Raw genomic sequence first — 72,089 nt, forward strand, 5'->3', positions numbered from 1 at the left:
TACAAGGAAGATTACCAAATCGTCCGTTCAGATTCTCGTTGTACCCTCTGACTGTATCCTGCTTCCCAAATCATGCTGAGTTCTCCAGACATTGTCCCAGATGCACAAAGATTAAATCTGATTTTCTAGGCTAGGGAGCCTCTGTAGCATCACAGGGGTAAGGCTTGGATTTGATGCAATAGCAATGCAAGTTGTTCTACAGTTAACCAATATATTGGTATTTAATCCACCAAACATCGTAAACACTAGTGCAAACATTTTAATAAGCTACTGTGTAGTCATTAAATATTGAAATCTGTTCTTAATTAAGTGCTTTGTTTGACATAAAAATCCTCATTCTCAATGCAAGATTTAGCCCTGTTCCAACACAAGGGCAGCAGCATGACATGATGTGTTAGACCATCTGTGTTTACAATCACTGCCTTTCCTAATGTATATATGAAAATGAGGTCAAGCCTGAAACAGGTTGCTTTATTTAGTTACAGGATAACTCAGGCTGTTACTAGACATCAAAATCCACAACTTTTCATAGGTCTGACCAATTACAGAAATGAACTGCTCCATTGAAATAGCACTTCTGAAAGTTTTTCACATTTCTTTGAAGATGCAGTGCTGTAGAATTACATAAACTTATCCATTTTTTGCTGCGACAAGTACCTGTGACAATGTGTATGCTGAAAATTAGAGGAAAACACAAGTCATGTTTTTCAAGATTTTATAAAATCTAAACCAAGTCCCCAATGACTTTTTTTTTTTTGCCTTTGGTCTATAGAGTTTGTACCTTCAAACAGAATTTAGGTGATCTACAATTTCACTTTAAAATTACATCTTCCAAGCCCATCCAACTTTTAAATATCCTTTTACTATTATTATTTCTAAACACAAGGATAATTACTGGCAGATTAATGGAAGATGATAGTCACCTATACAGTCATTACCAAAAAGAATTATACCATCAAAAGTCTTTCTTACATTGCATTAGTAAGGATATCTCTATTGAAAGAGGCCAAACCTGTGATGAGGGAGAGGCTTGACATGGGAAGAGAAGGAAGACAAAGACATCACAGCACCGTGGAGAAGTTCATGCTAATACCTACAAGAAAACAAAGCAACTCCTTGTGAGAACTACAGCCACAACTACCAGCAGGCTGTGGAAATTCACATAGAAGGCAGGAGCTCTCTCAGTTTCCCTTAATGTACCCTGGCAAAAAACGTACAATCTGAGAAATCACTTCCTGCAAATATACATATGTTGCCTACCTCTACAACTCTATACCTAAAGGCAATAAACTTTTCCCAAGAATAGCAAATGAAATTCAGAGTGTAGTTTTAAGTGCTTACAAGATACAAAATCCCCACACTGCCCAGGAGTTACATTTCATCCCAGGCAAAGAGACACCAAGCACTACGCTTCTGAAATTCAACATATGAATATATGGAAGTGGGCTACTATTTCCTCACAATGTTTGCTGGTTTTCTAAAATCATCAGTGCCTGTAGCCATGCGATAATTTGGCATTCTTGTAGAAAAAGTCATGCCTCTAGCTTTCAAAGTTTCAAAAGAAAATTCAAAAAAATATAAGCTATACTAGCTCATATAGCCAGATGGCAAATAAAATTTAAAGAAAGCAACTGAAATGTATTTAGAATCTCTAATTATATTGGGCTTGAATTTTTATCACTAGGGCTGGCAAAGCACTAACTTCTATAAATGCATGAAAGGTTGGGATACCCAGGATGGTGAAAAATTATATACAGTGACTCCTAGAATTATAATGAGCAAAAGCTGCATTAAATCAAGGTAAGAATATTTAGAAAAATAATGCTAAAATGTGGAAGATTGCAGACATCATTCTCAGTCACCATTTTTCTTTTCTTCTTCCTATGCCTTTGATCTAGAGAGAGGCAATAAAAGTAATATGAGCTATGAAAGGAAAATCATATAAAAGGGAGGCATCAGTGGCCCATTGAACACAGTCAGTTACAGGGAATGAAAGACAATACAAGAGCAAAGGAAAAAAAAAGTGCAATTTTAGATTTTTAATCATGACTTTTTTCTTCTTTTTTTTTTTTTTTTTTTTAATAATTTCAGGCTAGTTTCTTTAGAACAACTGTGGCTTCCTAGAATCTTTTTGACCGTTTATAAACCTTGCTATACATTTTATCTCAGTATGCTTTAATACTGCACAAAGACTTTTACCAAGCAGTTTCTAACCCATCAACTACTTGTTCTAAACAAGTCATTACAAAAATTTTTTGCATTGCTTTGCATTTAACGTCTCATTGTGAAAGATAAATAAGTGCTTGACTACAGATCCTCAAAGTATTGTTTTAGAGTGATCAGGCAGGGATGAATTTGCTTAACTGACAGCACAAATGATCAAAATAATAATTTATAGGAAAGATGCACTACAGATGGCAGCCAGCACCTTATCTCCCCCAAACTGCTTCTCCACTGTACTCCCACTCTGATCTGGAGGAAATACTATAAGAGATGAGACAAACAAAGCAACGTATAGGTTTTTGATGAAAGAGCTAGAAAACATGCAAAGTTCACCTCCCCTCACATGGGACAAATGCTATTTTTGTCACTACTAAGCTGAAGTAGCAACAGACCAAAAAGGAAGGCTTAAAACCACCCAGGAATATTGTGTTTGCTTGCTTCATAAAAGATTCTTTTTTTTCAAACACTTTTCCATTTTAAAATAGGAAAATTCTGTTTTGAAATTTACAGCAAAGTTTCAAAATATTGAAGCCATCTGTTTCAACATTTTCATCTGCATTTTGACTTCTGTTTTTTTCACTTTGTATTATTTCTAGAGTTTGAAGTAAAAAGACAGTTTAAAACAAATTTTTAATAATGATCCCAAGTAAGTTTACATTGTTTTGATTGCATCTTCATACATTTTTATACCATTTGTCTATCAGGACAGAATTTTGGCAAGCACAAAAGACAGTATCTTTTTGACAAGCTGATGTCTTAAAAAAAAAAAAAAAAAACCACTGGAAAAAAGGAGGTATGTTCCAGTAAAAAAATAGAAGAAAATATAGTTTATTTAGAAGGATCCAACAACCTTGGCTATACTCACTAGACAAAACACCTTACAATATTTAGAGCAACTAAAGCAATCATTTATATGCAATACTCCTAGCTTCATGGAATCATATAATCTGCAAATATAAAGACAGATCTTCCTAATACCAGTATGTATTCAAGGGGCTAATTAAAATGGTCAAAAAAAGACCCTGTTGTCTTTAGCTATGATTTCACATCTCCATGATTCCTTTCCTATCAAGGCTAAGTAATGTCATATGTATTACTGAATTTGGTTTCTGAAATCCCAGCACCTATGCTGTAAGAAGAGGTCTGAAACAGCCGTCTTTGTCCACATCTATGACATCTACATGCGAATGTGAGAAATCAAGCATGGTTACAAGAGAATTTTGAAACTTACGTGCCTGAGAGGAATTAATAAAGGAGGAAAACAGATATGGAGAATCTGATGTGGAACTGACCATGCAGATGTGAAATAAGAAAAAAAGGGTTGGTGAGATTCATCTCTCTCATCTCTAAAAGTTTTATCCATTTTTAATAAATAAATAAATAAATAAATGCAGGCATGCAGATTGGTAATAAGCTGACCACCATAAGCACTTATCTGTAGGACAGGATGTAAACATGCCTTCCTAAGAATTGCACAGCTTCTCCTTAAAGAAAAAAAAATATGGAACATGGAGCCACCACTAAAATATTAGTTTTCTTAAACTGTAAAAGCACTAAAATTTTACTCTTATTTGTTCATTTTCATATGCTACTTTTAATTACAATGGAACTTGGACTACTTATTGGTTTCTGTTGGATATGACCAGTCTGGGAATTCCCAAGAATTGCCTGAATAAAAATATTCAATTCTATATTCAAGTTATGTTCAGCAGAGTGTAAAGCACATCTACACATAGCTTTTATTTCTTTCTGAACGATCATAACCACAATAGAAAGATCAGTGGGAGCACATCATTCATACACTAATAAATAGAAATCGAAGTGGGAACTGCTGAAATGAAATCAGGAGTTAAAAGCCACTTGTTGTTATGCCTTGCACTCTATAGCGTGACACAATTATGTAATAGACATAGTTAATTTCAGACGTCCCAGGTACAAGGTGGCTATCAAATCATGTTCACACCAAGTACTAAATTATACTATGAGACGCCTCAGTACTTTCAATAGCACCATTAGTTGAATAAATGCTGCATAATAAAAGCATTAGTATTCAAATCTGCCCATAATTTCTAAAATGAAATGTGATTACTTTGGGTACTTACTTGAAGCAAAAGGTATTATGGTTAGCTATTAGTATGACTAACACAATCACTGAATGTGTATGTACAACTTCATACAAAAAAGTATATGTACAGTACGAATCTTTCATTTATTTGTTCTAAACTGTCTTTAAAATTCTCATTCAAAAGCTAACTTCCAAATACTTAGGGAAAGACATTTGGAGCTCCTTTTGTGATAAACAGTTTGAAAAGTGGAGATCCACATCTAGAGTCTGAACTTTTATTTAGTGACGCTAATGAGAGCGTTGTCACAAATTTTAATGGCAGAAGAATCTACTTTTTATAATGCATTGTCACACAAGCATTCTTAAGGAAGGATTGTGTTCTTAGGGACTAAAACTTCAGCTGCAGCAGCATGCTGCTCATGTCTGAGTTCTGAGATTGCTTCGTTATTCCTCCCCTGAGAGTTCGATGGATTTGGTTCAAGCACCATTGAACGTGATGCTGTATTAATTGCCCTGGAGGGTAGCAAGGCCTTTGAACTGTGGCTGTGAGTGATATTTTGCTATAAGACATGTGTCAGCACTTGGCTGGTTAACTCTAGGGCTGGGTTGTACAGCATGCTGGGACCAAGTATCTGGAAAACTACTTTGCATCCTAATCTTACATCTGTTTTCTATCATGCTGCGAGATTGACTGGCCATTCTATCAGAGAAGCATCATTCTGGAATAGACAGTCTAAGTAAAAATATTGTACTGTCAAAGAATATTAAGGATATGCCATCATCTCTCATAGTTCATAAAACCAGCTGGCAGACGGAGACACCAAAGTAATATAGTGGCTGATGCGCTATCCTTTCCCTTATAGAGGAACAGTCTGTGCCCAACTTGATACAGTAGAAACTAAAGTTAAAACAGTTCCACAGTCCCACTTGTCTTTGTGTTTGCGGGTATAAATTTTCTCTAGATATAACTGCAGGCAGAGTCCCTATCACACAACCATCTATCACATAGTCCTTTATCATCAGTATTAGAATAGCACCAAGAGGTCACAGCAGAGCTTTAGGAGTTATAGCACTCACCTGAACATTACAGACTCCAGTTCAGTTCTGTCCTCCCAAAAGAGCTCCAATCCCTATCTCCTTTTCCTTTGAAGAGGAGTAAGCCAGAACACCATACTGTATCCTGGCTCCACACTCCTTTCTAAAGTCACACCACTTTGCATTACAAAGCACAGTGAGCATGGCTTCTGCAGCTGAGATCGGAAGGGCATTCACCTAGCATTGAAAAACCTGAGTTCTGCTTCTTAGTCTGAAAACAGTTTCTGTTTTATGTATACTAGGTGAAATACCTAGAAGTTACGTCTATCTTTGTATGGAAGGGATCATTGTTACCCTCTTTTGTGTGGTCCCCAGTCCTGAATATTTGTTACATGTTGCAAACACAACAAGCTCCTTAGGGGACACAGGTAGAGAAATGCTTAGGATGAAGCTCCTGATCTGCCTTAAGTACAAGAGGTTTCCAAGATGCTAAGCTCTGGCAAGAGCAAGGCAGTCATGGTCATGCACAAAAGCAGGAATTGTAGGAGCCTGCAGGATTTCAGTGAAGCAGATTCATTTTCATGGCTAGAGGCATGTATGGAGGATAGGGGGAGTTAAACTAACATGTGGACTTAGTCAGGATTAAGACGTCAAGTTCCACTTTCAGCGCCTAGATAATTTTTCCTATTTTCTCTCCTTTTTTCCTTCCTTTTTGCTTTCTTTCTGCTTTTCCTTTCCTTTCCCTTCACTTCCTTTTCTGATTTAGTCTATTAGGAATTATCTGACAAAGCAGGGAACTAAACCTGCCATGTTATCAAACAAAACCTATCTCTCTTTCCAAAAGGACATGAGCTACACTGTCTTCTTTTCTCCCTGCTAATAATACTGTTTGGTAGTAACAATTAATCTCTTTAGTTTAGAAAGTGTACATGGGGTTCAAGTGGATGCATGAAAAAAGCAACCATAAAGTCACAAGATATGTTAGCAACGGTGCCATGTACACATCTACATACTGACATGTAAAGCAGAAATTTATTATATAAATTCCTGCATAAAATAATAAACCTTCCCTAGTCATTTATTTGATATTCTAAAATATCAGTAAAAAATAAAAAAGACTAAGAACCCATACCACCATACTAAACATTAAACCATAGGCTTTTCTTTTTTTTTACCTCTTTATCTCATCACAGCAGAAATATTTAAGAGAAAGAGATGATGATATTTGAAGTTGAATATTTAAGAAGGATGTTCATCTTAAGATTGAAAAGAGAATAATTTTGTAAATGCAAGATGCAGTATTTCAGATTTTACAGACTGACAGAGCCACACCCTGTGACATAAAAGAAATACAAAGTATAGCCATAGTCTTTTGATCTAGGACAAAGAGTTGTCCTTCATATTGCTGGTAATACGAACTAAATAATAAAAAATATTACTACTGCACCTGCAGCTTCAACCAATGGAGAGATATATCTAAGTTCCTCTTAGGATTTTATTCAGTATGATGACAGCAATTTTGCTTCTATGCAACAGTACAAGAATTTGGATAGAATCTTCTCTGCAGAGAGAAAATACCCCATAGACATTTATACTTGATGATTAAAAAGTTAAATAATAATCCCTTGCTAAGTAAAATGTCTTAAAACCCACACTCATCTACTTTGCTAGGGCCCAGTGCAATTATTTAAGCTGACGGAAAAAACTCCCATTAAAGCCAATGCATGAAATAAAAGAGATAATAATCTCCTTAACAGGAGCAAGGGGTTCATACCACAGGATACTTGGTGCCATTGCACTTCCTCCCTTGGCCCAGATCCCTGACTGGTGCGGTATTATCATATATTACAATTCAGCTGTTGACTGCCAGAGTTCATCTGTAAGTGTAAGGAGAACTTTTTCCTGTCCTAAGATGTTACCTTGTATTCAGTTTCAAAGGAAAAAGAGCTAGCTAGAAGTCTCTAAATCTGAACTGTCAAACAAGAAAGTTTTTGCACTAAGCGGTATAGTTTGTAGGCATTTATCAAGATAGCCCATCAGGTTGACACTTGACATGTAAATTGTATAGTAACTCTGACAGCTCAAATATTACTGCATCCACCTAGTTCTATCTTGCACAGTTACTACTGCAATAGACTTTTTGAAAGCATCCTGGATATCCATTTCAAATCTGGCTGATTTTTCAAGTTGACATCATATCAACCCAGTTTATTTAGAACTAGCTATTGGAAGACAGTTTGGTCTGTGATTATTAAATTAATTACTGATGCAAGTGACAAGTAATATTTTGTATTCATATCCCCCATTAGTTTTTAATCAGCTAAAAAAATCCTCAATACACACACACAATATATTTGATCATTTCAACTGAAAGCATTGCCATGCCTGTAGGCCAAGGGATTACACTAAACTATCCCTCTCTTGTAGTTGTTTGCTCTGCAGGATACATTTTCTCCTCATAATATTCTATATCCAAAGAAGCAATGAGTTATGTCTTCCAGGGCCAAGTCAAATACTCGTAGCCATCCAAAAGAAACAGCTCTGCTGTACTGCAAACAATGGAATAGGCACTGTCAAAACACTGGTGCTATTTACAGGTTCGTGTGCTGTAAGCTGACGACTGCAACAAGAGAGATCTCAGCATCATTCTGGGTGCCGAGCAACTTCACTTCCTGCTGAGATCTGCAACAACTCCTTGCAGGACCATCTCTGCATTTTGCAACACTAGGCTGCAGAGTAGATAGGAGCTGTTTTGTAGGATGGGATTTCTGGGCTGCACGTGGTCTAGAAAAAGGTAGTCTCTCTGAAGTCTGTTTATACTAGCAAGAGTCCCTTGTAATAGGCAGGTTTAATGTTCCCTAGGAAGAATGGAAAAAACACCACTCTTAAATACGCCTTGTAAATAGCAAATTGTAGGCTGAGGGAAGATACAAAATTGAAGACATTGCTATTCTACTGAATAGGAATGACTCCAACCTTCTTTAAAAATAGTATTTGTATTTATCATCAGACTGGACAAAAAAAATAATTACCACCTTCTTTCCCCACAATAGATCTTAAGTGCTGTTTTTAAAAACATTTTAACACCTACCTTGGATTCACTCGTTCATTTTTTAATAACAATTTATAAGAATCATTATCCAGTGGTCATTTGAGAGATGCAATGATAAGTAAAAATAACTCCCAAATTGTTTATCTCACTAATTACACATGACCTTTATTTTCAAGTTTCCTTTTTATTAATTTCAAGTCTCTGACTCATTTCATATCCAGGCCAACCTCTATTATTAAAAAAAAAAGATTGCCTTTGGTTTTAGAAATAATCGCCTTTCTCAGTCCTCCATGTTATTTATCAAATGACTCCATCTGTTCCTTAATAGAACCTATTCAAAACAAAAAAATTTAGAAGTAGAAATAAGGAACGGAACTTCTTGCCAATTTCATTTTATCTTAAAAATAATTGGAAGATACATAAAGAGAGAATGCACATGTAGAATACAATATTTTAGGGACTCATTATATCTTTGAGGATATCTTCTAATGCCAGGACACTGAAAAACAACAGAAACAGACTTTAGGAGTGCTGAACTGCAAACGGGCAACTGCAAACATGCAACCATGGACCATGGTCTGGTAGATTAGTGTGATCTAGCTCAGGACAAGCACATGTCTTCATAAACAGTAATAGTGAAACACTAAATTTACTAAATTATATGGGGCCAAAATATTGAAGTCAATGATATTATAATTATGGCCACAAGATCATTTGTTTCACATATAAGAACATCACTGGTTCAATTAAAAAAGATACATTGGAACTATCAGATACCACTTTTCTCAGGGAGAGGGATATCATTTTCATTTTTTTCCATTTTAAAACCTATTCTGAAACTAAATATTTGTCATTCTAACAAATACAGTAAATGTATTCACAAAACAAATGTAATTTTTATTTTGATCTGCAGCAGGTATAACAAGCTCCCAGTTGCACTAAATATGTTAGGCTCCTGACTTTTAGATCAAAAGCTTCAGATATGCCTAAGCTAAGATTTCAGTGTAGCTAGACTCCAAATATTATTTTATGTCTACTGCTTACCTTCTCTCACACCTTAACCCTGTTTCCATCCAGTCTGCTTACTGGCCTATTTTTTGCAGAAGTTTTCTTTTGCTCCTTGAGTAAATACAGGTATTTATCTGGCAGGACCAAACTGGCTGTGAGTTTTCATTCCAGTTGATTCAGACAGTTTAATCTCTCTTAAAGGAAGAGAGTTGGTGGCAAAGTTTGTCTCTTTCCCTAGTACCACTAAGGAAAACAGGGAAAAGAAATCTTTCCACCTCTTCACAGTTATGGTTAATCGACTTCCTCCTTCCCACCGTGGTCATGGGGAAAGGCACTACCTTCCTGTGTCTCCAGACCATATGGCCGAAAGGAGGGGGAGTAACTGCTAACTGCAGAGAAGCAGCAGGCTGTGCCTAGAAGACAGAGAAAGGAGGAGGTAACAGCAGAAAACCCAAATATCAGCCAAGAAAACAAAATATGGCCATACTTGTATTGCTAAAATGGCAACCAAGATAAAGGCTCCAGGGATCTTTGCTTAGAAGAATACAATTCCTAAGGTAGGTATAAATATAAAATAATTAGCATGTAATAAAAACCGTTGGCAAGAATGGTATAATACACCTTAAATTATTTGGCTGGATTACCAGATAGCAGTAGAATTGCTCCAAATAATAAATATTGCCCTGTTTTTCTGCTGACATGGTAAACTGATAACAGCGGCCTTGAGAAATTACTCCTTTGGTTTCAACATCAGTATTTGGAAAAGCTGATCTGTGTGTTACTACCTCATACCAGATGGTCAAGCAACGACCAGGGAAACATAATCTGCTGCAAAGGTCAGATTATTCCTCTTTTTAAAGAGGAAAAAAAACCATCCCAAATTTCAGGTTTGATGTTATTTTGTGTGTGTACTTCCAGATTATTGAGAAGTAGCACCAGATTTTGGGTTACAGGTTCCCAACAGCCCTTAGAAAGTGTCCTGATGAGAATATTTGAAGCCTATCCTGCCCTACACCTTGCCATCACGGAACGTCACAGCTAATTGATCCCGTACTCATTTCTCTGCATTTTGAAAATAAACACGTTAGGTAATTGGAACACTGAAGCAAATATAATTGTGCAGACATTTCTCACGCTTTATCCTGATTTTACAGTGCCTATGACTCATTAGTAGTAAACAACTTTTTTTCTATCCAATCAAGCACCGTATCTTTTCCTGCTTGAGGTGGTACACAAGAGTATTTAGAAACATTTCACAGGCAGTTACTACCATTTTCATGTCAATCCCTATGTATTCTGGTAGAAAGACAAATACTTATTCTTTCCACAATACTTGCTGCTTTTACTTTTTAACAGTTCATTTAAAACAAGGTACTGTGTGATCTTGGGAAGAACCTGTAACTTTCAGATCATGCTAAGCCAGCTCAGCAAAATGCTCAAGCACGTAACTTAGAAGTCAGTCATGAGGGCTTCTGTATTTTTTTGGGGGTACCAGAGCACAGCAGAAAGCAACGATGGATCTCATATGCCACAAGGGCAATCCATGTACTGGCCCTACAGGACCTGAGAAAAGACCAAAGGAAACACTCATCCACTTCGCAAAAGGATGATCTCTTAAAGATGCAGAGATGCTGTAAGTGATTTTGAAATTCGGGGCAGTTTTTGGTAACTACATAAACATGAGAATTTATAAAGTCTAGCTCCTTTGTTGCTTGTTGTTATTCTCATTTTCAAAGGCTCAATATACCAATGCATTCACCTTAATACAGTACACCTAAAAAATAAACACAATAAAATTAACAATATCCTTTTAAAGTTGAAAATAATACGACTCCATCTTTCTGTTCTTGTTCATTTCAGCCTGAAGCAAATATGAGAAAAGGACCATTTTTCCCAAATATAAGCAGAAACCTCACAGGGGACTTCATTTCACAGGGCTTCTAGACTGTGTCTGAGTGCTATTCAAAATCTCAAGATTTGTGTGTATAAATTGTTTTAAAAGCTGATCAAGTCATTGTCATTGAAGCAAGAATGTTAGCTAATGGATTGGTCTTACCAGAAGATACCTGTACATTTTATTTATAATTCATAAAATCATGTAGATACTCTTTGTATTCAAGGTATATTGATGAATGAGCTCATTATAAATAGCTGTGGATGCAGCATATATAAACTGGCCCCTAGTTAAAGGGCAGGGGTTCATGTTTTCTGACAAAATACTACCTTTTCAGTAGAAATCTCTATGAAATAAGAAATTATACTGAATTCACCTGCAGTGATGCATGTTAATTAAAGTGGGTCTACAGTGTATACGGTGAGCAAATGCAAGCTTGCCTCACCTATGCTGGAAGCCAACCAAAAGCCAGAAGTCATAAATTAGCCACTGATTAGGTACAATTAGTAGAGCCCGACTGCTTTGCCTAATATATTAACTTATGTCTAATCTATTCTATACAAGTACTTGGTCTGGAGCTGACTCATGTCTCACAGGATATAAGTAGGAACAGAAAGAGTAATATGCTGTATATTTCACACAGATAACACCCTTACAAGGATAATTGTCTAGCAAGCTGCAGGGAGTACCAGGTTAGGAAACTTGATTATAATGTAAGAAAACAACAGTGAAATTAATATCTGGGAAGGCGTTCACTCATTTATCAATCAACATGTATTGATATCAGACATGAAAGTTTAACTCGTGATGATGAGACACTCAAAGACAAGTATTCCTTCAAAAGAATTAAATTGCAGTTCACCAAGATAATCAATTAGTAAAAGTTTTGCAGTCAACTCAACAGCTTAGATACAACATTCTTTACAGCAATGTCCTGAAAAAAACCCAAACTTCTCTTGTGATATATATTCCTGAGCTAACAGATACAAATGTCTGGATCTAGAAAACAGATTGAGGCAAGTACAAAGTTCCTTTTATGAGGATCTAAGAGTAGGATTGGTACGTGAAATAGGAAGAGAAAATCTTTTAAAAATACCATCTTTCTGAGTTTGGAACGCTGCATATGAAAGTTGTGTTGTCCTTCACTTTGACTTTCTCTCACCAAAAGTACATTACTTATGATCAAACGTCAGATTGACATGACTGAGTTGTGCTGATCTGCCAATATTACCAGCTTTTCTGATCTGATAAGATGTTCATTTCAAAAATACTTTACTTTATCAAAGAAAGATGAAGGTCTCAATGTCCTTCTACCATGTTATTTAACACTGAATGTGCCCATGAATTCTTCAACATTGTTTCACTCTAATGACTGCATTGCTCAAGAGATACAAAGTAGATACCACATTTTTAAAATAGAGATGTTACTTGGTGATTTTTATTTATTTCTATTAATTTCATCCTGGTTTCAAAATCAGAATGAAAATATACAACCTTCACACTAGTTCACTTTGTTGTTCTTTAAAATATTTTCACATCATTAATTGGCTTGCAAATGTATATGCTAATACTGGTGAAGGAATTTGACATTTCAAATTGTCAGCCTACCTGCTAATACACTAGAATAAAATTTTAACTAGGTTCAAGTCACTAGTAAAAGGGGAACTCTGCTTCCTTCACCAAGGGAGAAATATGGTGACCCTCACTCATCTTTCCATCCAGTTTTAGTGTACAGAAGAGCATACTTTCCCCCAGTGGGGGATGTAATAAAGCAGCACATCATGGAGAAGAGACCTTACAAGTTTTAGAAAAAAAATGAGATATCCTTGAAAAACATGAAATAAAATCACTGCGAAATCTAGGTGCCTACACAGCGTATGGTTTTGTTGTTCATAACTCGGAAGTAAAAGCCAGAGACAACAGGAAGATAAGTAATCTTAATAAAGACAGCTTTAGAAAGCTACCAGCTTCCTCAGCCACATTTCCAGCTGGTACACATCAGCAGAGCTCCACTGAAGTCAAAGGCAATAAGTATGCCAGCAGAAACCTAGTGCTAAGCTCAAGAGAGAAAAGCTAAAGGTGGGATGAACTTGAGATGTGCAACACTGAGCTGGGTTTGTTTGTAATGACTCCACCTATCTTTCCTACCAGCTCTCTGTTCATCGAAATGTTTGTGTAAAACTAAATTGCAGATCTCTACCCAAGAAACTAAACCAGGTTTGATTAAAAACAAACAGGAACTCTAGAGTCATTGCAGGGTTTTGTTTACTTAACTTTGCTTCAGTCCATGCTTTGTTACAAGCGATCATACGGCCTTCCTAGTGAATTCAAAATGTGAGCTATTCATGACAAGAACAGGGTGAAACCTGATCACAACTTACTTGTATACCATTGCATTTTGAATACAATGTTGAATTTATAAGAGGTACATATACAGGACAGAGAAGAGCTGTAAATCAACTGTTCTCTGCAAGCAATTTCCGTATCTCTAAGGTATGAACAGCATCACAGTTCCTCTCTTAGCAGGAAGCAATCAACAGCCGGAGAGAAAAGCCATGAAACATTTTAATCAATAGCATCAGGGCTAATAATTACCGTTGACTGCTTATCCTAAGTTTCTAAAGACAGGTGGTACAATTTTCTGCGTCTTATAAAAGGCTGAATATGCAGGTGTTTAGCAAATATGAATACATTTTTAAAATACATTCAAAATATTTTTAAATTTTAAATGTGAATGCAGTCCAACAACATTACACTTCCAGGATATAATGTGTATAATAAAATATAACAAAAATTTACAGTGAAAACTTCTTCAAATAAAATATTCATTTTCAGCAGCATCTGTATTTTCTGTAAGAGCATATTGATCCTGAATTGACTTCCTTCCAGCCATACAAAGTATTTTCAGCTTTCCTTTCAAAATGGCTTTCCAATGACTATTTCAGTTGATCCAAGAAAATTTTTAGGTACGTATTTAGGGGAAATATTTTCTTGTGTCTGGATTTTCATTAAGAATGAAAACAAATTCCCAAATATCAGAATTATAAAAAAATACAAATTCCATGTTTTGCTGGCTCCAATAATCAGAATTATTTATTACTGAAGCATATAGAACAGTACCTTTAAAAAAAAAAAGGTAAAGCTTTTCTTCGTATCATAGACAAGGGCAGATTATTCCTCACTATGGAATTACCTTTTTTTTTTTTTTTTCCTTTTTTCAAATTTTACAGTGTCCTGGTTTCGGCTAGGACAGAGTTAACTCTCTTAGTAGCTGGTACAGTGCTGGGTTTTGGATTTAGTGTGAGAATAATGTTGATAACACGCTGATGTTTTAGTTGTTGCTAAGTAGCGCTTATCTTAAGCCAAGGATTTTTCAGTCTCCCATGCTCTGCCAGCAAGCAGGTGTGCAAGAAGCTGGGAGGGAGCAGAGCCGGGGCAGCTGACCCAAACTAGCCAAAGGGATATTCCATATCATGGAACATCATGCCCAGTATATAAACGGGAGGGGGGGGTTGGCCGGGAGGCACGGATCATGGCTCTGGCATTGGTCAGCGGGTGGTGAGCAATTGCATTGTGCATCACTTGTCTTTTTTTATTTCTTTTTTTGTTGTATTCTTTTTCATTACAATTATTATTATTCTTAGTTAGTAGTGTATTTTTATTTTTACTTTAGTTATTAAAATGTTCTTATCTCAACCCACGAGTTTTACTTTTTTTCTCCTTTCCTCCTCCCCACCCCACTGGGAGGGGGAAGGGGGAAGCGGCTGCATGGTGCTTAGTTGCTGACTGGGGTTAAATCATGACACACAGTTATATTAAAAAATTTAAAAGTGCTAAGGCTCTGCTGGCAGAAATCTGGTTATATTCTTTTCACATGTAAGGACTCATAACAAAAAGAGTGCTGCTTCACATAAAGCAATAAAATTTCAAGGACCTAATTCTAATATTAATCTACCATTGTATCAGAAATTAATTACTATGTAATTAGAATTACATAAAATGCAAATGGGATTTCTTAACACCATCAACAGCTGTTTGAAATGACATTTATCTGAAAACATTGGAAAACCAGAAATGCTCCTTCACAATCTATGCGGCACTGAATTTGCCAGCTATCTAGCAAAGTCTAGTGAAAGCTCCATTTCTTACATAAGATGCCCTATATAACAGATAAAATCGTGAATATGCAGCATGACTAATACAGCTCTTCCCCCCAACTCCTGCTAGGTAAGCAAAGACATGTAAGAGAAGCACGTCTGAGAGAATGCCAGGACTCATGACCCCCCTCAGTGTCAAGAAATTATCAGAAATATCTACCACAGGGAACTACACAGCTAATGAAAACAAAAATGATCTGAACCTCAAGGATAATGATAGCTCAATGTCTAATTATCTGAGATGAATTTTTTATGACACCTCCTCTGGCCAATTAGTTTGCTAGTCACCAAAGAGTGCTTTTTGCAAGGAGGGTTAAGCAGAAGGCTGGAAAAATAACAAGAGAAAATAGGACTGAAAATGCTGGAGCCAGAAGGGTCCCAATTCTTCAGCCACTTCTCTCAGAGGCAGAAATAGGCTCTGTGGGAGCCAAGAGAGTTAAGATAATTTTAAACCAGAGTCAGAGAGAAGAGGGTGAGCAGACCTAGGAAGCCTCCCACAGCATCCAGGGTGAGCATTACCACACCCACAAAACCCGGTCTAAGCTGAGTGCTGCACCCTCTCCCCGTGACCCACAACATTGGTACCACACACAGCTGCTCAGCCTGCTCTGCCGTTCATCGCCCTCACAGACAGGCTCTCTGAGCACGGGCTGTGGCACAACGCCGAGAGAGCCCATCATTCCCTCTGTGCACCTTTACTAGAAAATGCATGTACCTCTGCCATGGCCTTCAGGGCTTTGTTCATCATGTGATAGCGTGCATGTTCCTCTCCCCTGACCTGCGGCACTGGTCTCAGACTTTGGCCAGAAAAAGATGAAAGGAAATCACGTTGGTTGCTGGTCAGCAATAAAATAAAAAGTAGCTATAAAACAGTAGAAACTAGGCATACGAAAGGCCCTGTACTCCATGTATACAAATCAGCATAGCTCCATTAAACTCCTCTTTAACAATCCCAAATGCCAGCACAAACATCAGTCAGAATGTAAGTTACACTTATCTTCCATAGCCCGCTTGGGCATTCAGGACATCATGTGGCAACAGCATTAGATCTCTCTTACTAAGCTTCTCCAGCAGAAGGAGAAAAGTGACATGGCAACTGCTGGAAAAGACTGCTGAAAATTTCACTTACTCAGATTTAGAAACTTGATTGGTGTAAAACAGTTCTTCTAAAGAACAGGTCTAAAGAACAGACCTCTGCAAACCATTACGTTAGTGTGGGAAGCTGGAAGAGTGGGGGATGACAGGCAAACAGAATAAACAGACAATTTTTCTTGATTTTTTTTTTCTTCCTCTTTGAATTTTACAAGTTTGTAACCAGCAAACTCAGGTTTTTGATCTAGAGCCAGATAGACAATCTTTTTAACCAGAGCCAGCATTTACCATAGTGAAAAAATATCCAGCAGAACCTTGTATCTTGTCGTTTTCAATAATCTTACTATATCCCACCAGGATTATTTTTTCCTAGGCCATAAATTTGTTCTCACCCAGTAACCTACCACCTGCTGATCCCTATTATTTCCAAAGCTTGTTACAGATAGATTTAGTTACAATTCTTTTTTTTTTTTCTATTCCGTGAAGCAGAAGTACTATGTCATACCTGCATAACACATTGCTTATTCTCTCTGAGAAGCTACCGAGACAGCTGGTATCTCACCGAGATGTTTACTTTAGACTTTTCTTTAGCAGATAAGAGCAGCGCAGCAAAGAAGGTGCATATAGGAGATAAAGCAAAGATCTCACTAACAGAAGCCTAGAGAAGGTCTGAGGTATAACCTGCTCCTCAGTGCTGGAGAATATAAACAAATCAGTTGTGTTAGGTTTAGACTTGCTTGACTTAAAATGCATTTCTGCAATACGATCAGGCATTAATATTGACATTTCATGGTATTTGAGATGCTATTTACACTCCATACACTAGACACACACCAGACAGTTTACCTTCAATACAAGCAGCTGGTTACTCATTTGGGAAGCCAAGGTGGGATGGTGTGGCCACTATCACCTACGACCCTTAAAGATTACTGAACAAGGACTGCAATGCCAAAATAGCTCCAGAGACTGCCTCTTCTGTTTGGAATTGACTGCAGTCACCACCTGTACATAGAAGAAATCAGTGCTGCTCTGTACTATGTCTTTTTATCAGCCATACTAAGTGACCCATCTTATGTCTGGTAGGCTGACTATGTACATTGGCCCTATAATATAGAATAATACAATAATTTAAGTTGGAAGGGTCCAACATCTTCCTCAAAGCAGAACTAACTTCAAAGTTAGATTGCTCAGGGCCTTGTCCAGGTGAGTTCTGAATGGCTCCAAGGACGGTGATTCAACAGCCTCTCAGGGCCCTGTTCCAGTGTTTGACCACCCTCATTGTGAAAAACAAACGTTTCTTATGGCCATTCTTAAGAAATATCCTAGTGACAACAAGACCTAAAAGAGAGCAACAAACCATGCTACAAATTTTGAATAATTTCATGATATATGCTAAAGACTCTGCTTGTAAGTGGTGGCAGTAGTATGACTTCAGCGTTACTTGCATTTGCCCTGCTGTAACTGGACATAAACGCAATAGTTGTGGCAAGCCCATGCTGAAACATACGTCGCTACAGCACTAATGTGGTGTCACCATTCTCCCATTCTCAGCCGGACCATCCCACGCTTCTCTTCAATGCAGATGCAACTCAAAATATTCTTATGATAGTTTCACCATCAAGCTTCTACAGTTCAGTTTTCCACATTTTAGAAATTATTTTCGCTCTTCCAGACATGGGCGTATGCTAACTTCCCTTAGGCAAAAACATGATATCACTGATGTGTTTATAATCTAACCTTCTACCAACAAGAAAAAGCAAATTAACGATTTGAAAAAGCAGTTATTTGATACAACTTGATTCAGTTATGTTTATTTCCAAAGAATGCCTTGAGTACAGTTGATCTAAACCAGTGACAAGCATTGCTTTCTGCTGTATACCTAAACTAAGACTAAATTAACAAACTCTTTCAGTTTGTAATCAGGTTATAAAAATAAAGTGCGGCAAACAGAAACTAACCTGTTTGTTTTGTAAGTAATGTATGTGCTGTATCCAGACCTTAATTAGACCACATAGTAAGAGACTTTTATAGACGGATTTTTATAGACACTTTTCCAGACATGCTGTGCTCCTGGTATTCCTCCCCTAAGCCCCAATCCACACCTTGCTAAATAACTTTTATAGGTCTAATTAAACAGGCCAGTGATTCAGTAGTAATCCTATTAAAACAACAGTACTTGAGAACTGGCGTTCTTACTGTAGCATCCTCCTTTCTTTCCAGTAGGATTCCATAAAATGAGCTACTGGTAAGATCTCAAGACATTTCTATATTGCACAATCTGATGTCATCCTAGAAATGCCTTACCTAGTTCTGTGTGAGCTGGATTGTCTACACAGTTCAACACAGCACCAAAAAAGACACATTAACTCTACTGCCAGAAGCAGTATGGCAGCAGCAGTATGGCACTGTACCCAAGCTAATTACATGCTTTTATGCCATACTCCTCCTTATGGAACTAGGAGAGAGCAAGCATTATTCATCGGAGACACCTCCTGAGATCTTTTATGTCTAACATTATTGAAAGACAAGATAAACCTCCATCATTGAAATGTTGCCTAGAATTTAATAGGGATCTATAAAAATTACCCTCCAAAATAGAAAAATTCAATTGAGAATGATTTATTTAATTTTATTCTAGTATTATTAAATTTAAGGAACTATTCTATAGAAGGCATGCAGGCCCATTAAAGTTGATAACAAAGCTCCTGTTACTGGAATTGAAGCCACAGTTCCCCAAGATGAGTCAGAAATCTCAGAGACTGGGTATGATACTCTATTCAACTCTGCAAGCATTTTCCGTGAAGAATAAAATGTTGGAAAGCCCTCAGAAATTATTACAAAAAGCTACCCAAGCTCCAGGATTATCACTTTTCAAAAAACTCCCTTCAGTCACAAATATGCCCCTCTCATAAGAATTTGTGTCTGTTGAATACTCCACAGGTATTATCCCAGTAATACTGGGACTTATGAAAGAATAGAGGCAGTTGCTGTCAGTCAGTCCTGCTCTAGCCTTCCAGCATCAACATGGCACGTTTTGTGAATGCACATTATAAGTTTGATTGTATTTAGCAAGCTGATGCTGCGCTTTCCACAATTAAGAGGATTTTTCTGAACTCTGTAAGAAATACAAAGTTATGTGCCAAATTTTATTCTCAGTCATATAGGAGTAGTTTTAATGCTCGTATGAGGCATTTTTTTATTACTCTGAAGGAACAATTTCTATACTATAAGAGACTGAAAAAGGCTTCCTATCATGCTTCCAGCAACATCTTTAAACATGTTGAAGTTATCCTCGTACTTCAAAATCCTTATCACAGTAAGTTTTTTCCTGCGTCAACTTTATGAGTCATTCTTATGGCAGAAGGTGAAATAGTTTGAATAAAATAAGATACTCTCACCCAAAATTACTTCCATGTTTTTAAGGGAAATTTTGCAATTCTAACATTTTAAAAAATACTTGTTTTACTGTGGCTGAAACAACAACGCATTTCTTTACTACCTTTCTGGATATGGCTGATAGCTGCTCCAGTCTAGAAATGCTTTTGTACTAAGAAAACAAACTTGAATAGATGGTTTGTGGCCTTAGTCACCCCAAAATGTGCTATTCCCTTGAGCCAAGAAATTAAAATGTCTAGAAATATACAAATTTCCTGCAAAATCCAATCCTAACCCAAACTTATAGTTAGTGACTAACATTATAGGGTAGTCTGCAACTACCCCCAAAATCACGAAACACAAACTCTACCTTACATAGTTTTCTGAGAAAGCTCCAGCCAATAAAGAGTTAAGCACTGCAGCAGCAAAAGGCTTCCTATCTGGGCAATCCATGCCACTAAAATAACAATTCCTCTTATTTCCACCTCACTCATAGGGAACCAGCAGGCCTTTTACTCATTATTATTTATTTCTTTGATCTTCTCTCCCCTTGAACCTTACTGCATTTCCTTTTACAAGTTTTCCAGTTCTTTGGCAAAGGTGTACATATCAACACCATCTGGCTGCATGCAAAGAAACTTTACTACATGCTTCCCTGAAGACAAGCCTGCTGTGCTAGCTATGAGCCACTGACATGATTTCCAGCTCAGCACTTTAGAAGAGTTCTACTCAAACACCATTGCTTGCGTTTCCTCACAAAAGAGAAGAGGGAAAAAACCTAAACCCTCCACTGGATCTACAATGGTAGGGAATGTGCGTCTCATGTTTTATGAACACAAAAATTCCAGGCTCAATTATGTGTTACTACTATGTGCTCTGCCTGCCAAGCCACCGCTCTATTTCCAATAAGTACACAGCAATATAACGAAAGGACAAACTACAGATCTTATAAATTGCTTTTAAGTACTGCTTTTTCCACATTAAAACCATCATGGGAGAGGCTTTGCATCTCAGGAAGCATGTTGGCAAACCTTGTCAATTGTTACTATGTTTTACAAAATATTTAACCAACTGAGTAATAATAACCTCTATTTATCATACTCACAAGTAGTGAGCAATTCCTGCTTTCCAGCTGTAGATTTATGACAAAGTAACTTTAGAAGCAGCATTCTTAAACCAAAGCCTGTCATTTGTTAGTTAATTTCCACAAGCACATATTTGTATGTCTAAATATTGTAGGCAGGACTCCCATGACAAATTAAAGTTAATGGAAATTGTATGCATCTCAGTTCTTGGAATTGAAATAATATTAGCACTGCATACAATACTAAATGAAGGTTCACTATGAGCCTTTTAAGCACAGCACTTTCTTCAGCTCGCTACCTTTGGCTGTGCAGTCAGTTCCAGTTTATATTCAGAAACTATCCATCGTTAAGCTGCTTTGACTAATTAACTAAACTGAGTATTACATTGGTTGAAGTGTCATAATCTGTTCAAGTCAAGCTCAGCTCCATCTGGTGATATACTTATCAAAACCGCAAATACAGACAGAGGCAAATATTACAATCGCTACTTTACCCTCAGGACCCCAAAGGGTCCAAAGCTGAAGCCTAGACAACGTATTGTCAGCAGAGGCCCTCTCTCTGCAGCACGCTTCATCTTGACCATATGCCAAAGCCAGGCTTGTTGCCATTCTAGCTACTGCACAGAGCGCATTACTGTATTTGGGCCTTAGCTTGAAGACTACTGATGACAATCTTTGGTTGAAAGCTCTGAATGAAATACATTTACATATGGAGAAGTGATTTGTTAGGAAAAAAACCAAACACAATATTATGGAGACAATTTGCAATTAATGGCTGGATGTGCATTTTGAGGCCTGCATCTTTTAAAGTAAAACAATAAATTCAGAGTTTTACTCCTCTATACCAAATTGTCCATGATGCAGGAGCATGCTGCACTTGGGCACTATCTTGGTATATGTCCTGGTTTCAGCTGGGATAGAGTTAATTTTCTTCCTAGTAGCTGGTACAGTGCTGGGTTTTGGATTTAGTGCGAGAATGATGTTGATAACACACTGATGTTTCAGTTGTTGCTAAGTAGCGCTTATCTTAAGCCAAGGACTTTTCAGTTTCCCATGCTCTGCCAGCAAGCAGGTGGGCAAGGAGCTGGGAGGGAGCAGAGCCGGGGCAGCTGACCTGAACTAGCCAAAGGGATATTCCATACCATAGGACATCATGCTCGGTATATAAACTGCGGGGAGTTGGCTGGGAGGGGCGGATCGCTGCTCGGGCATCGGTCAGCGGGTGGTAGAGCTATTGCATTGTGGATCACTTGTCTTTCTTGGGTGTTATTTCTTTCTCTTTTTGTTATCTCTCTTTTCATTACAATTATTATTATAATATTTTATTTTAATTATTAAACTGTTCTTATCTGAACCCATGAGTTTTACTTTTTTTTTTTCTGATTCTCCTCCCCATCCCACCAGGCCGGGGGGAGGAGTGAGTGAGCGGCTGCATGGTGTTTAGTTGCTGGCTGGGGTTAAACCATGACAACATAATTCCAATCAATGAATTTTGCAGAGCAAAGGTCAGCACAGGACTCAAAAATAATCTCCTGCTTCACTCCTTCACTCATTCAAATATATCCATACATGCTCCTCTGCCTGTGTGTATGTAATAGTAAGCCAAGAAGGATGGAAATTTTCAGACTACTACAAAACCTAAGTATACAATTTAGATTCCTGAAATCTGATAACTACTAGAAATGCAAATAAACTCCTACAACCTTAGAATTTTCAAATAAATTGTTTTTAAGTTTGCCATTTGTATTCTTCTAAAACTACAAACGTGATACCATAGATGCTTTATAATCATCCTGAAGAAAATGTAGATCTGTTCTTTCTCTTAAGATGTAGAGAATGTGCAACTCAAATACGCCCTAAATTAAAAAAAAAAAAAAAAGGACATAAAAAAGGCTCCACATTAACAGCCTTGAAGACAGATATTATCTTATTACATTGGACAGTATCAAGCACAATAGACTCCTATAAAAATGAGAATAATATATCATATACTTTTTACTGCAAGACTAAGTCATTGACAGTGAATTTGGAAGCCAGCTATGCACAGGTCATATCAATAATCTTTAATGTCTTGTTTTATGCTAGATTTCTGTGAAGTTTCAGGCTTCTTATTCACTAATTCTTTAAGCATAAAAACACCAGCAGGCACCAAATGAAATTATCAGGCAGCAGGTTTAAAACAAACAAAAGGAAGTGCTTTTTCACACAATGCATAATTTAATTGTTGAATTCCTTGCCACAGGATGTTTTGTGTGCCAAAGTCATAGGCCAGTTAAAATAAAAAAAGCATAATTTAGAGAACAGAGTTTCACCAAGGCCTGTTAAATAAATAGGGCGAATATAATCTGCAGCTCTGGAGTTCCCAAAACCACAGAATACTGGAATTTGGCAGAGTAAATAGGGGGAAGTGTCATTCCACTCTTGAATTACCTCCACGCCTCCCCTGCCCCCCAAAACAAAATTCTGCTAGAGGGTATCATCGGAAGAAGAGGTTGTTGGCCTAGCTGACCTTCAGCTAAGCCTATCTGGCAAGGTTCTTTTTCCTATTCACTAACTCTAGTGAGAACGCAAAAAAGTCTACCTGTAAGTGCCATCTTCTTTGTGTACGACTTTTGACAACATATAGCAAAAGTTTCTAAGTTGGCTTTTCTAGCTGCTTTTTTGTGTCTATATTATCAAGGCAAACGCATCCCAATTTGCAACTGTATAGTCTGTTTTTTTTCAGATCAGACAACGTTTGGATAATCATAACTTATCAAAAATATCTGTTTAACGTTTCTATCTCAATTTAACTATAAACAGGCTATGTATATACTCTGACCTCAAGAAAAAAAATGGTTGTCCCCTGCAGTTAGTTATTACTTTGATATTGAGTTGCAAGATACATGCTGATATAATGTCAGGGGTGGATCTGTGCTGCTTCTAACTCTTGCATATGAATGAGCACCATTTTGTGATGCAGGCAGGATAATAACCATTACCAGCGAGGATGGGATTCACTCCTATTCAGACAAGTGATTCTTTAATATCAAAAAAACCACATTGATCAAGGATAGCATATGAATAACATGTACCAACGCAATATACCAGTTTTCCATATGTTACCATGTAGATTATTTTCCTCCTCCAAAACAGCTATCTACATGCCTACACGTTGGTGCCATATTTACTACAGGAAATGATAGCTCAGGTGATGCTTGGCTCTCAGCTCACTCTCTTAATTTTTGCAGTAGCAGATGTTGTCATAATTCTTTTTCATAGCATCACCTTTCCAGTTTTATCTGCAAAGAAGGCTGTCAAATTTATCTTCTGTTTAGATCATCAGCAACAAAAATCAGATGCTTTTTAAAAAAAAAACCAAAACACAACTTTTTGAGCTAGGTGAAGCATGAATGTTGTTCAAGCATGCTTGTTTTATTTTTCTAGCAGAAAACTAAGGGTACACACATGTGCTTTGTGAAATCATGAAGCAGAGTAACTCAAATTCTTTGGATTTTGTCATGTTTTCATTTTTGAAAGAATTTTCAAAATTGGTTCGGTTAAACTACTATGTAGAAGCTCTCCTTCAGAATTAATATAAACTTAACCAAATATATTTTAATTTACTTCCATGTCTAACCTAAATTAAAGCCATTTTAATTTTGAATGAGGGTTGGGAGAAGGAACTGATGTCATTTAAGCAATCCACATTAAATTCCAATGGATTAAGTTTCAGTTTAACTTTTCTAATATACACATAGCAAGAGGTCATAGTTGCTTTTGAAAAAGTAATGGATACTTTAGATAGATACTCTTTAATAGGTACATTGGGTAATATAGTAGATTTCTCTCCACATTATTTCAGGAAAACCAATCCATGCTACAAAATGCATTTAGTTTGCTACTGAAACAGAAGACCTGAATAGTAGTTTATAGCCTTCTTGTCAGAGACAGGTACTTCAAAATCATGTAACAGCTTATCAAAATGCATCATTTAATTTTTAACTAACAAAATGTTGCTGGAAAATATGTGGGAAGAAGCTAATCAGAACCAGGAAGGGGTGAATGGAAGAAACTATTCATAGAAGTGTTGAATAAAAGCCAGAGGAGTTTTTGAAAAAACTCCTGCTAACTCTACTGCCTTTATCAGCATTACGTATAGTGTGACTCACAGTCATGAAGAACCTGCAGTTGGGCAAATGGTTGAACAAGTTATTTGTTCTGAAATACTTTCCAGATCACATTACAGTAGGAAAATATATTTATTCTATAAGGTCGAGTAAAGTGCTTTCATTTATTTTCACATTTAACCAGGTTTTCTAATAATGTTCTGAAACACCCTAAAATATTGGCAATTAGGAGGCTGATATTGTTGCTAGGAGTTCCTGTTTGCAGATGAGAATGAGTTCCGCTTGTCAGAGAAGATCAAATCCCTACACACTGGTGATACACTTTACAAAATCCATTAGGGATAAAATAAAAAATAGATTTCATAAATAAATATGTAATATTTCACATATTTAAAAGCTAACTTGAAACAAACCTAGGTTAGTAAAAGCATGCTATCTGGAAAAATGAACTGCAATAGTTCAACCAACAGGCCAATGATGTTGTTTTAGATGGCCTATCCCCACTCTGCTACTTCAGTCAGGTCTTTAGCGTATGGGATTACAAACTGAAATGACAAAGTTAGCTGTAATTCAGTTCCTATTAACTTGCCCAAGCCATGACTACTTTCCAGTGGAAAATTTTGTCTGCAGTTAAAACACTGATACATGATTGACTCAAATACTTCACCGACTCAGTGATTTTTCTTGTGTGAAGTGCTTAAGGTCAAATGCAGCTTGCTGACTGATACAACGAGGATTTAGATAGTTTTCAGTTCAACCAAGAAAGCAATATGAATACAGCTTTAACTACAACATGTTTCTGTCCACATTGAATAAATGGATTCTTCATTCTTTTGTTTCTCCACACAGCTAAAAAGAGAATGAGGATATTAGTCGCAAATTTAAGAAATATGCATCCCAAAGAATGATGGTGTCTACGTTCTCAGAGGAAAATCATTATCTAGTCCACATGTTGCAAACCATATGGACATTTCTGAGGCCACCTGGACTTCCTGTGATTTAAAACAGAAGAAGTCTCTCAAGGAGGGGCTATAACTCATTCAAAGGCACACTCATGGTATGATTTGAACATTTCTAAAACTGTATGTAAGAAAATTAATGGAGAGTTTAAGGAAAAAACAAAACCCAAACTTGGAAGAAGTGCACTGTATCCAAACCTCTGAAGAAACACATTAGCAAGTTCATGGCATTCTGATTAGTAGTCAGAGAGGAGCCAGCATCACACAAATCTTATGGAAGTTCCCAGACTGGACATCATATCATCAATACATGACCTCAAAAACAAACTGTCCAGCCTGTCAGCTGCTACAGCACTATATCTATAGAACCTAAACAACAACCTCAGGTTGTCTCTCCTGGTCTATGTCAGGGGTGAAACACTTGGAAGATCAGAAGTGAGTCGTTTCACTACTGGTGGCATACAGCAGAGATATTATAACTCACCAAGGTCAGTAAGAGAAACAAATATTAAATACAATGAATCCTGAAAGATGTTTGGTAAAAAAAAGTAGGAAAAAGAAAACTCTCCTATTCTTCCTGATTTGTTCAATATTTTGCCTTCCCCAATGGTATTACTACCTAATTTCTACCAGCCTGCTGATCTAGCTAAAGTCTATATCCTCAGCACTATAATATTTAAGCAGTAACAACAGCAAGAGTAACAACCTGATTCCCTTTTCTTTACTTGCTTCTTGGAGTAACGCTTGTATAATAAATGAGTTTGCGTTTCTGTATGTGTGCATGTGACCAAGCACCTAAGGATAGGCAAAGGTTTTTTTAGGTGATTTTCTTTCTTAATAAGAGCAAAAGCTGAAGAGTTTTTCCACTTACCTGAAATCTGCAGGGTCTGTAATTGCTTGTCAGCTCTCACAGATGTGACCTCCTTAGTGAGGTTTTGGCTCACCAGAAAGTCCTAATACTGGCAGCGGCAGACATACCAGCTGATTTTTAGGGGCCCTATGGATGTCAGTCTCTCAGGGGGAGACCTAAGAGAAAGGAAAATCACATACTTCTAAGCCAATCCTACAAAAAGTCTTCCATATTAGGGTAAAATACTTAAACTACATTCTATATTTTAGCAGGCAGCTACAGCACAGCTTGCACGCATTGTTAAATGTAGAGTCTGCAACATTTTACAGTGTACACATCTTTTAGTAATGCTTTATATGTGCAGTATTATTATAGTTTTAACACTACATAAATGTATGTGAATTTGGTGTTCATGAAAATGAACAGACTATTAAAAAGACTAGAACGCACCGGTCTTTGGCGAAGCATCTCTTTATGACGCTCCTCCTCTGCAAATGGCCAACTATTGCATTGTGGAGCCTTTCTTGAACTCCTGCCAATGACACTGGATCCTGTAATGGTTTTGTAACGAGGCTCAAATCAACACCTCTAAACTAAATGGGAATACGACAAAGAAAAGGGAACTGGGACATGGTGAGAGGAAATACGGTGAGGGCAAAGTCATTTAGAAGGTCAGAAGAGGAAAAAAAAGGAAAGAGACTAGAAAAAATAGGAGGAAGAATGAGAGAAGCGTATGGTGTAAATAGAGTAAAGTAGATTTTTTTTCCTCCTTTCCCTCCCTGGCACTCAGTGCAGTGTCAAGTGCACACTTGCCACTTTTGTGAGAACTCGCAATCAGCAGCTAGAAGAGAAATGGTCTGATGGCCCTGTCCTGCTCTGCAGCTTGCACAAATCAACAGTAACATGAAATATTCTCTTTGGTTTAAAAAAAGTGCTTAGCATCAGCATGTCCAAAGTCCTGAACTGGGGAAGAATACAAACACGTGAACAGTTTTATTCTATTGCACACTATTAAAAACTGAAGTTTCAGTCACTGAATGCTATGTTCTCGGTACACTGCACAACCTCATTTATCTATCCTCACTTATCCAAAACATTTTGTGACAGACCGTGCTGTCACAGTGAATAGCAAGAAACCCATGTTAAACTACTGAGCATGGCCTTGGGAAGGAGCAGAGCTACAGCATCAGGAATCCAGAGCGAGTGTAAAGTCTGCCCTCCCATTCAGAGCTTGCTTACCACAAACATAGTTCTCAGAACAGGTTAAGTAGAGAAAAATGTTTTACATTATTATTATGGTTCACCTATTTCATTATCACACTCTTTAAATAAGAAAATAGGACTTCTAAGAAGAATGCCTTTTTCAGGAAATCTAAGCTCAAGGATAGGATTGCTGTCAAACACACTCTTCAAATGTTGTTTTGTTGCTATAAGACATATTTTCAGTTTATATTGTATCACTCTTTTTTACAATTTGCAGAAAACCAGATCTTTCATTTTTAGGGATCATCTTCTCCAGTTGCTTTTTATTGCACCTGAGGTTATGATCTTCTGTTCACCTCATTATGCTCAGGAGACTGTATAGAGGAGGGGGTAAAGTTTTCATGCAGCAAGAGAGTTCAAATCTCTTCTTACAGAAATTAACTATTTTTTCCAAGAACTATAAACTAGAACTAGATTAAAAAGCGGGATTAAGACATTCATCACAGACATGAACAATGGTAGTCAACAAAGCCACTGGAGACAAAGCCATAAAGAAATCATAATGGAAAAAAATATAATGTACTGACAAAATCACTTCACTGAAATAGAGGGGGGTGGGGAAGAAAGAGAGAATCTGTCTTTGAACAGAGTTTTAAAGCCTTGTTTCCGCTTGTGCCACTGGTTTCCTGGATGGCTGTGTGCAAGTTCTTTCACCCATCTACACTTCTCTACTCCCTGCTTTGTGCACAGTGGAGACGATACTAACTGCCCTTGCGAATTGCATTGAGATCTATGAAGAATAAAGTATGGTTAATAGATAACTAGCAATATCACATTTAAGCACATCCTTCTAATACCAGCTCTTCTCATACCATCATTCTCTACAAAAAGTCACCTAAAACAGCTTTTTTGCAAAAAACCCAATAGTTTCAAGTGATTACATTTATAATTTTAATAATGTAAGGGTTTTACAGTAACATACCATGCAACCAAGAATTCATTACTTTTCCTTTCAGATTTTAATAAAAGTACACTATGAATTATTTAAACTAAATGAAACTTGTCAAGATAAATTAATTTAGTACATGTTGTGATGCAGTATATTCTGGCTTTAATTGTGTTTGCTGCTTACTGAGTGTAGCGATTTGCAAAGTCCAGTAATACATTTTCCCAGCCATTAGAAACAAGAACCATGGGAGTGTTGTGTCATTTTCATTACTCGGAGATTTTTTACTTATTTTTTGATGAAAAGTTGAAGTTAGGTTATTACACTAAAAAAACCAACCAAACAAATAGTGAAAATACTGAAAGCTTCAGGGTATTTCTCATGTACCTCTTCTGATTCAACACTAGTCAGCAGTACCTAGGAAGAATCCCAGGATAATGAGTTTTCAGAAGCTACTGTGCAAAAATTGTGAGATTTAATTTGGTACTATTTAATTCTCATGACAAAGTGAAAACCAGGTCCCAGGAAAGTCAGTAAAAATTTTGTCTCTGACATGAGCAAAATAGAAGACTCAATCCATTGCCTAAACCTAGCTGTTAGTGCCATGTGAGATGCCCTGGGGGACGCCACCTGGCTCCAGCTGACACTCTAGCAGTGCTTGAGTTTCCTGCAGGTCCTGTTACTGTACACGCCAGCCTTATGGGGAATCCTTGGATGACTGGGAGACCTCAAATAGCACTAAGCATTACTGTTAAATCACTGAACTCAGCCCAAGATGTCTCCCATTGGACATCCCAGATAGACGGTGCCTTACACAGATACTGTTTGTCATACATGTCTGCTGACAGCCCCAGCCTAACAGATCTGATGGCATTCTTAACAGAAAAATATGCATTAAGATATTTATATAACTTACATATTTTTATATACAAATATTTTAATAAAGATATACATTTTAAAAGAATTATCCTTTCCATTCAGCCATGCTGTCAAGTCTCACAAAGACTACGTACCAAAGATCACATCCCATACTATACAGGTAAAAATTGTACAAATCTCTTTTCCAAAGCATTTTGCAGGGTAAACTTCTTGAAGGATCAGGTTGCAGAAAGTAGGATTCTCTTTTGGAAGTTCTGTACCTTCCTGAGAATAACATTTGCTTCTAAAGAAAATAGTGAGCAGAAATTCTTATGAAGTCTTATATAATTGTTAGATTGTGAAAGAGATGTGGTCATTCACTTTTACTGAGTGGGGTACTTTTCCAGATTTCTCACATTTTAATGGAAGCTGTGAGTTCTCTGCATGTATAGAAACCAGACTAAATCTGTTTTTCCATTTGTGCTAGAAATGATGGCTGTATTGAGTTTTCTGGGGAAATTAATCAAGAAAATATTCTCATTATCAGGGAGGAAGCTCAGTTTAGGAAGAATGATGCAACAGTCTTTCAGAGTCAATTAATGCTCACTATCCAGGATGACGACATTTGAAACTGCAACAGTGCTAAAAAGTGGGAATCGTATAAAAAAATAAAGCAAGCTCAAGTTTGTTTGAATGAACTCAAAATCAGATTATTTTTCCAAGAAGTTAAGAGTAATGCTTATAGCATATCTAATCTTAATTTTAAAATTAAATTTAAAAACTACTCTTTGTAACAAGTCTATAAATAGAATAGTCATACAGTACTTTCTGAATAGCTCATAAGGCATTAACTTGTGTTTACTTAGAGGTCATTCAGTTCAGGAAGACTGATTTAGATCTTGGTACAAGTAGAAACTTCACCACTTTGGCAGAAAACCACAACATTTAAGTTTCTGAAAGCAGTACACAAGTCTTCTTGAGATTAGGTCTATTTAAAGATGCAGAACCAGATTCTCTGTTAACTACAGTTGTCTTTATGCTGCACCATCTTTCCTCCTCTCATCTGCAAACTGAAGAGGCCCCTCCATTATTATTAGACATAAGAGAGTGCACCATATTCTCCTTATATCTCTAACCGAACTCAACAGCAGACATCCTTACCCAAAGCAAATGTCTTGTGCAGACCCAGTGTGCCTAAACATCAGAGCTGAGTTACATGGTGGGTCAGGCCTATGCAGAGCAACCTGACAGTTACTCCAGGTTGCCCTCTGCAATGTAGGCATTCCCATAGAGAGTCATTGACACTATTGTTGTAGAGCTGTTTGCTCCTATTGTCAACTTCCCATTTTCTTTCTCTTTCCAATTTCATTTATTCCTTGAAAGATTTCTCCTACTCTCTCCCCTCTCATAGCACTTGCTGATGGCTGATAGAAAAGTGACTGACCCAATACAAACAGAGAAAACTTGCCTTGCATCTCAAGGAAGAGATAGACACCAAGATAGACACTTGCCTTGCATCCTAAGACACGAGATAGACCCTAAAATTATACACACCAGTCTCTGGGTTTAAAAGAGAGGTCCAGGGGTTTTCATCAATAATGAACATCTGTACAGCAAGAATGGAGGGAGGGATATTGCCACGCATAAATGGGGTATTTTATGTTGAATTAAAGGGTGGTCGTAACAAGTTCATAAGTCTAGCTGCCAGGAAAGGGAAGGAGGAACAAACAAAAGGGTGTGATTCAGAACAAATCAACTTTCTCCGGTGTATTGAGAATATATGGGATGAGCTCTGAAGTGATTACATTTCCTCACATAGACGCAAGGAAAAGGTATGTTGGGAAGGGCTGAATTGGCCTCATTCTTCTCTGAAAAAGATTTAACATGCATTATAATAACAATAACAATTTTTAACATTTATATAACAGGTTTTCTTACGGAGAATCCCCCAGTTCTGGGGATTGGGAAGCAGTAGCCCCAGTACATGTTGGTTTATGAGAGGAAATAGAGAAGAGAATACCATGTCCAATTGATACTTCAGGGAGATTTGAAGGAGAATGAACGCATATTTGGAATTAGGCCAGGACACTGGGGCTACTATGCCCTATCCTACAAAAAGAGACACTGGACTGTTAAAAACCATAAGCAATCAGGCCCTTGGCTTTGCATCTCATCAGCAAGACTACGCTACGTATTCATTTAACTCACACTTGCTTTTAAGTTCTCTCAGTTTCTATTGCTGGTGGGTTTAATTCTTTGTCTTATCAATAAAGTGCATTCCTTTACTTTTTATTCATTGGAAATCTGTAGCTGACTCATCTAGCACTACACTGACCAAATCGTAAATGAAGAAATCCTACACTGACAGAAAAAACAGATCAAGCACCTTAACGTGTTCTTAAGATTTCTAATGTCTATGTACCATTCCTCATGCCACAGGCTTGAGATTTTTTTTCAGATAAGATCACTCTGAAATCATGAGATTCTTTAAAACATAAAAAATTTTTAAAATGGTGGTACACAGTAAAACTTAGACTTTTAAATATGTACTGATGAAGAGGAGAAAATGCATATACGCTAAAAAAAAATTATTTACTTCTGTGTCTTGATAAGCTGTGACAAACTTTTCCAGTTTTTGAGGTGTTGCTCAATCTTCTGTCTCCATTATTAAATCACTAATAGACATAGTATTAAACTAACAGTAAAACCAATCTGAGGGGGTGGGGGAAAACCAGCATTTAATTATTAAGTGCTTCAGGAGAGAATGTTCTTCTAATCTAGCAAGCTAAAAACAACGTGTAAGTATTTTTAACAGAAAATACAAGTTAGGAAGTAGCCTGGAAAAAGAAGCCCAGTTGTGTGTGCCTTAAGCTTCAAAATCGTTTATTTGTTCTATATTCCATATTTTACAAAACAGAGTTGCATTGAAAATGCAAATCTTCAGACGTGCCTGAAGATTAATTCTGTGGAGTTCAGAAGCCTTCCTGTTTTGACCTTTCTTCAGAAACACATCCATTACATTGTCCAACTCTTACAAAGTAGTATTTTCCAAGAGGACACCGATAAGCTCTCTTGCCATGTATGCTTCAACTGTTCTGGGAAGGAAGCCTGCATTTTCCAGTATTCAGCTTGAATACTAAAAGCTGAAAAACCTTCAAAAAGCATTCTACAAACTTTCTGAAAAGCTGTGTTTTTCAAGACATCTCTAGTTAGATATTCTAAAATTTCTTGTGCTTTTTTGCAAAGAGCATGCACATAGTTATTGCAGTGTAGCTGACAGACAGAAACACATGAAGCCACATAATTTGATCAAGGTACCAGCAAATCACAAGCTTGTTTTAAAAGTCTTGGTGTCAACCAAGTAAGACCTAGGCTCCTTAATCACATAACATTAAACACACAAAAAAACCAGTCAAATGAACACTCCCTTTGAAATAAGCTTCCTCATTTAAGTAAAATAGTGATGTTTATAGTCCTGCACATTCCTTAACTGGTGCATGTCTCTTCTTCCCACTTGGATAATACAGTGAGTTTCCAGACCATGCTACACTTTTCAAAGTTTTGGTCTGTCACCTTCCTTGTTAGCTCTGTAATAGGAATGAAGCATGCAGTAACTAGTAAGACTAGATCACTGAACGATGCTCTTTTAAAAGCTGAATCTATAAAGCTATATCAGAAGGTAGAATTCAAGTTTCCCAATTGAAAAAAAAAAAAAATATTAAATCGAGGTGTTGTGTTAAATTCCTAATTATATATTTATTTACTTGCAGTTGAGTAATATTAGCAGTCACACATCCATACTGTCCATAACACTTGTATCAAATCAGTAGGGTTATAATAAGGTTAGAGCAATATTGCGATGCTGGTTTTAGAGCTGAAGAACCCATCGGTTAGACCCTTCTGCAGGAGACATGGGTAGAATTCACACAACCATGGTTTCCTGTGCTATTATGGGGTTCATCTACACATGACTCTCCAAGAAACCCACAATCCTGCAAAGCAAGGTGTATGAGTGGCAGGATGACAGGTCAAGGACAACTGTCTCTTTTCTACTCATATGAAAATTAAGTGGGAAAGTCCATTTAAGGCAGCACATTACATCAGTTTAGCAAATGACACAACTAAAAGGAGACTCAAAAGGAAAGTCAAAGGTAGGGAAATACCCTGTCAGTGCAGCACCACTGAAAGTACAAAGCCTTGGGAAAAACAATGGTAGGAGGGTTGTCTTATATGTTTCTTTTCACATAGTTACTTTCCTCTTAGTATAAATTGTACTCCACTGAACACATCAAGATTTTGAATGATCTTGAAAGTTAAACAATCCTAGGCAAATGCAGTATAGGGTATGAACCACCTGGAAATGGCGGGTATTGCAAGTACAAACCAAGCTGCCACAGTTGAGCACTAGACCACTGAAATGGAGTATGCTGCAAGAGTCCCTTTGGTCTTATCTATACTAATTAATAGGAGAATAAGAGGAGATACTTTCTGCTTATGGTCTCTAGATTCAGAAGAAGCTATCTAAACCAATACTTCACCCTCTGAAGCTTTTATTTACATCAGCACGATTTCCAGCACCATCTACAGAGGACAGTTATCTGCACAAGGATCTGATGCATTAGAGAAGCTGAGGCCACACTGCAGGACATTCCTTATTTACACAAACATGCACTCTCTAGATTTCTATAGACACAGGTACTTCTAGCACATCCCAAGCAAAGGAAAAGTAGCAGGTATCCAAAGCAGCTTCACACCTGATATATAATGTACTGTAACAAAAACTTTCTGACTGGATCTATGGCAAGCATTGCAAATTATCTGAAGCAACAACTTCACTCTTGTTATCAACATTCTGAGCTATTTATACTTACACTGATTGTTATCCTGTACTCCTTGCCAAGAAGCATTTTGAGAGCCCTTTAGCCACCATTCCTCAGCTCTTCAAGAGCTAGGTCAGATGCTGAATATATATAAACAGCCTTTTTGTGCTTGAACTTGAAAGAGAAATCAGTCATCTGTGTATGATCTGTGTTACAGCAAAATGTAATTTTTTGCTCTGACATGTTTATGGTTGTTAAGTTATCTTGATTGCCAAGAGAAATTTGTTTTCCGTGGAGGCTTCTATAGCTTAAAATGTCACCTGTTTTACCGATCCCCCTCCTTCTTTCTTCCTTTTTCAACTGATTCACAAGTTAAGTTGACCCTCTGCTAGGTTGGAAAAAAAAATAGATTCCTGAAAATTACAAGTCTGGCACAATCCTATACTAAGAGTCCATTTATCTTGTCTTTTCTGTAAAGATAGTTTGCAGATTCTGGCAAAGATCCCATTTCCAGTAATAAAAGTCCCCAAGACCTTCTCTTCCTAGATCCTGACCACATTACTGTGATTAAACTGTCTATTACAGAAAATATTGTTATTATTTGTATTTATTATTGTAAGAGGAAAAGAGCACAAAACCATTCGTATATTAAATGCTGGATAATATTGTCACTGATGCGTCTGAAGTGACTCTGCAAGCTGTAGTTTAAGTTCAAAGGCATTTACCCTCTCTACATGTTGCTTTGTTACTCTGATCTGGGAGGGGTACTGGTATACTACACACAGTATAGGCTTTCACTACCCAGCAAAGTAATGGAATAAGGCAGACTATACAGAGCACAGAAATGAGTCAGATTCTATAATCATCCATAAGTAGGTGCTGTCTGATACAATCATCTCTCTGTGCAAACTATCTGAAACTCAGCATCGTTTGTTACACATAAGTGTAAAGTCTATAACCTTACCTTGCTTAATCTGTGCCTCACAGTGAATAAATTCTTACGTACACTCTCCACCTCCAGTTGCTAACCAGTACTATTGCACATGTGCACCTCTCCCTGCCTCTGGCAGGATGAGGCTTTCCTGGTGACGTCAAGCTTTTGCATTCCAAACATGAAGACTGCTGACTTCCCTGTGGCTCCAACTCACCCTAGTAAAATAATTATACCAAACTGCTTCATCTTTCATGGTGTTGGAGGATAAAGTGTGTGTGAAGAATTGCATGTTTGGAACCATTTCTGAGCACTGAGCAGTTTTGCAGATGGGGCTAGCAGGCTGTTCAAAGTCCTTGTGACATTTCCCTTTCTTTTAACCACAACTCTACTCACTGAGCAATATAATCTTCCTTTTACCATGGAGTATGCTAATGTAAAGCCACTTTGTCAGCATGCTGGTGACACCACAATTGAAGTATATATCAGTTCAATCATTCATAAATCAATGTGTATATTCTTCCTAAGCTCTAATGTCATTTCATCAATGCAGTCCTTATTTTGCAGTTATTGATACAAATTCCAACGTGATTACAAAATCACATTTTTCACTTTATTACATTTTGAATTTTGAAGGGTTTTCCCCTTTATTAAATTACACTATATTAGAAGAGTCTGAAAATCCTCTGATGCATGACCAAGGACATAGTTCCATCTGTTTTGTTTTTCTCATTCATGACATAGATGATTTTGTTTTAACCAGTACATGTATTTCACTTTAATTCCACTTTATGTCTGTCAGGTTACATCATTTCTGATGTGTGGATACTCTGCTACAGACCTTTGCAGAATGATTTAAATTTAAAATAAAACCAGTTTTTTGCATAGCTCAGGTGTTTGGAAATGAGATACGGGTACTTAAGTTACCAGTCTAAATCGAACACATGGCACAAAGCCATATTAAAACCTGGCAAGACCAGTCTGGCTAAAAATAATTCCTATTTGAAGGTTGCTTGGTAGCCTATATAAAATGAACGCATTTCCTAACAGTTACTTAGAAATGCAGGTGTTTACACAACCAGAGCTGCTAGCACAATTGGTAGATTGTCAGCAGTCTTAGCCCAAATTCCAGGTGTTTGATTTTGAAGTCAAATACTGTACAGCAGACCAGGAGAAACTCGGCTCTATGTCTTAGAGTTACACTGTGCAAGTTCATTGTTTGTATTACAGAAGAACTTAAAAGACTGTAAAAATGAGAGCAAGACTCCATGGCATTAGGTGCTGTGCAAACACACAGGTGCCTAAAACGAGGAGGGATGAATCTAAAACTAACTGAAACTTAATTTAGGAGTCTAATCATCTTCGGCACTTTCAGGAGACACCTATGGAAGAAGTGTCAGACTGCAGTAGTCTGAATCACCTCCTAGAAGTGCCCATCTCTCTCTATGAAGCACCCAGTAAGTTAGCATAGGTATGGGTCACAATAAGGGAACAGTCCCTGAGCTTATCTATTTAACAAACAAGTCTTCTAACCTCCAGTTTTCCACATAAAAAAAGAGGTGGAAACAGACTTTAAAATTTTACAAATTTGCCTCCTTAACACGTGAGATGAATTTAAAATTTCAAAGCTGTGGAGGTTCATTGACCCAGACTGCTATACTGTTTCTGGTGGTGGTACCACATTACCTCATTGGTGTGACAATACTTTGATCCAAAAGTTGCCACATATCAAAAGAAGAATAAAAATGCAGAAATCCAGGAGGATTTACTAGAAATATGTGAATATATCTATTTAAAAAAAAAGTTCACTTATTTCCTTGTGGACATTCCACCGTATTAATGACTGTCCATTGGGTGCTGAAAATAAAAAATAATCATGCCTATGTTGATCAGGGTATTCTGTCATTTCCTGTACAACCAGCACCTCCAGAAGCACACTAGATGGGGAACCAGACAACCATTGGTATCTGAGGACATCGGGGAGAAGCGCTTTCATTAGTCGCTGGCCCTACCTCACCGCAGAACAGTAGGTAATCCAAGGGCTTTTTTAATGGCTTATCATTTACAACATGCAAGCTCAACATACAGGCTAAGAATTACTATGCTTTGTTTTGTTTTTGGAAAAAAACAAAAAACCAACCAAAAAAACCCCAAAAACCCCAAAATAAACCAAAACAAAAAAACCCACAACCCTGCCAGGTCTCAGTTTTATGGTTTAAAAGTACATCGTTATAACAAAAAGACAGGCCCATTTCTTGCCTGCAACAGGGGTGTTTGGGTAGGAAAGCAAACAGGAATAAATCACCTCCATGCACAAAAATAACTTCAGTTATTTGCAGGATCTAAGCTGAAGCAGTGAAATTCTCTTTTCTTCTCCTTTCCTGCCCAGGTGAATGTTTATAACCCTGTGGCACTTCGAGGAATTCCGTTTCAACAGCAGCTATCTTCCAGTTGTAATGCTGCAGCTACACACATGTATGTGCCTATGAGTGTACATGTAAATTTTTTTTTTTTCAATAATATTGCAGGTAGAAATTGATAGACTCATTCTTCGTTCCCCCTAGAGCAGTGATATTAACAGGCAACATACATTTACACCTCTCCAGAGATGACGATTTTGCAGTTGAATGGCAATAAGGATATCCCACAGCAGCAGAGGAAAGCCTGGACAATGGCAGAGGCTGGATTCATGTACCTCTCTATTTCAGAGAATAAATTGTAAAACCATAAGTATGTGAGCTCTTAAGTTTAGAGCGCATTACCCTTTCTCCCAGTTTAAACTACATTTAGATTAAAGCAATTTAGCTCGAGACAGGATTTCTCACTAGGACAGGAACAAAAATTAAATGTATCTATGCCCTGCGTTCCCTCTCTGCTTCTTTCAGCACTTTTACGCTCCTGAATAGAAGAGAAATTGCTATCTCTATAGCACATCAATTCTTCACATTCTCAGTTCAGTTGGGCACAGCCATGTAAGAAATAAGTATTAAAATGAATTATTTAAGAGATTACAGACTATATATAGCAATATCCAAGGGTCTTAATGCTTTTTAACTTTTTAACACACACCACCCACCCCACCCCCAAAGAATAACAACATTTTTTTAAAGCCCTGCACAAAGATAGGCATTGCACTGAAATCAGTTCGGGGTTAGTTGTTGTTTTTTTTTTTCTACCAGTATAACAGAGAGTAGAATTTGTTCCATTAGCTCTGATATTTAAGGTAATTTTTACAAGTGTTTGCTCAGAGATTGTGCTTCCCAGCTGTCCTCATTGCAATTTGCTTTGCTAATGTCATCAGAGGTTGTTGAAGCTTGAATACAGTGTGAAAAGACAGCAAAAAACAATTTGCTATAAAGGTAGTTCTCTAACAGAAGCGTAACTCTTTGTTTTGGGGTTTCAGTATTCTATGCAACTCTCTGTTTAATATTTTTGAACTCGCACATGCATGTGCAACAAAATCAGCATCAGGGTTATCTAGGAGACACAGGTGGGTTGCTTTCCTAAAGCAAGTACCATTTCCCAGTCCATTACTCCTTCCTGTAACTCTATAAATAATTAAGAGAATACGCCTGTTTCACAGGAACAACTCTTATCAAGTGCCAGCTAGAAAGGCCTCCACAGCTTACCGCACACCAGAGCGTGTGCTACAAACCATATTGCTTTGATTTTCTATGTGTGTGTGGAAATGTTTGGCTCAAACATAAAAACATAAAGTGGCATGCACTAAAACTGTAAGTCTTCAGTACCTCCACTTGTAAACTAGTTTTACAGCTGTAAATTAAAGGGATTTAAAGGCTTTTGTGCAGATGCTAATAAATTCCATTCACAAAATCATTTTTCCTCTCCCTTACAGAACTTTCCCATGTGCTTTCACATGATACACCTGTTCTCATTATGTGGGCATATACCTTTGTCCTGTGATAAAGCATTCCTTCATCATAGAATAATTAACTGTCATGTTTCTCTCATTTCTCTTGATTACTCAGTAAATCCCTTGTAGCAACAAAACAAATTGCAGCAAATGGATTGCACACAGCAAGGCACACTTCAATATTCTAAACAATATCTGACCACAACAAATTAAGAAATTTCCTTTCAGTATGAATATGCATAAACATAAGTAAGAAACACTACATCTGTAACAAAAATAAGTTTACACTTCTCCTAATTTTGTGTCATGTGTATGATATATGATGTGCAATAAAAATAGTTAAACACACATACATTTGAAGCACTGAATGTTTTTCAACACACTGTTTGGAATGGTTACACAAACTGGTTTGTGACTGAGGCACAGCCTTAGAAACAACAAATGGTGAAAACTTCCATTAGTTGAAGATGTTGGCTTTCATTCAGTTGCACAAGGCTAATATAGCAGGATGTATTCCTGTATGAGCAAATGGCAAATGCTTGAATGTGATTGACAGAATGAAGTAAACCCTTTGTTTTCTAAAATAATAGCTCCTCATTCTCTATTGTAATATTTCTCTTATGCACAGCTCAAGGCAGCAGTAAGCTCCCTTCCTCCCTTTTAGAAAAAGATTATTCAGGTTTTAGGATGATCTCTTAATCCTCCAGTGCTGTGTGTTTAACTGGGAAAATGATGACCGCAGTCTGGTCCGTGGCTGTGAGGCAAGGAGGGCACCATCACAGCACAGAGCTGTCCCCAGGAGTTCTGTGCTGTGAATACCTCTGCATACATCCTTGGATGGATTTCATTAGACTATTTTAACACATAGACTAAGGTTTGCCATCTGTCGTTGGTAGTTGTAAGAAGGATAACCAGAGGTTCAGCCGACTGGACCCATGTGGGGTCTATACAAGCAGAAGACATGTCCCAAAGAACAGGCAGATAGATACAGAATGGACCATATTGATTAGCTTCAGGTATTTATATTACCTACACTAGATCTGAATGGCATTCCTATTCACTGTGAGGAGTGTAGGGAGATCAGCCAACCTCTAAACTAGGCACTAACAAGGTTAGGTATTGTGAATATACCATTCTCCTCCCATGTTCACCTGAACTCCATTCTTCTTCACTGTGTCTGGTTAGGATGCTGTGCTGAACATACACAACATCAGAATGCTGTATAAAAAAAAAAAAAAACAAACCTCAAAGCTATGGAGAGGAAATGAACCTTTAAGCAGCCTGTCCAGTTTATAGGGCTCTTAGGTCACTATATACACCAGAAATTTCTGCCAGTGCATCCCAATTGGTGCAGAATACCTCTCTGCAGCCAGCTGAGATCCCTAGGCCACATAGTTATGCTCCATATCAGGATCTGGGAACATGAGGATTTTTGCCTTACTGCTGGCCCCAACTTAGCCAAGCCAGCCACCCATCTTCCCTGCTGTAATCAGTGACTGCTAAGGGCACATGCAACATTTGCACAAAGGAAGAGCAGGCTGTCTTTGAAGACACAACCCCATTAACAACAGGAGACAAAAGGACACATCGTAAATATGGATATTGTTTTTTGAAATAGGTAGAGTAATGCATTCACACTTGAGCAAGCACATGAAAGACACTGGCAGTGCACAGACATTGTCCACGTTCTCTGCACAGAAGTGAGTTTACCCAGAAAAGAGAAATGTATTTCCATAAGCAGTTTTAATTTGGAGTGTTTTAATTGTTGGATGCACTATTTTAGAGGCATAGGTACTGTTTCAGTTTCAGAAGTTCTAAGCACATAACACGCCACACCCCCTCTGCCCCTTGTCATCAGTGGGGTTACAGTGGCATAGGAGAGATCAGAAATATGGACAGAACATATGATTTTTTTCAGTCTCATTAAGCGAGGACAAATTCTGAAGGCAAGAGAGAACAGTCTTTTCTAAAAATGCAAGAAAAAAGGGAAGAAATTGATGCAGTTTAAATCACGCTTTTATAAATACTAACATCCTCATGTTATCTTTATATCCAACTAAATGACGTGTGTTACACAGTAATGAGACCTATATTTTCTGGAACAGGAAATCAGTAAAACAGTTTTCTATCAGACATTACATCTGCTAGTGCCTCAGGACAATCAGACTGACTAATGCCAATAAGGCTGATGTGTGACAATCATAGGCAAATTACATTTTTTCTGGTTGGTTTATTTTGTTTAAATTGTGTTAAGTGTATAAATAAATAGCTTAAATGCATTCCATCCAAACAAATAGAGAAGTTCTCCTACAAAAGCAAAAAGACTGACAGTCATGGAGTCCTCTAACTGGTGGGTGTATCTCCATGGAAGCTTGGAAGTTAAGTCATTTTAATTGTCACCGAGTGGTACAAGTATGTCACTTTGCTTTATATATTTATATATCTACCTCTGAAAACTACTGAGAAATCTAAGCAAACCTCCTTTAACTGAATAAACTGAAAACCCTAAGAAGAAATATAATTGCTTTGGGAAGTTCTTCCTAACCCTTAAAATTGTAACCATTCTCGTTACTTTAATTAAGTGTGGTTTGGGAGAGTAGATGGCTCGAGAGATTGGTAATCAGCTATTGGTTTACCTCTAGTCCAGGTCAAGGACTCAACAAATGGGATGCTGAATTATTGCCTCTCACTAAAATGTGATTCCCTAATCACATTTTCCAGCCTAAGTGCTTGGATTCTGAAGAACCTTAGTGATATCAGTTCTCTAGCAAGCCCGAGCGAGAAATCAGGCAACTGCTCAACTCCCAGACCACCTTTAATCTCAAATTAAGTGTATGTCATCCACTGTACTGCAGGAAACAGAGACCACGGATATCTTCACTCCAGTCTACAATCACTCTGGATCCACTGCCTTGTCTTTTGGACGAACAAGATTTCAACCTCCATGAAATAAGTGCAAAAAAGACAGATAGGTTTAGCCAGAAATCTGCTGTTAGGTGGAAGCTTGACTTAGTTTCATTTATCTTTTATCCATGTCTTGAAATCAGCAACCAACTAGGTACAGTTTATCCAAGTACTCTAAAATATTTTCACTTTACAAGCAACCAACACGCTCCTGTGCATTTCATAAATACTAACATCATAATCCCTTCCTAATCTGGCAAGGGGTGGATGTTTTCATCCTTTGGCATACTGAAAGGTAATATTATTGGAGAGTTATTTGCCCATTCCCTGGTGATTGAGTCTGCAGCATTTAGAATTTAACTATGGAAGTGGAATTCTTGCCTTTCAGGGTTTATTTACAGATTTTGCCAGATGAATGTGTAACCTGTGAACTATAATTAGGGATTTCCAGCTGTTACCAGAAAGCCCAGAATGCACAGCTTGCAAGCTTTGAATATATTTTAAAAAAACTACTAGTAATCCTAAAATATTATTAAACTACCAGGGATGGAATAGCATATGTTTAAAGGTGTATTAACCCTTTAGTCAGTACAATTATAGCATACGTATATTATAGAATATACATGCAGACCTTTGAGTCTCTGTGATGCATTTAAGCACAGTCTAATTCAAGTGCCACCAGCTTAGTATTGTATTTCCCTGGCTTGACCACTGGGCAAAACTGGAAATCCCTGATTTTTGTTTTGCCCAATTGAAAATAATTTTGTGGAGCCTGGGAGAGACAGCCTTGGTCCTTTATTTAGGTATGTAGCTAGAAGAACCAGTGCATAGAAGAGGAAAGAATCGTCTCCATCCATTCCTCCATGTACTGCATTAATTTTCTAGAAAACTTTAATTCAGAATGTTTACCCCTTTTCCTATAGTACCCATTATAAGAGTTATTTCTCAACAGCTTTTTTTTTTTTTTAAACACAATTTAGACAGTTCAACATTCTCCAAAATCAAATCTTTGTAGAGTACCCTGATATTTAGCTTGTTTGAAGACAAATTTCCTCTAACAAACAAACAAAAAAAAGTTTAGGTCAACTGGAAAAGCCAATTCTGAATTATGAGACTTTTTGAGAAGAGACAGATTTTAGCATATGGAAAATTGTTCTAATATTTTGATCCATAACCAGCTCAAGACCTATTTGACATGAAACCCCTCAGTTATACCTTTACCACTCCCCACACAAAGAACTAGTGAAGGAACTATTTTTTACCACATACAAAATTCTAAGTTCAGAGAGATTTGAGTTCTACATCTCACTATTAGTTAAGGGGATTTTGTGTCTACAATTTCACAGAGAGATCACATAGCTTTTCAAAACACTGTCCTGTCTAAATGAACTCTTCAGCTAGGGAAAAGTATATCTTCAGAATAAATAAGAGAAAAATGTAAACAGCTTCAGAATAAATGAGAGAAAAACCTAAACATTGTTCTTGTTAAGAGGCAGGTCTGAATGGTTTCCATCACGTGAAACCATGATAGCTTCATTCCAAAATCCAGCCACAGTCCTGATTAACATATAGTCTGAGACCATACACATATGTTCCCAGTGTTGGCCACCTGAGTTTGAGCCATCTAGTTTATTATTATTTCTCATCTGATTTCTAGTCAATATTTCAAGAGAGACATAAAACAAAAGCAATCAAGAGCTCCTTTTAAAAAATACAGACATGTGTAAGCTTCTATAAATTATTTTTTTTTCTCAAGTTACTAAGTACAGTAATTCAAGCTTTGGCTGTCTGCCTAAAACTACAGTTTCCTTAAGTTTGAATTCAAACTTTCATCTATAAAATTGATTGTGCCATTAAAATAAAAGTGACATAGTTACCAACTACTCTCTATAATTAGATACTGTTAGGTGCTTCCTGTTACTTGAAAAACATTCTTCGTTTAATATACAGAGAGAAGTAGTGTTGACTAATGAGCTGCTCCGTTACTAACTTTTACCAGTTAGTAGTAATAGTTTTATCAGAGCTGCAAACACTTTTGAATAGCCAGATCTTTGTTTTGAGAGCTGAGCTGAAATGTTCCAAATACAGTAAAACTCTAGAGCCCACGCACAATATGGATTCTTTGTTCACCTCCTATACAGGCTGAAATAGACAACCTAGACATAAATGGCCATTTGTTCTCATTACTGATCCCAAGGAATATTGTGAAAGAATGCAGAAATTAATCTAACTATCCTGGCTATGTTCCAGCTTGGATAACTACATCCTCTCTACCCTAAACACTCTCTATTTCTCTCCACTCTTTAATTTCATTTTAATAAATTACTCATTTCCCCAGTTATAAAACATTGCCTAGTGCTGATGATAAAGAATGACTACCATGTTCCTCTCCGAGGATGGCTGCAGAACAAGCCTTACCTCCCCAGGGTCAGGCTGGCTGGGGAGACAGCATCCTGCCCACTTGAGTTGCTCCTCAATTAAAAGTGCTGAGTAAACATAGGAGATAAGCCAAAGCTGGGAAGAGCAAATTTGAAACAATACATTGCACCTCTCCAAGTAGGAGAAAGTTCCAACCTAGGAGGGGAAAGAGTTCACTGCCATATAAAAACACAGATTGTGTTTGCAGTTGTGGAGCCATATTCTCATCAGACTTTGAACATCTTTAACTTGGGGCTGTGGCTACAAGTTCTTTCTCAACTTTAGCTGTGTCAGCAGAAGAGGTCCCATCGGCCTCATGTGTCCCCATCACAGCTTCCCTCCACCCTCTGGCTGCTGCTCTCTCAGACCTCCCAGCTAATCTACTTCTCTGAGTGCTTGTTTCAGCCAAAGTAAATCTGATTAGCATAAACAGCTTAATAACAGGTCTTTGCTAACACTAATCCAGTCCATGTTGACTGGAACAGGGTTAGGGAAAATGTCACAAGGAGCTCAGCTGCTAGATACCAGAGGACAGTGTATTCTTTCAGGGTAACAAAGACAGCCACCTGGAGGCTGGTCTCTTCTTCCAGCTTATCTGCAGCCGGAGAAGGATCTATGTCTACAGTAATGCCTGTCTTTAGCCAAAAACATATAAAGCAGGATGCTCTGGCATTAAACTGGAAAGATCCAATCTCTTGTCATAAAGCAGAGTTCATATGATTGAATTTATACAGAGATAACCTAGCCACACAGAAGGGCACAGAAATACTGAAACTTAAGTCTATAAGATCAAATTACTGTTTAAAGAGATCTGACTGTTGTATCAGAGAGAGGCCTTTCAAAAACCTTTTATACCCCTACCATATTTTGTTGGTTGAACTGAACTTTTCCACTGTTGCTATATCCTATTAACACTAGAAAAAAAAATATTAGGAAGGAAGGAAAGGAAGTGATTGTCAAAGTTAAGCAGCAAGGGGGGGGGGGGGGGGGCACGGAACAAAACAAAACAAAAAACCAAGATCCAAATCTACAAAGTCCAGTATATGGTAGGGATGCAGTGCAAGTAGCTACCCTGTTCTCTAACATCTAGTCCACATTTTCAAAAAGTGAAGCGTGCACCCAACTCCTAATCAGTTTTCTGGACTATACAAACTGAATAATCCTGGCTACAGGATCTTAGAAGAGACTGTGCTCCTGAGTGGGATTGAGAGGTACAAGTGTTAAAGGGGTGTGACAAACCAGAGAGGAAAAGAGTTGTCACTTTGCTGCTTTTCCTGGCTGGAGTAGGGCTGATCTTTCCCTACCTCTCCAGAATTTGGCATCCAACACTAGGCTTCATAGCAGTTTGGAGTTACGCTTTCAGCTTGTCAAGTGGCCAGTGTCTCAGATCCACTCAAGTTTTCCAAAAGGTCGCAACACCCACAATGTTATTACTCCAAACAAGACGGCACCCTGGGTTTATCAGCATTAAGTACGTTCATTTAAACATCAGTTCAAGGCTGGAAATATTAGAAGTTTACCCTAGCAAAAGGAGGTTGAATACTGAAGAGGGATTGCAAAGCTGGAAACAAGATTACAAAATAAAACACCAAGCAGAGAACTTAAGAGGACTCACTCCGGAGTCCCTTCCCATTAAGCCTACATTTTCCCTTTCTTTCTTCAAAACAAACTCCCAAACTATTCACAAATCTTTAGCCAGCAATAGCTCTGATAATTCACATTTGCCTCTACCTTTTCCTTGTGAGCCTGGCTTTTCTCTTTCTTCTTTCAGTACAAGTAAAACATTCAGTAACTGGTACTGGAACCAATTCAAGGCAAATCAAACATTTGGGGTATCTCTGGAAGGGAAGACAGATAAAGGCGAGAGGGGAGTTAACTTTCAAGACTACTAAAAAAAAAATTTATGAATCTAGTATCATAGGAAATGTTCACTGGATGCACATCCTGTCTCTGGTTCAGTTTAAGCTCTCCACAGGGACCAAACACAGCACATTAATAATACAGATGACAGAACTGGCATGTAGAGTCTTTGTCTGAACTATATTCCCTACTCTCTTCTTGTCAGCTTGGAGCTTTGCAACAAGTGGGTTGTTTCATCCATCACTCTCTTTTACATATCCACAAGGCTAGATCCAGGAAACAAAAAACTACTTCAGATATTTCTCTTAAGCATGACAATAGTATCACAGTTTAAATAAAGATGTTTCTAGTTTTCTTTTCTCTTTTTGTTTTATATATTTTGTCTTTGCACCAAATTTCTGTTGTTTCAGTCAGAAAAAAACAACATTGATTTTTCCCTTATTTCTCTATATAGCTTTATCCAGGGCACTCAGTCTGTGATTTGCAGTGCCAGTGACCATGACTAAATGGATAGTTAATCCAGTCTGTAAACTATGATGGCAGTCCAGTTCCTTTACCCTTTCTTACAGAAGACATTATCCATGCTATCATAGAAAGAAAATTCTCCTATGAAACCATAAAAGAGCCTGAAAGCTGCTTCCTAACTTTCACCCCTCACGTTCCCTAAGAGCAGCTGAGGGGTTCTACCTATCTGGGCTATTAATTGGCTCTTACTATCAGAACAGCTGAGCACCCAACAACCCTTAATTGCAGTTACCCTCACCACACTCCTGAGGTAAAAGCAGTGGCATAATCTCTACTGTACTAACAGGAGGCACAAAGAGTCTGTATAACTTGCTCAAAGCATTCACAAGGTCTGTGGTAGAGACAAGATTTCAGTGCTCCCTTTGCAAGCCAGGGCTCTTTTCTCTTCTAAAACCAGGCAGCACAGAAGCAGGGGAAGTTATTTGCTCCCTCCCCATCACCCTCCTGCTTTTCCAGTTTTGATGGTGTTGTGGTTTAACCCCAGCCAGCGACTAAGCACCATGCAGCTGCTTTCCCCTTCCCCCTCCCAGTGGGGTGGGGAAGTGGGAAAAAAAAAATAAAACTCGTGGGTTGAGATAAGAACAGTTTAATAAGTAAAATAAAATACACTACTAACTAAGAATAATAATATAATAATAATAATTGTAATGAAAAGGAATACAACAAAAAAAATTAACACCCAAGAAAAAACAAGTGATGCACAATGCAATTGCTCACCACCCGCTGACCAATGCCAGAGCCGTGATCCGTGCCTCCCGGCCAACCCCCCCTCCCGTTTATATACTGGGCATGACGTTCCATGATATGGAATATCCCTTTGGCTAGTTCAGGTCAGCTGCCCCGGCTCTGCTCCCTCCCAGCTTCTTGCACACCTGCTTGCTGGCAGAGCATGGGAAACTGAAAAGTCCTTGGCTTAAGATAAGCGCTACTTAGCAACAACTGAAACATCAGAGTGTTATCAACATTATTCTCACACTAAATCCAAAACCCAGCACTGTACCAGCTACTAAGAAGAGAGTTAACTCTGTCCTAGCCGAAACCAGGACAGATGGATAGGAGGGTCGTATATTAGGCACTTATCTAGAAACCCCTTATTTTGTGGGCAGGAGAAATAAATCGTTCTGTGTCACTGAAGGAGATGTTACTACCAGTTCAGCAGGTCTGTGAATACAATAAGTTCCTGTAACATGCATCCCTCAACCCAGCTAAAGGTTCCTGCAGCCACAGAAAGCCTGGGAATAGAGACGAATACCACTTCAGCCTCTCTGGACATCTGTCGTCTTTGCCATCAGTTTATCATTTCACAAAGAACTAGATCAAACAGTCAAGAACCTGGTTTTGTATAAAATTTGCCAGCCTCAATACAGACTTATAAGGAAACGTATGGGTTTGTGGGCATTCTGTAGTTATGGCAACTTAACTTAAAAAAGTAAGTGTCCTGTCACAACTGAGACCATTCACCATTGTACTGAAAAGTGTTCTGTTGTACACTTGCATTTGTAGCAGGCTAAGCACTCCCATCAATAGCCCCATAAGCAGTTTTCACACTTGTACTATCCAATTTAGGAGCGAACGTTGGTTTCATCTCAATTATATACTGTAATCCCCCATTTAATCCCTCCTTTCAGGTTTTACTGTAATTTATTCTATTCAAACTCTGCCTTTGCTGTTAAAGTTGTTACTATCCAGTCTGGACATTCGCAGTGCACTACTTTCTTCTTAGATCACACCAGACCCTTTCTAGGTTATAATACTTCCTTATGCAATTTTTTACTTTTTTTTAACAAATGAAAGTAAAAAAGCTAAGCAAGTTTCCCTGTGGGTACCACAACTAAATAAAGCAAGTTTCCTACCCATTTGTGTCCTGCTTCCTTCAACAACTCCTCTCCTCCACACCCTTTCCATATCACTCCTGCCTTCTCTCTTAGTTCCCAGAGAACTTTTTAAGCCAGAGTGATTATTAGTTGCTGCTGTCAAACTTAAGTTACATGTGTGATGACTGTCCAGCTGGCTGCTGCTTTCTGGAATGGCTAAGATGTCAAGTTATAATCATTCCGCTTCAGGGGGGGGACATGCACTCTAGCCTCTTCTGAGCCACCAATATGCACTGCATAACACCTTTGAAACTGACATCCCTCTATCAAATTTGGCTGAAGACGTCCAGTGAGTTCCAAAGCTACTGAGAACTGAAAGATGGACACATTGACAGCATGGTTGCATGTATTTGTCTTGAAAGCATATGACTTCCCCCCATAGCAATTCAGCCATTAGCTGTCTCTAGATTCAAGACAATGAAATAGGTTTAATGACATTCCAATACAGTCAAAAGACACAAATTTTAAAAGCATATGGTCAATCAACAATGATTATCCAGACTACAGTAAAAGTCAGTGGATCTGGTTACTACTCTGCCTGGGGGGTACTCCTCACTTCTGTTAGAAGCACAAAGAACCAGTGTCACATGCAAGCTCCACATCTAGCTTGTTTTGAAGTTCAGAAAATTGTCTCATCTCCCACAATATCTAGGAGATTGCAGTGCTTTCCCGCAAGCAGACAAGCCATGTCTTCACCTTTGCCACCCCCCACTAACTATACTGACAAATACATTCCAGTTGTCATTATAATCCTGCCAGAGGAAGGCGGGGGGGGGGAGATTTTTAAAGTAAATCCCTCTTTAAGCTTTACTTAAAAGGTTCAAAATTAGTTCTGAGTTAGCTTTTCATGTCCCTTTTACTTTCTTTCATCTTCTGAAAAAATTTGTTGTGATTAACAGAGAGAAGCAAGCACTCCAAGGAAGGTAACTCCAGTTGTCTTCAGAACTAACTACTAGAAGCATTCCTAAAGCCTCTGTTACTTCTCATGTAAATAATAATGAATAAAAGTCAACCTTATCAAATCAAGGTCATTGTGGTAATGATGCATCCACTCCATCCAGATCTTGACAGCCTCTACAGTGAGGTCTAGGCTGTTAAAGTAGGATACGATCTGATTGTAATCAAAAGTAGGTACCTTCTAATCTTTCCACACATTGACTTTGTCTCCTTTGCCAATACATCTTCCAATCACATGTATCTCAATAAGGTTTTTCAGGAAATGTGGGATAGGTACACAGGAAGCAGTGTAATCATAGATTCAATATGTATTTTGATTCAGTTCCCAGTGCTTCATTACTGCATGGTAAGGAGAGCCATGAGGGACACCACAGTACTTAACTGCTTTTTTTATGAGACCTTAGAACTTTAATACTTTTCTTAGGAGCATGGGAGTTTACAGTATTCAGATGACAGCCAAAGGACAACTTACACTTCCTTTTTACTTTTTATTGAGATAAAGTTTTGAAAACCAATATAAAAGGTCTTTAAAAAAAAAAAGTAGCAGCAGTAGTAAATAGGGCCACTTACGCCGATAACAACATGATACTTTTCCATGGGGATACGTGTTAGCATAGATATTGGAGCGTACCAGTTTCTGACTGTGTCAATACAAAGCTTAACCTCTTCCTGTGTACCTCAAGCAAAGTGAATTTACCTTTTTTGCAATTTATCACAGCACCATCAAAACCTTTGGGTATTGAACTTATGGCTAGCAGTCAGCTCTAAGGCAGAAATTGCAGTGAGGTAGCAAAGTGCAGAGCAGTTTTCAGGAAAAGCAGCAGTGCTGCCAGGACTGAGAGGCATCTTCTTGGAGAAAAGGCAAACAGGACAGTACAGCAGTGGGAATAGGACAAAAATGAGCATTTTACTCAAAAAAAAAAAAAAAAAAAAAAAAAGGAAAAAAGTCTAGAACTGAAGAAATTTAGGATTTTTTTCCCCTCAGAAAGAAAGGAGGAAGATGGAAGGAGAGAGAGGTTGGGACACTAATAGGTCTGGTGAAATTTTCTGGGGTTTCCTTCTCTTATCATTTCTGAACAATGCTTGGAATATTTTGCATTTAAAACTTTTCCTTTGTAAAACTATGACAGAGAGCGAGGCACTCCCCCAGACCGATGGGGATGTAAACTTCTCTGAAGTACCCAGGATTTTGTTGAGGCTTGCAATGCTGCCAAATATGGAAGACTTAAGAAAGTATAAGCTGTCTCTTTGTATAATTCCCCTGTTAAGCAGAACCTTAACACTGTTGCCATGCACAACCAGAGACCGGTACCTCTGTGCTTAATCCATTGGTTTTATTCTCCCAAAAGGAATTCTCTGCTCCTTGATAGAACACTAATCTTCCATAATCTTACAAGATCAGGTTACCTGTTTATGTCCAGAAACTGTCTCTATCCCTATCCTAGCTTTCTTTCATGTCTTCTCCCTTTCTGAACAAATGCATTGTTTTGTGTCTGAGCAGGGGCCTACAACATATTTTCTCTTGTGAGTGTTATTGACTCAAAGGCACATAGTACTTCCTTCACTCAAAGTCTGAGCAACATTTAGCATCACTTTAAAAAGGATGGCAATAAAATCTGTTACCCATGGCCAGAAAAACCCAAAAAGCAAAAAATAAGACAAACTCCAGATCAAATAAAATTATGAAGAGACAGGGATCAGCACATCTCCTTATATTTACCTGGAGGGGAATTTAAAACTACAACAAGTTTCGGAATGAGTGAAAGGAACAGAACAGAAAATGCAAAGAAAGAAAAGTTCCTTGTAGTGTTAATTTCCCTGACTACTTTGCACATGCTTTAAGGAAGATGCAGGGCAAAATCATTTCAAGATCACAGCATTTTGAGGCAATAACGTAGCTCATTTTGTCACCACTACAGATGGCAGGCTGTAATGAGCCCACGTTAATGACTACTATAGATATTCTATACACAGATATGTAATGGTGCACTGCGAGATGTCAGCAATGAAAACAAATGCCGAGAGCCTTGGCCTCATTTCAGGTTTTGTTACAAGCATGAAGCTCAGACCCGGTTTGCTCAAAGGTGGGCATAAAATTAGTACATTCAAGAGAATTTTGTCCAATTTTTAAATAAAACAAAGGTTGATGATGGTTTTGTACTGAATCATTTTCTCCCAGATAAAACCAGGTGAAACTCACAAGTTTTTCCTGAACTGTCACATTCATTTTTGGAAATGATCTGGCTGAACGTAAAAGACAAAACTGGACACCACAAAAACTGGAACTCAGAAACACACCTGCTCTGATTGCCTGTAGAGCTGACAGAGATGCCCTTTTAGCATATAAAGCCCCACAGAAACTCACATGAACATGCATTTTAACTACATATAGTCAGGGCCCCGAGTGCACCAATAGATCCTACCTGCCCCAGCCAGCCTCACCCAGGACCTGCACTCACACCCTCTGCTCATACATCCAGGAATATAATTTAAGCTCAGGCCTAGACCCACAACACCTGAGCTGCTGTTGTTTAGACTTCCCACATTGACCACAGACCAGACCTGTTGCCTTACTTTCACCTGATGATGGCTGGACTGCTTTGTCATCCAGAGTCACAACTCTGCTTTGCTCTTCCAGCTCAGACCAGGACTGAAGGCCCAAGTTTGAGCTTAAATAAGGCACCTGGCTGCACAAGTGAGGGGTGGAGGTCTCAGGTGAGGCTGGTCAGGACAATTAAGGCTTATTGGTGCACTGAGGGCCCTGACATATACAAAACCTATGAAAGTTTGAAAAAAACCAAACCAACAGATATTGCTTATAGTCTTTCCAAAGAAGGTATTTAAAAATGACAACCTCTAGTCCAGGGAAGATAGAACACGTAGACAGACACTGCATGGGGACCGAGAATTTACTTTTCTCTTTGAAAAAAGGTGATCATTTCCAACAACGTTTAGGTGAGACATGCTATAGAAATGCCTCTGACCCAACAACAGGCAGGCAACCTGATACATACAAAGGATGTGCAATTATGCATTTCCATGCAAAGCTGAATTCATCATCTTTTCAGCCTATAGGTCATGTCAAAACAAACGCTACTTCTACTTCTTCCTGAAGGAGGGGGTGAGTGAAGGCCATACCACGTTGGCTAGATATAGCATCCCCAAGAGATCTATCACATGGAAGAATCAAGTGAAATTTAGGTTGACAGCTACGCTTTGTGGCATGGAAGTCATTCAGAAGGACAAGAATTTGTCATATGAAGAACTGGCATTTGGGATTAGTAAATGAAGAGAGATCATTTGAATAAACTACCAGATGGGAAACACACTTGTCATGAAGGTCCCCTTAATTGGCTCCAGCTTGAGGCTAATCTGCAAAAATGGGTTTGGACACAGCAACAAACTAACCAACAAGAATTCATAGCAGTGACTCAGATAACAGCCCAGGAAACAGCTAAATGAATGTGATGCAAGGATTATAAGGGTGTCTGATGTCATAAAGTTATAATGGGGAAATTGTTGACCTTTCATAATTTCTGCCTGAAGCAGTGATAAATTTCTAATCATTTGTCAAAGCCACAGGAGCAAAATTAAAACAATGTGAGAATACAAGCTGTCTGAGAAGCTTGAGACAGCTATGAAAATGCATTGCCTTGATATTAAAGACATCTTCCACTGCTCACTGTAAATAGTTTCATAGAATCATGTCATCCTTTATTGAGATACCAACTGGGAGTTATCCTCATCTCCTTTCCAGTATCCTTACAGTGATGTCAACCTTTTAATGTCAATGGAAATAGTTCTAACTTACTGCGTAACCAGAAGAAAATCAGATGCGTTAACCTTCCAGGAATGATATCTAAACATTTCTAATATGGGCAAACAGACAAGTTGTTTCCATTACTATGTGAACAAATAAACAAATTTATATTCTTCTTCAAGCTGCCACAACTTACTCCCAAAGGATATAAGACTAATGGACAAACTTCTTACACACTACCTGAAATCCTCTTGGGGTAATCGCTTTTTCAATCCTAGCATCACATCACTGTTTCAAAGAGTACATTGTTCATAAAGCACTCTTGTCCTGCTGCAAAAAAGCTCAAGACCCTTAAGCCCTACCTGAAATATCCCCCAAATATTTGTAGTCCCTCCTGTATAATAGGTTTTCTATATGAGACCCATGTTATACACAAAAAACCTACACTAATTGGTTTTTATTATCTTAATAATCTTAACATTTCCTCATCTAATAATGGTTAATTTAATGTGCTCCTGTAATGCACTCCTAAATTACTGGTTTATAAAAAAAAAAAAAAACCAAAACAAAACAGTGCTGATTTCAGGTTTCCACACATTGCATTAATTATCTGGAAATGTCTCTGAGACTTCCTAGAGCAGATTTTCACAATCTTCTTATTATCCCTGTACAGATGTTTTAAACATACTGTAGCTACTCCGAGTTCATCATCCTTGTAATTTACACAAACCTTGTAACTGATATTTGTAAGTACAGAAAATCTGGAAGCGAAAAGAAATATTAGATGGCCTCCTGCTTTTAGCTCACAGATCTTCCACTTGAACAGATGTACTATCAAGAGATGCAGACCCCCTCTCCACTGAATCCAGGGGAAGTGAGGGGAGGGTGCACATAGCCTAGTCGTATTCTTCCTTGCATGCAGATTACTTTCAGGTGCTTATTTGCTATTTAGGGAGATTTACTTGTGAGCCCAGCAGTAAGCAGAAATGAAGGGGGGGGGGGAAAATTGAGAAAAGAAAACAATGCAAAAAAATGCCTTCCTATCAGAGTAGAGAAATGATTGTAATCACTAGTAAGAGAACATGCAAATAACCAGTAAGCCACAAATTGAAAGGTATAACTAGATAATTCAGATATTAAAATGAATCCTTCCTCTCTCTCCCACCACCATTGTGAGACCCAGAAGCCTAAATCTTGAATTTACTAAATAAACCCAGACACACACACACACAATTGCACAACTCAATCTAATCTGGACACAGATAACACCTGTTAGGAAGTATAATATAATAGGCAGGATAATTATTGTATGCCACAGCATAGCATAGAGTCTGAGGGTCTCTTCCACATCCCATTTCTCTGGTGGTACCAGAGTCCAATATTCTCTGACCAGGTTCTTTTAGATATTCCATACTTGGACGGTGTAATTTTTAATACCAAATTTACTTATTTAAAGACAGCTGATGTTGCAGAGGATTTCTGATTTAGCAGCGGGATAAAAAAATACATTGAATAACACAATGCAAACATAAGTTATACTTAGCAAAATATATAGCAATTGCAATACATGGTTCAATCACAATCCTAATGTGATTCCCATTACCGCTGTCCAGAATATGCTCACCATCACAACACTGGACATCCCCATTTGCCAGGAATGAATACATGGGTTGAAGCCAGCTCAAACGCATTACTCCCTTCAGTTTTTATACTATATATTGGCCTGAGCAACTACCCCCATGCTGGTCCAGCTAACTCAGGGAGACATTCACATTCTTTTAATGAACTCAGGGAGTTTATCTAAAACAAAGGCCACCCTCTGGACCCCTTTGTGCTGAGATAAAGTCAGCTCATTGCAAGAGCTGTGGTCAGTCATATCCTGCATTATTCCCTGAGCTTCACAGGCACATCGTCCTGGCCCATCTCCTCTGAGCCTTCTTCCATTTATACAGGTGTACTGGTCAGTCACACAGCTCACAGTTGCTGCTTCTCAGGGTACACAGTACCACTTTCTTCTGGGCAAATCGAAATAGGGGAGGGAGGCTGGACAGCTTCCACTGTCTCTCTCAAGGAAGGAATGAAATTATCTTGAGTGAAAGACTACTTGTATCTGCTTCACCAAAGAAAGAGGACACAGCAGATCCACAATTTACAACACTCTAGAGAGTTTATCACCCGTTACAGTGAATAGTTCACACGACCAAAACTTGGTTTGTGCCAGCTGCAGACCTAGAAGAATGTTGCTGGACATCAGGTATCCTTCAGTCAGATTGCGACTTGGGTCAGAAATATTTTTTCACAACCATGAAGAATCATTCTTGGTAAAATCAGGTTGTTAGGGCCGTGACTTTCAGACTTTTTAGGGCTATGCCTAATACGTTTGAGTCTTAATCTAGCTGTGTTAGGTACAAAGAGCATGGATTTGAGGAGAGCAGCAATACCAATTGCTGAATGAACAAGTTACGCACCAGCAGAAGATATGACCATGTAGTGGTAAAAGCTTTTGTACCCATCTCACTGTCACTAGCAAACCCACCTTCCAGCATAAAGCACTTTTGTGCAACAGCAGAAGAAAACTGTAGGGGCTTTTACCACCACAACTTTTCCAGTATCTTTCCTCTCTTTGCCTCCAGCTGCTCCCAGAAGTTGCTGACAGCCTCTCATTCTGCCTCAAGGTGAAAGCACATCGATGAAGGCAAACAAGACTGCCAGATACCTCTGGCATTCCCATGGGCAAAAGTAATTCACAGAGCATGACCGTGAGAGTATTAATACAGGTGCTTTTGTGAGTAGTCCCACTGCAGACAACGTGTCTACTCAAAAGAGTAGCGTTACTTACTCAGTTCCAAAATTTGACAAATATCTATTTACACTTCGAAGTCAGTAACAGAACAGGTAGGAGAAAGCTCTGCAATCAATTCATTTTGTATCATTCCAGAACTCAAGCTAAAGCACTCAGCAGTTTGGCTTTACGAGTGTTGGAGGCAGAGTCTGCCCTGTAGCAGCTCCAAGTCAGGTGGGAATGCTCTAATTGTCCTCACCCAGGCCCCGAGCAGCGCCAGGCATGGCTAAGGAAGGCTTCTCTTTGTTAGTAGCAGTCCCTTGGACTTTGACCCCAGAAAATTCCTGACAAAGCTTAAATTGTACCAGTTACAAGGTATAATGCAAGGTGCAGCTCCTTGTTTCCCCTAATTTTATTAGCTAGGACACTGGCATATTCTCTTGGTTGATGACCTCTCAGGACTAGCCTGCTTTAGGAAGTTGTACTGATCTATGTGAAGGAAGAGAGATTATGTGTCTTCTTCCTGGAATCCATGCAGGGATTGCAGGAAAAAAAAAGAAGAAAAAAAAAGAAAAAATACTTAAAGGCAAACAAGATCCATTTAGAGCAGAAGAAATGATATGTATGCACATTAACATGGCCTGAACAGAAACACTCTTGATGAGCAGCATACAAACACTTGGGCAGAGGGATGCTATGTTGATAAAAATAAATATTGAAATATAGTTCTCAGCTCATTTCTACATATAGTATATTCCAATTCCCTTTGATCAGCCACACTGTTCAAGGTGCAGTTGTGATGGTTTGAGTTGTGATGAAAACCCAAGAAAAAGCAAACAAGTTACTGAATCACAGGAATCTTAGAAACTGGCAACTGCATACTGGTGAGTTTATGCCAGCCAAAGCACATAAATCATAACAATTGTTCTTTCCCCACCCACTGGATGTTTTCCATATTTCGGGTTTCCTTCTCATTTCCACCCTCCTTGTATTTCTTTATCCTATTGCTACTATTCTCTTAACTGTTGAGGAATTTGCCCAACTTCTTTGAAAAAGTCACCTTCTGTATGTCCTCCCTTTGTTTTGATCTTACTTTAATTGTCAACTCTTCCTATCCTTGTGGCTTTCACGTACTTGATTTTTTTCCTCCTCTTTTTCAGAAAACTGTTATTTCCTCAATCACCCTTTCTTTGGAAAAGCTTCCTGGAGTTTATCAGCCATGACACTGCACCAAACCAGTTATTTGTTAGACCACAGAATTTAACAGGAGAAATTGAGCTCTACTTTTTATATGGTTGGATTGTTTAGATATGGTTCTGTTGTTTTGTTGGGTTTTTTTTAGTTGTAGACTCACAAGGACATAGTAGCCTTTTACATGCTACAGAATGACCTGGAAAGCCTATTAAAACATTCACATTGTCTACTATATCGTATAAAACAGTTTATATCACCTTCTTTCCTATAATATCTGAGCATCTTATAATCAATATTACGGCTATACTTGTAGCATGCAGCATGGCATCTAGCAAGCGAATAGCCCTGTTTTACAGCTAAGAGAGGTACAGCTCTATATGCATAAAAGAGGATGCAGCGGCTGTTAGGAATGCAGGGCAGGCTATTTGTCCCTCTGGGTTTTGTGGCAGTAGATCAGTGACCCGATTTGCCCGGCCTATGTCCCCGCTGGCAGACAGCCTCTTTTCTGACAGGGCTCCTAAGACACCTGCATCTCCCCGCAGACTGTGTGATGGACCACTGGAGAGCAGCGTATAGGGACTGCTACCCAGTGAAGCTGACTCAATGATCAGCCTTTATCTGGTTTGCTCTGGGACAAAGGGCTATAGGAACATGCTGTGTCTGCTCTGTTCCCTATTGTAGCTTTTATGACAGTCATCTCATTTCAACTAAATTTGTTATAGCAGAAAGATATCTCAAAAGAGCATTTCCTGCAGATTTCAGTCAAGTTGAGAAAAGGAGGATGTCATGAGACCTGATTCTGAGAAGGGCTACATCATGGTATCTCCTTATTAGACACCAGGGAACGCACAGAAACATGAATGTCCAGCCATAGGAAGGATTCACGCTTCTCAGATACCAAAGGAAGAGCAACATAAGATACCTGTGTGGGAAACTGTAGGATCATACTCCATAAGGAATGAGGCTTTACTGGTGTCAGTACTCACATAATTGCATGATTGCAATTGGTGTCTGAACAAGTAAAGTTTAAAAAAAAATTAATTCAGAATGACTCAAAAATTAAAGTTGTAGCTTATGAGGTTCTCACCCACAAAACAAAAAATTCTGTTTAAGATCAAAATATTTTGTGTCAAGCTTAAAATAAAATTTTGATTTTAAGACATTTAAGAGAACACACTTTCTTATTCGCATCTAAATTCACAACAAAAGTGGCATTTTGAAATTGTACTTTCTTTTGTCTGAAACCACTTGCCTATTTTGACCCTAACTCAGTAAGTATTTTTGTTCTTCTTGAACTCCCTTTTTCAGCAAAATCCCCTTGGTCTTTATTTTTTGTACAGCTCTATTTCACAGCATTTGAAAAACCTCAGTTCTGAAAAGAACTGTTCTCAGTACATTCACTAGTGCCTCACTGGCCATTTTATCCTATAGATTGAGACAAAAAATATCCACGGAACAACTTCTGTGGGTGAAAAAACTGCCAAGTTCAACCTTCGCAATTAGCAAACAGGAAAATAGAATGAGATCTTAGGATGAGCTTTTCAGTGTGCATTCTTCATCCAGTGCTACCAGCTTTGCTTTAGATCACACAGAGGCAAACGTTAAAGCCAGTAAAATCTCTCGTCTTTATCTCCTGCCTTGTTTTTCTTTCCTCTGTTCACAATAGCAGCCTCCCCAGTGTGGGATAATTCCCTATAAAGATCTGTCTTGCTCTCTGTGTCCTGTGTTGTTTTTCTCTCTTTTCACACCACAAGCATCCCTGGAGTGGAATAATGCCCTGTAAAAGCTTAATAGTACATGTGCTACATGTTGTCTATTTGCGTTTTAAATGCCTTCCCTAGTGTGGTATAATACCTAGTAAAAATCTGTCCTGTCTTTATGTTCTGCATTGTTGTTTTCTGATACCAGTGAATTCTGCATGTGGGCAGTGTCAGATCCTTGTAAATGGCAGTGTCATAAAAACAGGTACTAATACCATGAAAACAAATTATATTCTGAAATGTTTCTCCTTAATTTCTAGAACAAACTGTGCCAATAATAGGTCGTATTCTGCATAAACCACCACTAGTGGTAAGTACTTGAACTGTAGGAGACAGAGACAGGTGTACCAAGAATTTGGGGACAGACATTCAAATAGTGTAGGTATACAAAACTCACACCTACTCTCATCCCAGTTTCTGCAAGTAATAATAAGCAAAAATTAAACACAGTTGTGCTTACTCCACCCAGAGTGCAGCGGAGAAAAGAAGAGGGTTTGATCTGGGACAGCTATTTCTATCTGCTATCTTCTCCAGCCTGCTGTTCAGGGAACAGAAAAATTAAGCGGTAGGGCTGTACACAGACAGCTCTCCATAATCCAGAGTAGCAGGAAGCCTGGATACGGTAGATAATGCAAAAGTATGAACAATATAGGTGCTATATTCTGCAGAACATGGTGCTGAGACCCCAGACAAGCTCAGCTCCACCAAAGCTGATTAGCTCCTGCTCAGCTAGTTCTCATATCATGTTCAGTCCACTTCGCTTTTTCCCATTCTATCAGCACCACGCATGTTCATTTTCTTTTTAGCTAAAAAACCTTCATCACCCACAAGTGTAAAAAACAAGTCCCAGAAATGCTGGAGTTTGATGATCATTTTCAGTTACACGTTACTGCTTTATATATTTTCTGTGGCAAATCAGCATTTATTCAGAAGTAATTTTCTGGTCTAAACTAATGAGCAATGAATGTGACAAATACTGCTGTTAGTGATCGTGCATTTTAAGGCAATTTTAGAGTGCATGATCTCTGTGGGAATAGCCAAGCACATTTTGCTTCTCATATATATAACTTAAAGTCTCAGTGATAAAGTCCCGTTAAAGATATCCTACCCTCTTGACTGGGGTTTTTATCCTTGCTAATGTAATGCTAGTGGCTCTGATGCAATGTGGATGTCCTTGGACTGATTTAATTGGGCGGAAACCTTTGAAATATGCCACAGGCTAATTCACTTTGAGGGTTAAAACAATGAATTCCTGTAGAAAATAATATATTAGTGGGTAAAAGATGAATTAATGGCAGTACTCGAATATCATCTCTACAGCAACCAGAACAGCTGAATTAATAACATACCAGGGTTTTATTATGGCTTGAGAATTACAGCTATGATGACACTGTGAGTAGCTCAGCCTTCCCCTTTATTGGACCTTTGTAGACACGGTAATCCTTTCGCCCCTGGAGAATTTGTTCTCTCGTGATGATCAAGCAAGGTTACTCCATTTACATGATCATGTCCTCCCTTAACCCTCTCTGTCTCTGCATTTCTCCCCCTCCTCCCTTTCTCTCCTTCAAGTTCACACACAGGTCACACCCCAAAGTATCTATGTTAAACCTGGACTCATGCAAATCAGTAGCTTGGAATTTGATTGCCCTAACCTCAAATCATAGTTTTCAAGGGAATAAATGAGCTCTCATTCTGCCCACAAAAGAAGTTTCTTGCAATAAATATATAGGCATAAAAAAAATCCTTTCTAAGTAATATGAAGAAATCAGGAGGCAAACTCTCCTGTCATGTGCCTTGGTAAAAAGCTGGAATGGCTCTCTGTACAACCAGGTGAAGGATACCAGATTTACACTGGAGTAACAGTGGGCAGACTGCACCGTGTGTTTCTATTTTTTGAATCTAAAGACATTGTTGAACAGAGGCCTCCTTGCGTGCATCTGACACTGGAATATTTATCTTAATGTACTTTTTTCTACAGCAAGAATTTCAGGGGAAAAATCCTTCAGCTACAGCATTATCTTCAGTTGGCTAAGTGCTTCCTTGATTGATACAAGTGCCATCTTGTATCACAGAACCAGGGAGACATTTTTACCAATATGTCTAGTTCTTGCAAGTGCAGGATTAGGCTGTTGAATACTGCAGACATCTGCTAATATGTTATATGTCACTTTGGTCAAGAACTTTAGACTGTTTGCTCTACGAAAATTGGTTCAAACACCCAAAAAACCAAACAAACCTCAAGAATCTTAAGAGGATGTGATTAACTTGAGGGACCAAAGGGGTAAAAGGTCACTTACCATACTTTTTAAATCTCTTTCTTTCAGTCTGTTGGAGAAGACAAGGGCTTTGAATGGGACTAAGGGGACCTGAGATTCTTGGCTAGTTTGTTTTTGGGGGTATTTTTCTAGTTAGAAGAGGAAATGCTTAATGTATTTAGGAATTTGTGTAACTACTTTTGACCAGCTCAGAATCATAGTCTGAGCTGGACAGAGCTGTAGGCAGAATCACCATTCAGCTTCCAAGTCCCTGGAAGAACCTGACAAGAAAAGGAGGAAAAAGACCTGTAAAAAGCAGCGGAGGCAATGGTGGAAGGAAATGAAAAGGAGAGGCAAGGAATTCAGTGTGGTAGCCTTACCTTTAAAGCTAAAATTACTTTTTACCACACTCAAACCCTTTTTACCACACACACAATGATCACTTGGCAGCATCTCTGGATATTTCTGTTCTATTTCATACACATTTCCTGTAAATGGGGATTAGGCCATTTCAGTCATGACCTGCTCACGTAACAATTACTCAGGCAAAAGAGCTATTAAAATCAATGGGAGAGTTTAGCCCATTTAGAGAATGCAAAATAAAATCTATTACTGCTGGTATTTTCCTAAACCTAAGTTGTTATGGGTACTGAAAGGAGTCTTTTACTGTGCAGGTTTCATAGAGGATAATCTCATCTGTAAAAGACTGCTATGTTAGGAACAGATCAAAATGATTTGGGCAAAAGCAATGCCTAGAGCTGTCAGGGTGAGAGCGTGGAGCTTGGTTTGGCTCCAGGCTTTTTCAGATATACTCGTGCTGTCGCTAACCTCTCTGCACCTGGATCCCCACCTGCCTTATACTGGGTTTGCTTACTGAGATTAGTACTTCTTCAGAGAGGAAACAGTGTTTGTCTACACTACAAGCAGGTATGAGTTTGAAGCATGCATGGACATACCCAAGCTAGCACCTACAGGAAAAAAAGATCTAGTGGTAATAACAGTAGGAAAAAAGCCACAGAGAAATGCAACAGCTAGAAATTAGTATTTCAGTTAATTCAGACTAGAACTAAAATGCGTATTTTTAAATAGAGAAGCTAATTAAGTCGTTAGAAGACATTACCAAAGGAATGGTTTAGTTTTTCAGTCACTTAGGTCTCTGAACTCTTTACATTTGAATATGTTTCCAGTACATTTCCCCATGTACAAATCTTTTCAGATGCAGTATCACTCAACTGAAGTGGTAATCTTGATGCCAAAATTGCTAGCTCGGGTGCTCTGACCTACATGATGCCAGGTACACATTAAAGAAGGTCTCCTCTTACTTCAGAAAAGAGGAATTTCCTAATTAATTCCCAAGTGAAGTTCCAGAGACCAAGTAGGAAAGTATGCTATCAAAAAATTTCCAGTCAACTTTGTAGATTGACAGTGCCTCACATTTTGTATAACTATCTGAATTCAGGGTGTTTATGCTGAACACTGCCTTAGTAAACTGTCTCATCAGTCACCTATGTCCATACAAGGAAATATCTCATTTAACTTTGCAAATAGATGTATGTGAGACTGAAAATCACATTAGAATTCATAGCAACGGGCCCAACAGAGAGAGATAGAGAGAATACGAGAGTTGTCACTCATTTGAGACAGGGCAAAAACGTCATCCTTTGCTATTATAAATACTGCCTGTGTCAAAGCAATGAAATTGTATACCTTGAGCAGAAATGTGAGTTGTTATGAATCTGCCCCAGGCCAGTAAGCTATGAACAGCGCATTGTCAGTGTTGTGAGTGTAGTAGGAGCCGGTAATCTTCAGGGATCACAGGTGAGGGGGCAAGCCTGCCATCTTAAACTAACAAAATGCATGTTGTCTTTAGCTTACAGTTCTTCACAAACACTACCCTACATTCATTTTCAAGCCAGCGTAAATTGGACCCTCAAACTCAGGTTCTCTTTGAGTTCTAACAGTTGAGTTATTGGCACTCCTCGGGGGAAAAGGCTACTAGACTTCTGCGTGAGAGTAATCTGGAGTGTTTTGCATGCTGTTTTCAGATCAGCTAGTTTGTCTAATGAATGAGATGTGAAATGAGTTCCTAGGGCTCAGGAGAAAGCTGAAGGAGGATTTCTTAGTCTCTCTGAAACTCATAGCATTAACCCTGCATACACTATTGCATGTCAGTGTATAACAAACACCTAGACAAACCAATCCATCACCAAACCTTCTGCAAAGCATTAGCGGCCAAAAGCAAGGGAAAGGGCAGGATGACTGTTTTTTGAATTCCAAGAATTTTTAAAGAAAATAAAGGTTGACACATGAAGCTTTTGCCAGCATAACAGTTTCTGCTGGGGTTCTAAGTTTCTGTGCTGAGAAAAGCCCCATATAAACACAATGTAAGATATCCCTAGGGCTATAGGTTGTTTCAATCCCAGAACCATACACAAGATAAATTGGAAAAATGCACTTTTTTGCTGGTATAAAGAGAGTCCAGACTATGTCTGTTTGCCTGTGCAGGCATGTCAGTATTGCTAAAAAACATCGAAGGCGCTTGAAACTATTTTCAAATACCACACTCTGAACCTTTGCCACAGCTAGATCATTGCAGGAACTGAACGAGGACTCAGATTAAAGAAAAAAAAAAAAAGTTTCTCAGTTGCAAACTGCAAATGCTTTGTCACTTATTTGCATACATAAATGTAGAGCAGAGCATGTGGGTGCCACTCTAATATAAATGTTTCTTATAAGCTATAATAACATCATGATTTCCATATATAATGTCCCATATATAAGCACTGAAGAGTTTCTCCACAAATTCCCAGGCCTGCCCCTACCAGCCAAGCTGGGCTCTTTCCTTCTAATGCAAATACTGTATGAAAAGGGTGTGAGCAGAGCAGGGAGCCACAGTAGAAAGATTCCCCAGGCCAAACTGGAACTTCACTAACATCTGTGACAACCCCTGGCTTTATGCCTGTAAAGCCATCCTCTTTGCTTTTCAGCTGAAGATGCACACCATGTAAGAGAATGCAGGACCTACTGTTGGTTCTCTCTCTAGAGCTAATACAATTGACAAGGATGAAGAGTTCAGAGAATTCACGGACAACTCAAATGAGGGAAGTCATCAGATGTGGGAAAAAGCTGCTTTTTCTAGTAGAACAGGAAGAAAGCAGGCTTTCAAAAGTTAGAATGGAGTAAGCTTTTGGAGAAAAGGGACGGAGCCAAAGCTGACATTATTGCTGTCTCAGGTATTGTGCTTCTCTCTAATTACCAGATAAATTGTTATCATCAAATGCCATCAGTCATATTTATGCATTGATATTTCTAGATGAGTGAGATGCCACCCTTTCTGGACAGTATAAAAATCAGATTGTATCATCACGATAATATAAATGTCTAAGAAGATGTTTCCCAAACAGCAGATGGATGACTAAAAACTAACAAAATAATTTATTAAAACAAAGCTCCATCAAAAGCATAGCGTTCAGGGCCAACAGTGATCAGCACTTTAAAAAAGTGTAAGCAACAATAACTGCAGCTGCTCAGAAGGTTCCCAGTATCTCAGATTCACTCAAGGTTCATATTAGAGATTCTCCTGTGGCTAACACAGTTTTAGGATTTAGTGAGCTGCATTCTGATACAGAGCTCAAGAAAAAACAAATCACATCACTTTGTGAGCAACTCTGAAACCAAATCCTTTGAATATTGCCCATCGTTTGAACTCTCTCACCACATAGTTCTTCAGCAAATAGCCTTTGTTACTAAAGTCACAGTTAAATAGTGTTCCTATTTGTCATTTACACTTCATAGATATAAACGAGTATAGATAAAAATCTGTTAGTACTGTATGGCACCCAACCATCATTCACTGGCAGTAATTAAATCCTGCTGTAAAACTGCTATAAGTATTTCTCAAAAGCAGGAACAGATGTTTTTTGCAACCAAGCAATGACGAAAATCTGACAAGCTCCATAAACCAAAGATGTGGGCACTTCAGAGAAAACTTCCTCTATGATTTTGCTACCATGCTGTCTCAATTTGCCAGCAATATTACAGAGATAAACCATGACCACTTTCTGGTATTATTATTCTTGTCTTTAGTAACACAATAAGTGTCAGGGGAACTGTGGAGTAAAAAAATAATAATCGTAATAATGAGGCACAAGGCTTACAAATTTACATTTCTGTTTCCAAACCATAATAAATTAGCACAATCACTCAGACTTAGTTACGATTCACAAATCATATCCTCATGTGGCTTTTATAAACTGTGATTGTCTAATTAATATTGGTACTTATAAACATCTCCTGGTTATTCAGTACTACCATTTTTTTTTGGTAGGTATTGAAATTCAATTACAGCACATGAGTTGTTCTAAGCAGTGCCCAAGCTGTGAGACAGTTAAATGTATTCAAGATGGGGGGGGGAGTACATTTTTCATTTTCCTGGTTTAGCCCTGCTGCAAAGAGAACCTTAGTCTTTCCTTCAAAACATGTCACTAAGCCACCCTGAAGAATTGCTTTACAATAAAGCAAACCTCCCCTCCAGTTCCAGAGTGTGTATATTCACCATGGAGTTGTCATGATAGCTTGTCAGTAGGGCGAGATGAAGAGAGCTATTTGATCTGCAGGGACGTAAATTGATAGCAGAGATACCATGTTCAATCAAGAGTCACGGTAGCGACTGGAAAGCAAAATTCTCCATCGAGCTGGCTTTAATCCAGTGAAATACAGTTTAAACAAAGAGGGAGAAGACAGAGACCAGACTTCCAAGAATGCTCAGCACCCCCAACTGGGGTAATATTTTTGAAGAAATGGCTCAGATCCGAGATAGGCACCTGTAAAAACAAAGGGTTCTGCTTGGTGTCAAGAATTTATGAAAACTGGGCCACTTGGACTAAATGTCTTAACAGCAGCTGAGCTGCCTAGAAAATCTGACACATAAATTACCCAGAAAATATAGTGCCTGCATAGGCTCCTTACTGAAAAGCACGATGACACCAGCTACCACTTATTTAAACTAGTGCATTTCATTATGTCAGGGCAATTGCTACCCTGCTACATATCTTATTAGTGCTTATTTATTATCAATGTTAAGGAGGTTAACTGCACTGTTATTTCCTCTGCTACTGGGCTTTATTGCACGTCTGAGGCACAGAGTTCTGACTAAGCTCAGGCAGCAAAGGAAATAACAGAGGCCGTGGCTTAACAATAAATATCCTCTAAAGGAATATAGCAATCAGGTAGGGAAAAACAAACCAAATTTCTTCTGAGGAATATCAAGAGAGGAAACCTAGAGTACCGGCTCGGATGAGAGCTAGATGAATAACCCACAAAGGTCATTTATCTGAGAAACTGAATCTTTTTTTCTGTTGCAAAATATCTGTAGAGAGTGTGATCTTCACTTGCTTGGCAAATTCCCAGTATTCTTTGATTTAACATTACGGGTTGATTCCTATCAGTTGCTGTGGAAAGTCATTTCTCATTGTACAAGTAATGTTAATTAGTTGCTGCCTGGTCAGAAAAGTTACCTTGTACTACTGCTGATCTATCATTGCATGACCTCAAAAGCACTTCCACTACTGATACTCATAGTCAATTGGAGCATTCACATGTTTAAAAGCTTTCCCATCACACCTTCGAACACTTGCCAATGTGATTACAAGGGAAAGTGATATCAACAGGAGTCCATCTCTCAGAAGAAAATTGTGCAGGAAAAAAAAAATAGTGTTGCATTAGTAGTAGCATTTTTGTATTATTCATCCACTTAACAGGAGCTCTGGTACAAGAAAACAGTATAACACTTAAGTTACCTGCACACAAGTAAAGACACATTAAATAGACCATAAAAAAATTGAAAAAATTAAGGAGAATAGCTACAATGTTAATCAAGCAGTAAACCAACTGCTGCAATTTTCTGTGCATTTCCAAACAGTTAATGGCGAGTGCTACCTTTTAAATTCCTTTACATATTGTTAAAATTAGACTAAATCACATACAATTTTGCAAAAAACACAGTCTTGAACAGATAGGAAAGAATGAACTCACCATTTCACAAAATAAACCGCTTGTTTATTACACAAAATGATGCTTATCCTCTTGCAGTCTCAAGGACTTTACATGAGCAGGCTTGTCTGCACACACAAACAAACAGCAATCCCTTCCCCAGTCACTGGAGTTCCTGCAATATGCAAGCCAGGAGTTGGACCTGGTTTTTCTTAAGGGAGAGAAAAATCCCAGTTCTAAACAGGAAGAAGATTTGCTGCATGTTATGAGACAGACATCTTTCAGCTTTCTGTGTTTGCTGAGACAGAAATGAACATGCGACACACAGGGGAATTGGAGTAGCCCCCTTAGTTGCTGCATGTGGTTTCTGCCTAAATGGACGTTTTCCTTTACAATGATATTGGGAACACTGAAGCCCAAAGCGCATATCAACCAGCAGTTGATACAATGACTACTTTAGCTGTTCATTTTTACCTAACATAACATTTGGGAATACATTTGTTGGATTTACTGTTACATACTCAGAAAACACCTTTTATCTTCACTCCTCTCAGCTTGACTCCCTCAAATACACATGCACGTGTATCCGTGGATATGTTTTGTATGCACGTCTGTAAAATAGCTCATCACCTTCAACACTGCTCTCATCAAATTCTGGAGGAATATAAACAGAAGCAAGCTCCCCCAGCCTGAGGAGAGGCACCCACTGCTGGGAAAGACCCGGTGCCCCAGCAGAGGCAGATGGGCAGCCCCAGAGGGGTATGGGGGTCCAGCGCTCCTCCACGGCAGCCCGTGCACCCACTCAGCAAAAATAGCAGAAATAGGGGAAGGAAAGCATCCCCTTTACCTTCAGTTAGTACCCAAGCACTTTGCTGAACACTATTTGCTCCCGAGCGCTGCTGTTTGTTTTGCTATAGGGCTGCTGCGAGCTTTCCATGAGTTGAGTCAGTTTTGTGGCATTAATACAACCTCCCAAACAGCCGTTATTGTTTCCAAAAAAAAGAAAAAAATAACTACTAGGCTTGGGAAAAAGGGATGCTTTGTGCAGATGAAATCACTGCTTACCTTTCCTTTGTGTTTTGCACCCCGTCAGCAGCGCGGACAGACCCTTCCAAAAGGGCAGGCAGCGGGTTTTGGAGGGAAGCACCCTCCTGCCCCCCAACAGCTTTTTAACAAAAGCACTCACTGCGCTTGTTAACCCCAAACCAAATAAATTCACCCACTGGCAGTTAAAATACAGCTCACAAAAGAACATAGAGCTGCAAGAGGCACTGGGTCCCCTCACCACCGGGCTGGGCCCAGAGTATGCTGCTGCACCTCAGGTGTGGGCCAGCAGCCGTGGCCGGCCCGGGCAGCCCTGCCTTGGGCACCCACCATTGCCTGACTGGAAACTTTCCACCTTTAGCTTTGTTTACTTGGGGTAGAAAAAATTTCTCTCAATTCCACTAAATTCTCCTGCTTTTTCCTGTCAAATCAGTCTTTCTGTCACTGTCTGCCACGGCTCAGCCAGCGCTGCCCTGGCAGGGTGAGGCTGCTGTGAGGCCGCTGGCCTTGTAGGGGAGCGGCTGCCAGGCTTGGGTGAGTGCCTGGGGCTGTGGCAGGGTCCCTGGCCTGGCTCCCCAGGACGCGACACCCCGGACAGCCTGACCCCACCGCCCCGGCCCTATGGAAACTTTCTTGCCATTTGGCATCTGCAGGGCTGGCTGACCTGATGTTTCACTGACCGCCAGGTTACCACCTGCTTTGGAGATGTTGCTACTGCTTTTGCTCTTTCGTCTGTATAAGCCAGAGGTGGTAGAGACAAAAAATATTGCACAGATCGTTTGGGCAATCCCTTCAGGAGAAATAAGATTGCTGCCTATTGCAGGTTTATTGGTTCTTTAATTAATACCTATAGGATCAATTTTCAAGAACCCCCCACAACCTCACTTGGGTTGTTATTTGAAAGGCTAAAGGCAGCCCAGAATATTTTCCCAAGTATTCAAATTAGTTTTTTATTTTTATGTTCATTCTACTGCTCCTAATTATATCATGGCTTCTATGGTGTGACTGAATCCTTGTTTTTCTTCTATATACGTCAATTACATTATTTTGCATTATTTTGTTCCTTAGCTGGTATCCTGCTAAGCATGTAATATTTACCAGAACGCCTTATGTTTACTTCTATACAGCAGTCCTTCCAGTCCTTTTTATTTCTCTGTTACCAGAATTTTTCAGGTCATTGATATCTTTACAAGATATGCCAAACACAAGTACATGAGGATGCATGTGGAGATATCAAGACCCCAAGATACCACTATGAAAGACTGAGGGCAGCTAGTCTGGGGAAAAATAGATGGCATTAAAATCCCAAGGAGTTAAAGCAAGACCCAGTCTGTGGTTTGCTCCAGGACACATTCCAATGAATACAGCCCCAAACTGTGCTAGCCTTTCTTCCTGTTATCACATTGCAGATCAAAGTTAATTTTATTAAAATAGTCAATCCCGTCAATCCCAAGTCTTTTTACTACATCATTTCTTGCAATATCCCACCCAATTGGGAGCACGCTGTAGATAGATCGCTTTTGTTCTGATATATATTAGTTTGCATTTTTCCGCAGTATATTTCATTTTATTTTCAGCTCAAGAGTCAAATCTATCTGTGGAATTAATAGTTTTCACTAGATAAATCAGATTTTGTCCATAAGCAAAGGTGGAGTGGGGTGGATAATGCAAAAACACTCAAGAAATAAAAAAAAATCTCATAAGAATATTCATTCAAATTTAAACACAAGGATGCTCCAGTTATATTAGCATCCATGACACCCTTGCTTTCTACAAATACCATTGAAATTGAGTTTTATAAGATTTTCTTTGAATGTTTGGGAAAGGAAATCTTAACTTTCTATACATGATCATGCACACAGGAATCTGATTAGGAGGGTTATGTTCATCTAGTTAAGAAGTAAAAATGACACCATAGACTTTGTGGCAATCTGTGCCATAGACCCATGCAGAGCAGTATGGAAGTCAGCTCCTTTGACTGCAGGACTGAATGCAAATTGAACGAACAGCCTGATAGGGACTGCTAAGTATGGAAATAGTTAACTAAAGTGCAAACAAAATTCATGAAACATTTAATCAAATTATTTTAAAATATGAATGAGCTTTAAAAATTATCAGAGACTGTATCCAAACACTGTGAGGAAAAAAAAAAAAAAAAGACATTGGAAAGATACTATTCCTGGAGATTTACATACTTTCTTCTGTGGGAGGTTAAGTTGGGCTACACAGTGTTAGAGAACAATCAGGTGAGAAGACTTGTGAGGTATGAAAGGATAAGACTGGGGAATAATAATTCGATCTACTTGATTTGGATGAGAAGCATGAGGAGACGTAGATGGGAGGAAAATCCTACTGGAAGTCTGGACAAGCAGTCCCACAGGGAGCTTTCTAACCATAGGAGATGCCCAGCCAAGTGCCATCATGCCAAGGAGCACAGAGATGCTCAGCAGCTAGTTTGACCTCGCTGGTATTGCAGGAATCCTGCAACTCCCTCCCTTTCACCTTGCTTCCTGCCTGGGACATAGGAGCAGGGGTGAACCCTGCTCTGGATGAAGGCAGCTCAAACTTATTTCTAGATGCAGAGCCCAGATTTCCAAATTTCTTCTTTTCAGGATGCCTGTGCTCTGCTTACCTCAACAAGCTGCTTACCTCATAGCCTGCTTGCTGCAGACAGCTGCTATGCAGCAGTTGAAATCCTGTTTTAAAGCAACAATTCTTTCTGGAATAACGCGATAGAAAAACAAATTTTGGAAGCAAATTGTTCTGTCGGATTCAAGGCTTTTCTTTCAACAGAAGCAGCCTCGCTGTATCCTGAGTCCCAGCATATGGATAGTGCGATCATGTTACCATTGCTCTCCTTCACTGTTTAAAATGGACACTGGATATGGAGAACTTATCTCTCAAGCCATTATGGATACTATATGCTGTAATAGAATACTACTCCCGTAACATCTCAAAGGGGACATGAGATATGACTTTCTTGTCATTCTTAGGTCGCCATCGTTAAATAATGCATAGGCAAATAGGTGGATTGCCATACAAGGGGGAAAAATATTTTTTTCTATGACTTCCAGTGTTACCTCAGTGAAACACTCAAAGACCTTATTTATTTAGGTGTTTTTAGAAAGTGCCTGAACCCCCTCAGCTGAGAAAAGAATGAACCAGCGTTGTCTGGAAAAGAAGCTCCTGAGTTAGGATAACATTGGCTTTAATGGAGTTGTGCGTACGTT

General features: G+C 38.5%; 1 long non-coding RNA gene across 2 annotated transcripts; it reads right to left on the reverse strand.

The window, feature by feature from the left end:
* Window positions 1-16,204: 16,204 nt before the first annotated feature.
* Window positions 16,205-52,688, reverse strand: LOC127020265 (uncharacterized). 2 transcript variants are annotated; one of them, XR_007767044.1, is made up of 3 exons: window positions 52,648-52,688; window positions 26,925-27,079; window positions 16,205-16,231 (listed from the first exon to the last, which is right to left on the reverse strand). It is a non-coding gene; the product is annotated as an uncharacterized LOC127020265 (long non-coding RNA). The 2 variants fall into 2 exon arrangements; XR_007767043.1 differs by lacking the exon at window positions 52,648-52,688 and adding an exon at window positions 27,354-27,422.
* Window positions 52,689-72,089: the final 19,401 nt, after the last annotated feature.

The sequence above is a fragment of the Gymnogyps californianus genome, chromosome 10, assembly GCF_018139145.2.
Source record: "Gymnogyps californianus isolate 813 chromosome 10, ASM1813914v2, whole genome shotgun sequence".
Taxonomy (NCBI): domain Eukaryota; kingdom Metazoa; phylum Chordata; class Aves; order Accipitriformes; family Cathartidae; genus Gymnogyps; species Gymnogyps californianus.